We start from the raw sequence: 72089 nt of genomic DNA on the forward strand, positions 1-72089 counted from the left end.
CCAAATGAATGAAATCTGGTCTAGGTTATTACCTGGAGTGTGATGAAAAGTAGCAAGTAAAGATTATCTTTTAACTTTGGTTTCTGTTTCAAGGCTTTTGTTCTTAACTAACTAGCATGAAAATCCTGAGGATTGTAACTTTCTTTAGTCTGCCTGAAAACTTTTGAGCCCCATGCCTGCCAGCATTAAAAACATAGTGTAACTAATTGCTTTTATTCAAGGTGAAGTCATAATTTATTAACCTAATGATTATACTTCTACCAGGAGAGAAGTCTTCCCCAGCTGATATTTAGCTTTTGCCTTAATGCTACTAGAAGTTTCGTCTGCTTTGTGGATTGTTTCAGGACACCTTGATTTGCATAGCCTAGAGTCAGTTTTTAATTCAAGAAGCTCAAAGTGAGTTATATATGCTAATCACAATTACAGGTACATGTTTGAGGCATCCCTTTGAAGTTTTAGGGGCCACTCTGTCAAGGTAGCCCTGAATTCAGGAAACTTTATGGAGTAAGTAGGACTTTTAGACACTTTGAAAAGAATGCAGTAATGTCATTTATATAGATCTTTAGGATAGACCCTTTTTGATCTCACAGGCAAGGAAACACATAATGTTGGCAGCTTTTTTTTCTTTCTTTACTTTGTTGGACAATGGTGTTCTGTACTTAGTTCACCTGTTCACTGTCTATGTTGGTTCCCTGAGTTAAAATGAAGATTGGCAAAACAGCTTTTAAATATGTTACAATAAATATCTTATGAGTCAGGACCTGTGCAAGCATGGTATTCATGGCTTTGCTGATTAACCTCCATATAATATATGTCAGATCTGCAATGAGCTGGATAGCCTCCTCAGTTAGAGAACCATAATTAAGCATGTGGCCTTCAGTTTCTGTTCATTCAAATGAGCCAAAATAGGCACATTTTACTTACTGTAATTCAGCTCTACCTTTTGTAAAGCACATCGACAGGCATTCATTTTTGGTCATGGAAACTGACAAGACTGAACTAGGAGCTGAACCCAAATGCATGACACATGAGATCAAAGTATCAAAATATAAATGTATTAAAGGCAAAGAAAATAGTCTTTTACAAGAAGGCAAAATCAAAATCACTCCGAAGAGGCTGCAAAAGTAACAACAAAAAAATCACTCTGACAAGGAAGCAAAAGTAACAAAAAAATCACTCTGACGAGGAATAAAGAAAACAAGAGTCCGACAAAGTATCAAACAAAACGAGGTCCGACAAAGTATCAAACAAAACGAGGTACTTGACCTGATCAATAAGAAAGAGCGAGCAACAAACAAAACGTGACTTGAGCATGGAAATGGCGCTGGTTCTCTGACTGACAAGACAAGATGAACTGGCACAGGACGAAGGAAGACGCTGACTATATATTCACAAGGTAAGGGGAAACAGGTGGAGACAATCAGGGCGGGGCAACAATCACACTGGCAGGAAAACACACAAAGGGAGGAAGTAAGTGACCTGAAATGAGAGGAGGGTTAGGATTTCAAAATAAAACAGGAAATCACAAGACAACATAGACACAAGACAAAAAACAACTTAACATAATTTCCTTGACATGACAGAAACAGTAATTGATAGAAACAATCTTGTCTCAAGGTCCATTTAATCTAATGATATTTCTGGAGCTTTTCAGCTTTTCTAAAAAAAGATATATAATGCCGAAATGGATGAGAAGTCAAAGTGCTAAATAAATATTAAATTAAATGATAAATAAAATAGAAAAAAAAGTATGAATTGACCTTAACTCTGTACTCAGTCTTGGTGAGTATGTGAGCAGGATCAGTTTCACATAATGTTTTAGTTTAATGCTATTGCTTTACCCTCAATTGTAAAGTGTGTTTGAGAAGGAAAGAGAAAAGTGACAGAGAGTGGGAGGAGAAGATGGAAGGTTAACTATTGCATACAATGTTTCAGTAGGGTTTTTTTTATAACATACTCAGAACACAGCTCTGTCAAGTTCCTGTGCATGTGTTTGTGTCCACTTCCTGTTTTATTTTGAAATGCGTTCACATTGTGTATAGTGTTATTTACTTTTCTGCCTTCACTGACTGCCTCCATATTACCCTTAATCACATAAGTAAAGATTTGGGTTTGATAAACTGTTCTTCACATTTGGTGCTTTTCTCTATATCTAAGTCACAGTTCTGTTCAAGACATGACTTACCCATCAGGGATTCTTCCTAGTGAAAGATCTTGTAGCATGAAAACCACAATGACTTCAATACCCCTCAAGACACAAGTTTTGTAGCCTGACCAGTACATCTGACAAATTTGAAAGTTGTGTAGTATAAACTTAGCTTTCAGGGATTAAGCTGTGTTTGCTGCTCAAAAGGCATTTGCACTATACAGCTAGTGACAGTGGATGTAGTTGGGTTACTTGACTTTGAGTGCAATCTGCCCTGAACATAAACTTATTATGTATACACATTTAACACAACGGCAGTTATGGCACTTCCAGGTCAGGTGTACACACAGAGTTAAATCCACTGTAACTGCATCAGTATTGATGGAAGCTCTCAGATAACAAAAGCTCCTGCAAGTGAAGCATCCAGCCTGATGCAGCAAGTGACAGTTTGATTTAATCAACTGAAGCTGTTCTTTGGCTTGACAGCAAACATTAAGGCCATTTTTCTGTTTACTTAATTTGTCCCTTCTGATGGTGTGAAGTGTGTTTTTGGCTCACACCCTCACTGACATCTCCAAGTCTGATGGATTCAGACTTAGGCACACCCTGTCATTTTGATATGCCCATTTAATGCTAACACAGTAATTAACCTATAAATCACTAAGATTTAATGAAAGAAGATGATGGTTTATTAACACCAACACTGCTTCGTGTTTGCCTTTTTCCCCCTTTTTTTCCTGTTATTTTTTAGTTAGTGAGGTGTTTTTGAGATAAGCAGCAATGCTCAGCACAGGAAATAGCTGATTTATAGTCATTCAGCTGCTGACTTGTTAAGGCATTGTGTGTATTTGTGCCTACTGTGGATAATTTGTTGGGAACCTGTGGCTTAAACATACATTAAGAAAATCATTACTCAGGTGGGGATCAGCATTGTAAAGCAGCTGAAACTCAATTGGCCGACACACACAAAACACCAGCGTATTAAAACACACACACACACACAAACTCACGCACACACACACACGCACACACACACGCACACACACACACACACACGCACGCACGCACGCACGCACACACACACACACACACACACACACACACACGTACACACACAACATCTCAATGTGCAGATGCCAAACAGTTCTCACACACAAATATTATCTCTCTGAATCAGCAGCAAACATTTCTGCTTCAGCGTTGTGAAAAGTTGAGCATTACATATTGAAAAGCCTGAGGCACTATTTTATATGATGACATACTCCGCAGCTAAAAGCACCCATCTTTAATATCATATCTACCTTATTACTGTTTCCCAAGAGCAGATAATACTTCATGACCCTGGCAGCAGGCAAATACTGATAATAGATTCAAGAGGTACTGTGTATTAAATTACACTGCAGATAGGAAGAAATGAGACATTTAACCTGTATGCAGAAAAACCTGACTTTTCTGGAGATGTGAGGTTTCCACGCTGACAACGTGATGCTACTTTCAGCTGCATTTTGAAACCCCCCGATAGCAAAGCCTGAGGGTGACGCGCATTAAGATGACATTCCACCCCTCACCCTTATTAAACACTGTCATCTTGTTAAACAGGGGGGAAACCCACAGGGCACACACAGAGCTGTGCATAAATGGGTAATCCATTACAAGTAATGGGAATACTGCTGCCTGTGTACACCAAACCAAATCTTAAGGCGCTTTGTGAAAGATGATATCAGTAGCTTTCGTTATAATAGCGAAAAAGCAAAGGTTACTCAATCTATCCAGATATGTTTTTTTGCTGAATATGCATGTTTGTTTTGCAGCAAAGAAAACCTAAAACTGCACATGCACCCCACCAGGGACTTGGTCAGTACAAAGTTTCTTATTATTGGCTGCTAAAGAGCAGATGGGGCTGAATGCAGCTCTTGTTTATGGGGTCTCAGTCATAGATGAAGAATTAGAGTTTAACATCAAGGCAGACAACTGTAAAAGCATTCAAAAAACAATGTGAAGCAAGATCACATTGAAGTTTTTGGAGCAAATTTAGGCCCCCTAAAGAAATTATGCAGGTAGAAGCTAAAGACATCTTCAAGGGACTTCTTCACATACTCCGGCTAAGTATAGTGTGGAGGGCTTTTGGTGGCAGCCCGGTCACCAAAAGAAAATGTTTGTGTTGTATATTTCGGCAAATCCCATATGAGTTATATTTGTGCTTTTCATACGTATAACATCAAGGTTTCTAAATTCTCATAATATATGAGCTGACTTTGTGAGACGGAGGTTTACTGGACAACATGCAATAAAGCATAGCTGCATGTGTAGTGGTGTTTTAGCTTCCATTTAGCTACTATAGCAAAGACATAGCCCATTGTACATAGGCTGTCTGCTCTACCAGGTGAGCCACTAGGTTCCCCAATATTGTTATTTTTTTGGAACCCACCATTGTGTTTCCACTGTGGATGGTGCCAAGATTTATTTATTATTTTTTTTTTTTTTTACATTGCTTAAATGTAAAGAAATGCAAAATTTCAACACATCTGCTCCATTATGACATGTGATGTATCTGTGGTTTGCAGAAACATACAATGCCAACATTTATCACGGCGATAGGGTTGATCTTTTACTTTGAATAATGACAATCACGTTAACACTGACAAGCTTTTGTTTGAGAAGTGCACAATATAAATAAACTAACATTGCGCAGAACAGGATAAACATTGGACCAGTTCCATGCAAAAATCCCTCTTGTTTCTAATGTCATTCCAGGACTTTCTGGAGCCTCACTGTCTCCTAACAAGGCAGAATGTTGCTGATCATATCAGCGGGAAATCAAATAATGCCTTAGCCGAGCAAATTGTTTAAACAACTCGATTTGTATTGGAAACAAGTTTTCTCACCTCAGTGGCAGATTTACCCCCCCGTTTTAATCAAACAAGTGAAGATTTTAAGACTGAATAGGAGGAGACTAATTACTAGACTTGATTAAATGGCCCACGTGGAAGTGTCCTTGGGACGGTGGACACATTGTTATTACCCTATGTAACAGATTGTCAATTCGACCAATTCAGGAAACACTACAAACTACGACCTTGAACATCACCAATGAGATTACGATAGAGGACAATAAAACATTGAACTAGCAGAGAGTTCCCTTTTTTTTTTTGCAAAGGCTTCTATTGGATTGTATCACACTGTACACATACTTGTACTTATGATGATGTGGTCACTTTAAAACAGACAAATCATCCACCTACCTGTCTGTTCTCTGGCCCTCTGACATTGTCAGTTTGGCTAATCCCTTGTAGCCCGAGTAGCTCTCTGTAGCTCTGCCGTGCTCTATTTTCTCTCCACTGTCTCCTCCTCTCCTCCTCCGTGGCAGATTTTTAATTTGACTACAGCCTCAGCCAAACTGCTCTGCTTTTCCGCCTGTAATCTCAAGGAAAAGCTAATAAGGCTTTAGCTCCCCTACTCCTCTCTCTCTCTCTCGCTCTCTAGCTATCTATCTCTGTCTGCCTTGTATGACTTTCTTTTTTTTAAGAGCCATAAAGTTCATATTACAGCTAAATAAGACAACCACATCAGTGAGGGGGGAAAGTACACGCCACAGCAGCTCCCACTTCACTTCCTGCTATCAATTTCAGAGCAATTAAAGCCTGCAAAGGGTTTTAATTTCAGATGGGAAATTGAATTCTGTCAAGATATGATCTGCATTAGGACGTGTTTCAGAGCTTAACACTAGACATACGTGCATGTGTGAGTGTGACTCTGATGGGGTACAATACAAAGACTATTTTATCACAGTTTGACAGGATGGGATCAATAGGAAGATACTGGAATATATTAACTGATAATGGCGCCTTAATAAGAAAGTCTAACTCTTGGAGAGGTGACATCATTATTTAAGAAGCTGCTCTATGCAACCATATGGGGGAGACAGAAGATGTTTGAATTTAAATAATGGATTTAACCATTTTGAAAAACTGATAACAAGCAACAAGTTATGGAAATATTTAACAATTTTAGAATTGCACTTATAACCCCTGTTCCAAAAAAAAAATCAAGAAAAAACAACAACCATTGCGACACTAAAAACCAAATGCAATGATTTGTTAATCCTTTTTGACCAATATCCATTTGAATCTTTATCCGGAGGACATGACGTCCATGATTTTCAAAAACAATTTGACATTTGGACTCACCAGAACACTGCACACTTTTCCACTTTGTATTAGTCAATCTCATGAGCTTGGACTTTAACTTAACTTGCATTTGTAGATGCAGCAGTGATCTGTATTTACCAAAAATGGTTTTGCAAAGTGTTCCCAATCCTGTAAAGTGATATCCTTTATACAGTAACGTTGGGTTTTAAAAGTTTATCAGTTTTAACTCTTTCTTTTTGCACCGTATTTAACTGAATATAGGTCAAAACAGATATGCAAATATTTGCATTCTGTTTTTATTCATGTTTTACATAGAGTCTTAACTTTTTTTTTTCTTAAGTTTGGACTCTGGTAACTGCTAGCAGACCCCTGACACGAGAGAAGAAACTTAAAATAGCAAGAAATTTTTGCAAACCATGACTCACACAGGAAGTAGACACAGAGAACTAAAAGTTAATGTGATGCTTTACTTTTTTCACTTTCAGGAGCAGCAGCATGCATTGTGAATGAGCACTGAGCCTTTTGGGGGGGAGACCAGAAAAAACACTGTTAAAATAGTCCAACCTGAGGGACAATAAAAGCATGGAGAAGTCCTGCCTGAATTCTCTGACTCATACTACAGAGTGCTATTGAAAATTTGATCCAGTCCAAGATTAGGTCAAGATTTCTAACTTAATTTGTGGATTTCAAGAGACAGACGACATGAAGCTGTGAGTCTCGACTGGACGTGAGTCTAATTACTTGTTAGGTGTGGAGAACTGCCACAGTGAACACTCTGAAAACACTTCATCGATTTCACGCTTGTGGTCAATTTCAGTTTTGTGAGAGTGTCTTGTGCCTCGGCTGACATTTTGGCTGACACATCTATCATGTCAGGACTCGAGAGAGGGACTCTGTTAGCTGACCAGAGTGGGCTGATGATCATTAAAACACAGCATGGTTCTGCTATTTTGGATGGTATACGCACTCATAACTGGTTGACCCAAAGCCATTATATATGCAAATCTGATTAAATAGCGATTAATCATACTAAATGTCCCATTTATAGTTGTGTCACTGGAGTCAGCTGACTACTACAGTCTGGTGAGCAGGATTACTGTGGGAGTCAGACAGAGTTATCTGAGTCATGGTGTGAGTGCAGAGGGAAAATCGACCAGAGCAGACACTTACATTCTGCTCCTTAGACCCAGTTTTATATGTTTCGTTCTTTAAATCAATATGCTGGAGACCCTCATATCTCTGAGCAGACTGAAGATACCACATCCCTGATTGTCTCGCTTTGACTGTTGGAAAAAGTTCAGTGTGTGTTCTCATTCAGTCAGCATTCACTGCATGAATCAATAACAAAATCCAGTTTAAATTTAATATTTTCAAAATTCCCACAGTTAGAAAACAAACTTTTATTTTGAGAAACACCTTACTATCAAACAAAATCTCATGTTAAAGCTCTTTTAATTAATTTTTTGGCCACATGGGGGTAGAAAGAATAAAATCACAAGCTAAATACATGCCATGGATGTATTTGATTACACAGCTGTTTAGCTAATGTGTAAGCAAAGGGTTGCCTCAGTTTCCGTCACTATGTACCTTACTGCTGGTATGAACTGCAACACAGCTTGAAGTTAGATACAGCCATACCTCTGAGGGACTATTAATTTTTAAAAACTTAAAGATTCCCTCTAATATTTGTGATGTTGTCCGGTCTCTCTTGCAAAGATTATTTTGATCTCAATGAGATTTTCCAATCAAAACTTAGTTAACTCTTTCATGTGTGGTGTCCACAACAACAGACAGATATTTGGAAGCCATCTGAACAGTTGAAGTTGCAATATCATGTTTTAACCAACATGTGTTATTTACTGACTCCATTAACTTTTCCATCTGATTAGTATATTTGTTTCTCTTTGTTGTTTTAAGATATTGAATGGTGAATTCAAAATGGTGGAGGTAATGAATGATGCACCATATACTTCAGGAATAATTATTCAATCATTTAATTCTCAGAAAATCTCAGGTATCTGTCCACTGCAGTAGACACTATGCAACAGTGGTATAAAAAGTGATTGAAGGAGATTCAGTATAGGTACAGAACCAATTATTTAATGTTCTAATGTGTATTCATACCATCAGCTCAACATTTTACAATTATCATTTTAATATATGTATATTTTCTGACCTGTATTGAGTTCCATTGAATCACTTTTCATACAGTTTATACATGATGTTCACTGCAGTGGACTGATACAAAAATCTTTTAAAATAACATATATTGAGGGGAAAAAAAAATTGATAGTTAAAGTGAACTTTTTCTGTCTTTAATTTGGCGCCATTTTTTTCTGTAAACAACTAATTGAATCAATATTTTTGCCATTCTCGCCGATTGATAAAAGAGGCATGTCATAATAATGGATGATGCAAATACCCCTGTAACTGATGATGATTCATGTCCCCTCTTTGGTTGTTTTTTTAGACAGTCCGATGTTAGTGATGCTATAATGGGGACACGTCCTCATGTATCTCCATTCATTCCCATTGATTCCCATCCAACACACATTCATTCCAATCGATCCACCTTCATCTCCTGTTCATTCCCAGTCATTCCTGTGCTTTCTGAACCTCTTACTCTTTGTATTCACAGCATGATGGCAGCGGCCCTGACATTTGATTAAATCCCCAATAAACACTTTTGTGTGTGTGTGTGTATGTGTGTGTGTGATCATCCACAATCATCATCAGGATTCTGGTGGTCCACACTGTTGTCCCCCATTGCCCTCTGCCTCTCCTGAAAACCAGACAAATGGTAAATATAACCTTTAGTGTCCCAGACATGCTCACACGCACTTGCACACATTTACACACACATGAAAAGAGTCAGAAATGTTTCCAAAAAATGAGTGCTCAAACTTTCTTTCTGTGGCTCTGCTACATTAATTTCCAGACCTGCTGGCCATGTTTAATGCATCAGGCATCAGATTAGCCTGGTGGTTAGGGAGACAGTCCCATAATTAGAAAGCACCAGGTTTGATCTCTTATGTATGGAGATATAATAATGACTGAAATCATGACTAATGTGAGCTCAAACTTTGAAACATTCCTCATCATCTGTGAAACTTAAACATTGTATTTCCAAGACTTGCTGAATGTGGTGCTTGTGAATGCATGTTTATGATATGCAAAATAGATGTCTGAACATCTGACAGTGCTGGGAGAGGCTATTTCTGACAATGAGGAATTTGCATAGTTGTTAGTGATTTATAATGCACGTTGCTCAGAATATGTGATCAATTCTCCCTTCAGATGCACTGGCTGTTTCAGGGTCTGAACACTTGAATGACTACATCTCCATTGTTAACCTGTCTGTCTTTGTGGAAAATCTAAAATCTTGAAAGAAAAAAAATCTCTAAAAGTTACACCAGAGTTTTACAAAGTGTAACACTTTCGGCCCACTTTCAGAAAAAAAAAATACAACTGAAACCCTAATTTTCTATGGTAAATAAAAAAACGGTACTATCAAGAGTATTCCAAATTACCAATTTATAGTTCCTGTTTGCAATGTTTCCATTGATGTACAGAAAACTATTACTAAACTTTAAAACCTGATGATTTGCAGGCAAGCTCTGGAATTATACAAACTGTCTTTTTTTCTATGATTTCTAAGCGGATTTACATACATTTCTTTGCCATGGACATTGGGATAAATGACACCTTCTGAAAACAGTGAGCTTGAAGATGTTTTTTAATTCCAATGTCAAAGGAATTGCAGCATCTCTGAGGGAATGCTGTCTTTGAAGCCACTTAAGTGTATTTTTCATGGTCCTTGATCCGCTGCTCTTTGATACCAATGGACAGCCCATTAGACAGGCCGATGACAGGTTGGTTTGATTGTAGAAAGTAATTTCCAATTTCCTTCAATCTCTTTATAGAACAGAACAGTGGAAAATGAGAGAGACATTGTAACGCCCTCCTGCTCTTTCTCTCTTTCTCTCTCTTTCTTGCTTGCCTAACCTCAGGGTATATTGTCAAGGGTCATTTCCTGATACTCTTTATAGACCAGAGATGTCAAGCAGTGAAACATGAGCAAGGTCGTTTATACAGTGCCTCCTAATAGTCAGAAGAGTATTCCACTTTGTTGATATATTATAGGATGTGTTGAACGACAGAAACTTTGAACCTTAATATTTGGGTACATTTCTACTTTTTTTTTTAGGCCTAAAAGCTGTAGCAGTATAGATGGTCAAAATTAAATCTGAATTCATTTTGCTGTTAGTGCAAGAAAATACGACCTTAAAATGCAACTTCTATGCAAAAGTTTCCACTCGAGGCTGAGGCTGTTTCAGGAGATATTTGTGGAAACAGTTGCTGCAAAGAAATCCCAAGTCAACTGCCGCTTGCAACGCAGATGCTAGTAAGCCTTACTTGTTAACATTAGCCTTGACTCTTGTTGATGTCTTTTCAGTACCTGCTGAAAATGTCCCTTTTGCTTATATTTAGGTCGATGACAGCGCAAATATATGTATATATATATATATATATATATATATATATATATATATATATATATATATATATATATATATACATATATATTCTTTTGGCAATCACTCTTTTGACCAAATATGCCCAAAAATCAAATCAAGCACCACAAATTGTTTATGTAGCCCATTTCTTTGCAAATACATGTTCTAAAATTGCATTTCAAAATTCAAATTTCAGTCCAAATGTGTAAATGCTTATTCAGGGGCTGCCCTGCTTTGGAAATGTTTTACAGTTAATGAATATTGCGGAAAAATATTAGCACCAATTATCAACAATAGTCTGAAAATAAATGCATGTCACTTGAACATGTCTTCACATGTCCTAAAGTGATTAAAACTTGAGGCTTGACCAGCTACACAATGATAGGACCTTGATATATTCTCAAAATACAGTCGTAGGTTCAGTGTTCTTCTTTTTGTGTTTCACAGCAATAAAATCTATTCATTTTATTAAAAATGTAGATGGTTTAACACACACAGTCTTTTCATTCATTTTCAATGCCATCAAAACTCTTTGGGAGGCTGAATTATTCAATTTTCACATTCTCCGTTTCAAGTTCAAGTAGTTTTTGCAACACTGCGTTTCTCTCTGGTTAATATTGTCAGATCCCAAAGAGCACTCAAGATAAAGGAGAGACATGGCCACGCTAGAGATTTGGTTTTATTTGGAATTTCACAAGAAAAGTGCACTTATACTTAGAGCAGGCATGTCAAACTGGTCCACAGGGGGCGGTGTGGCTGCAGGTTTTGTGCCAACCAACCAAGAGCACACAGTTTGACCAATCAACTGTCTGAAGACGGAGATCAGTTGATTAAATGAGTCAAGTCTGGTGTGCTGCTACTTGGTTGGAAACAAAACCTGCAGCCACACCGGCCCCCCTGTGGACCGGTTTGACATGCCTGACTTAGAGTATGTATACGGTAAAATACACTGAAGATGTTTTGTATTTATAGCAGCATTTCACTGTTGTCTTTTTCCCCAATATAACATATTTTTGTTTCACTCTTCTCTGACTTACTAAGGGACATGATGATAAGGTCCCAATGAGCCCAATTATGTTTAAAATAAGGCTCAAACTATACTTGCAATGCATTGTTTGGTTTGTTACTTGTTGCCACCAAAATGTCACCTCAAGGGATGGTAATGCTGTCTGTGTGCCACTTTGTTCCAAACAAAAAAATCTTTACACCTATTGAATGGATTGCCATACGATTTTTGACATACATGAACAGTCCCTGAAAAAATCACCTGATGTTTCTGCGTGTGTCACCATAAGACTGACTTTTTTTCTTTTTTTTTGATCCAGCTATTGAATGGACTGTCATGGCATTTGGTAGAAATGTTCCAAGGCCCCCTTTTAAATCAGAGGTGCTTACTTGAGTCACAAAAAATAATTACTTTAGACAACACTCAACTTGGACTTCAACACCAATGTTTTATGACTTTACTTTGACTGAAGCCTGTTGACCTGATGAAAAAAAAACTTGGTGCTTTCCCCCAAGCACTGTGGCTAAAAGGTAAAAAGTGCCCCATAAGTGCATTAATTTCCTGACTCAACTAACATAAGTGCTATTTATTCCCAGCATGTCAACACGCTTTGAAAAAGTCCTTTCCCTGAATTTCTTCCAGATCAACACAACAAATATCAAATTCTAAAGAAATTTCATAGACTGAAGGAGGACATGGCACTGCCTTAAGTAATACCAGCATTGAAATCTGCTCAAAATGTCAACAAATGAGTATGAGTGAATATCACCAGTGACCTCAATTTCTCATCAAATCATGTGCAAATAACATTTGAAATGGGAACTGTATTAAAAACCAACAGTGCTTCTATCTCAGACACAGACTCTTTCTGACTCCCACTACAAAGTCCCAGACCTCTGCTGCTACAAGCCATAATATGAGAGTACACTGAGCTACCCTGTTCGCTCCACATCCCCGACATCAATCACTGCTGCTGCAGCCTTACATGGTGATTCACAGGAAACCTTACACAAGAGGAAAGGAGGAAGGCTGATTGCTCTTTTCTCCCCCTTTTCTACCCTCTCCTCTTCTCATTTCAGTAAGTCGAAAACATTACAAAGAACATTCCTCCCTCCTGTCTTTTTTATTCCATTCACTCTGTCCCCAAATCACCACTCACCAGCCTGATCTCCTCCTCTTTTCTTCCTCACTTCTCCTCATCTGCTCACCCCTGGGTCTCCTACTCTCAGCTCAAAGGCCAAAATATTTGCAGAGAAGAGGCAGAAGCACAACAATGTGCAGTAGGCTCCCCACAGCATACATAACGGCATCAGCTGGAAGTCAAGAGGAGGAGAGAAAGAGCGAACATGAGATGCGGAAAAAAGAAAAAAAAGGTAGAGAAGGAGAGGCAACATCATTGCAGAGCCCTCAGAGGATGCACAGATATATCTTACACCTCAACCTGAGTGAAGGAGGGATAAGCCGCCTCGCAAACCCCTGCTGGGGCAAGCAGCATAAACTTTATCACTTTGATATAAAGGGGGATGAAGAGAAAAGAAAAACAAGGCAGCTGACCTCGCCATCAGTGTGAGGCTTGGAACACAGGCAGGCACATGTATTCCAGCCATTTCTCCAAAGTCACGCAACAACAATAACAGAAAGTTTCTGATTATTCTGAGAGGCAGAGTCAGAGAGAGACAAAGGAAACAATGGCTTTAAACCCCTTGAAGCTTTCACAGCAAAACATATCCGTCTCACTGAGCCTTTTATTCCTGTCTGGAGCCTCAAGAACTCTTTTCTTGGAAATGCAAAACTCTGTGAAATGGGTGATAATTTAGCTTTCTTCCAATGCAAATGAACTCCCTCCAAGTGTTTGGGGAGAAATTAATCGTTTAAAGAAAGTGACCCTGGTTTCTTAGATATTCCTAAACCCATGAAATATTTCAAACACAAGTCAAAGCTGAGTGTAATACAAAATGTTGCAGAGATGGATGTTTGTTGTTGTACGTGGCATATTTCTGAACAAATGTTCACTCTTGCCCTGGCAGTCGGAGTGGTGGATTTGAACTGGTTGCGTACGCTTACAAGTACCCCTCATTGTTATTTCAGATGCGCTTTGCCGGCTCTCTGCTGCTCTATTCAAACTCCAAACAACAGAAAGTGTTGTTTGAGGGTATATAGAGGATTGGGTAGAATTGAAGTTGAAGGAGGTTTCGTGAGAAGGGAGAGGAAAGAAGGCTTGAGGAGGGGAAACATCTGCAGAATGAAATCAGGGAGATGGAAGACAAGCCATGGCAAAATACTAAGGGAGAGACCAAGGAAACAATGCAAAACAACTCCACAACTCTTGCATTCTTCACCAACACTTTCATTTCTCTTCCAGCTCGTAGTATTTGCACATCACTGCTGTTGTTTGGGAACTCTGCATACTGTTACTCCAGTTCTAAGCCTCACTTTTAACTGTAATGTTACATAAGCCCAACTGAAATGCCAAAAATGGTATGTCTGAAATACACAAGATTATATAAGACTCCTATATGCACAAAATAAGATGCCATAGGGATTCATTCTGCAACATTACTGTTATCTTTACACACGAGCAAATCAGACTTCTCAAAGCAATGTCTAAAACTTTTTGTTTAAAAATTGGTGTCATCATAACAATGTTTACTCTACGAGCCAAGCAGGAAACCACAGGTGAGGCCGATGGGAGAAAAGGTACTGCACATATTCAGTGGGCTACAGACCGTCGAAGTAACCTGGGATGCTTTTTTTGGGAAGACAGACACCATCTTGGAATCCCATATCTAGGTGTTACAATACATCTATGGTCCCCTACACACTTTGCACATGGGAGAGGAGTCAGTTAATTGCAATTTGCAACCCCATCTTTAGATGCCACTAATTCCTGCACAGCAGACCTTCAATTCATTACATCAGTTCCCATCATACATCATAATTCATGTCACTAATAAGTATTTTGAATGAGAGTAGATGCATAGCATCTTTAAAAGTATGAAGAATCAAAAACTTTAAAAGAGGAATGTATGTGTATTGCTGTAATGGTGGATCAATACATTGTAACACTAACACACCATTGCAGTCTTCAACCACACACTGTCAACATCCAAAACAGGAAAAGTACTCCATTGTATTTTGCAAGGATTAGATTTTTGTTAATATGTTTGTGTCCCTACACATGCACGCCAAATTCATAATACTACTTGTTACTACAGTGCACAAGCACCCATTATGTATCTGAGAGACTTTGGTAGCCTTTCTCATTGGTTAGTGAGAATTACTGTAAGATGGACTTTTTAACACTATGGATCTGCGTCCACACGCCTAGATAAGATGTAGGAGAGGCTCTCACGCTCCCCTCTTGTTCTCCCACTGCCCTTTGAAATGTGTTTCTCTTTACTTCCTTTCATCCATCCCTCCCTCTCTTGATCTCTCTCCTTCGCTGGGGAAGAAAATGGAGTTGCTGGCCCGACGCCACACCTGACACTCCAGCCTTAAACTGATTAATGTTTTTAATTTATATAAGTGAGTAGAGGGGGCTGTTGCCTTTACTGATGTTGAGTTCTGGGCACACACACACACACACACACACACACACACACACTCATTTGCAGACTCTATGTGACGGGTGTCACATAGGCCAAGTCGTGAAAGGGCAGAAAGTGTATGTGTGTGTATTCGTTTGTGTGTGTGTAGGGAGAGAATGGAGGGAGAAAGGGGGACTGTAGAAAAGACAGAAAGGTGGAAACTGAGATAAGTAAACATGGAAGCATGGTGGAAAAAAAAAACAAAAAGAGAAGAAATATTCACCAAGGGTGAAGTGAGGAGAGAGTCTCTTAAAAAAATTTAAAAAGAATAGGAGAAAGGGGGGCTGTAGGGCAAAAGGGCTAGCCAAAGACAGAAAGAAAAAGGGATTGTAGAAGAGAAGGAAAGAAAAAAGATGAGGGTTGGACAGAGAGAGAGAGAGAAGAGAAACCACAGTGAAATAGAAAGAAGAACAACAGAGGAAATAAAAAACCAAGAGAGAGAAGGAAGGGAAAGCAGAGAGATGGTAATTATGAGAGATGAGGGATGGTGAAAAGGGCAACTTGGGACAATCTAATTGGAAAATCCTGCCTTTTTATTTCAGACTATTCATCATAATGAATTAAAAAAACACATCTACATGAAATTTCCCCCAAAAGATGAATAAGTCATGTATGGAAGCTCTGCTCCCTGAGTCCAACATGGGTGCCTGGAACACATTTGTTTAGCTCTGACTTTTTTTTTTCTTCCCATCATGTATCTCATCAACATTTTTAGATATTATTATTGTATAAGACACACTGTTTGTGTGTGTGTGTGTGTGTGTGTGTGTGTGTGTGTGTGTGTGTGTATGTTTGTGTCTGTGTCTGTGTTTCTGCATGCATGAAGTAAAACATAAATCAGAATAACTCCCTTGCAGTTGTATGCCTCTGCACACCAGTCAGATTGCACTTACAGCTCATATCCATCTCTGTGAAAACATGGATGCTTCACACACATCTTAAAACACAGCACATGAGATCTATACAATCATCACAGTTTCAAGATATGAACCTGCGATAAGTGTCATCAATTCAATACTTGAACAAATGAGTCCCATTCTGTTCCTGAGATATGATGTTGAGTAAGGGCAAGAAAAGTGTTTTTGCAAAACGCAATGACGTCAAAGTGAAGTTGACCTTTGACCTTTTGGGTATAAAATGTTGTCACTTCATTAGACATTTTATGTAAAATTCAGTCAGAATTTGCACATGGACTCTTGAGTTATGGCCAAAAACAAGTTCTGTGACATTACAATGAGCTTGACCTTTGACCACCAAATTCGTAGCAACTAATGATAGTGGTGGCCAGCTGGGATCCAACTAATAATCCTATTTATTGCATATATATATATATATATATATATATATATATATCACAGTACTTTTGGCAGCCAATACAAACGAATATTTTGCAAAATATCAATTATCACCTTACTTTTGTTTTTCCACAATATTTTATTACATGACCCAAAGCATGATCAGATGTTAATTGGTTATGTTTAAGATGTCAATATATTTAAAAAGAGGGGCGGGCTTGTAAGATTGCTCACTGAAGCTTGTCCAAGCCCCCCATTCCCAGCACCTGACCTACATTTGGTCTTGGTCTATCAGTTTTTGTAACTTTCTCAAACAGCCACTCTGGGAAGCACACCCATTTACACAGTAATGAAAGAGTTATACAAAATTGTGCACGTGCAGGATTTCCCTTTTAAGCTCCCTTATTAATTTTCCGTCGTATTTCTGTCATATTTCATGTGCATGAATGAGTGCATCATTACCTCATTTGTAGAATTCATTGATTCTCACACCTCTCTATGACATGGCTTTTTGCCCTGTGAGTGTGGCCACTTGTAACAGGAACAAATATGCTTTTCTAAGACAAAATAAAGGGACTGGAGCACACTAATCAGTTTATAGCTTTTAATTGCTGGATGATATGTGGGGAACCCTGTTTCAAATAAAATGCCTTCCCAAGTGTTTGTACAACACATACGGACCAGTGTGAAGCATTATGAACCTGCAGCTTTCTTTAACTTTGGGGAGTTTCAGAGTGACTTGTAGCCCATTGTTTAGCTGTCCGGCTGCAGCTTTCATGTTCTTTGTCACTCTCACAGCATTCACAGTATGTTTATCCTGTAGCTGCAGCAGGAAGTTGTTTTTCATTCAAATAAAAGCTATAAAGACTGGACACTACCTCCTCAGCAACAAACACACACAGACACAGTTAGCAACTAACTGGTGAACATAGTGGAGCATTTAGCAGCAAAAGAGCCAGATATTTCCCTCTGGAGAGGATGGAGACTGAAAACAGAGCTAAAAGAGAGTCAAAAAATTGACTTACATTTGTCAGGTGGCCAGAAACACAACTTCAAATCAATGATAATATTGACCTGTATTTGCTAGATGTGTAAATGAGCAACTGTTCACTAACATATTTGCCATATCAACTCAAAAAGATGATGATATGTCAATATTTTGGTTGTCACTTGTTTCTGCGGCTGCCAATTTGTAAATAAATAAATCAGTTATTGCAAGTTATGGGAAAATTATTGTCTTGCTGAACTGTTGAAAAAAAAGGTTACTTGAAGCACAAGACAGGACAGGTCGGCATGTTTTTCAACCAAAACCATAAGCTCAACCAAAGTGGTTTAGCCTAAACTTTTATTTGGGACAACTGTAGTAAGACAGTGTCCACAGTATAGAAACCTCGCATGCCCTGGATTGGAATAAAGGCATCAAGGCATCAACAGGAGAGCCAACCTGAAGCAATAAAACCCAATGTTACATTGGTATAGCATGTCTTTTATGGCACAATGGCATGGTTAAGTTACAATTTTAGTAGCCTGAAATAAACACTGAATGCTTTCAGTTGCCAGTGCCAAAGAAATTATGTGTTGCTCTTGACTCCTCTCCTGCAGTGCAGCCTCATTCAAGCCTAGTGATGGGAGCCTGTATCATCCTTGATCAAAGAAGCCATCTATGACAAACTGTATTGAGTTACAGAGTCTTGTGGGGGAACAGCTAGATGGGAGGTTTTGTAAGGTTTCTATGACATTTCCCCCCCAAAAATGTATTTGGCAGATCAAATTACATACATATTTATGTATTTTGAAGGAGTTGTCTGCTTTTAGCCTTGTTCTCCCTTTGTCCTCTTTCTCTCTTATACATTGTTTGCCCCTTATGTCTACTTGTTTTTGTTCCCCACACCTAGCACACGTCATTTCAGTGTCAACTACATCTACCAAACAATCTCACTTTTTATTGTACCTAACAGATTTTTTCTCTCTCTGTCCCTGCAGTCTACACATACCTAAGGAAGTCACCTCTATTTGCAGTCCAAATGCATTGAATTATAATCTTCCTCTCCACACATCTAACATTGCAGATGTCAGGAAGGCCATAGAGGTTACCTTTGAGGAAGATACTGCAACTCTCTGCGTTGTCTCCCTTGGTCAGAGCAAATCATCACATGAATACTCTTAGATTACAAGACCTGGGTTAAACTTTCCTGCAGGGTATTGGCTTTTAAACTGAACCCTATTACACAAAGAAGACAAGGAATAGTAAATGTGTCAACCTTGTGAGAGATCACTTCAGGGCCTATTGAAGTCCCAAACAGAAGTACTGTACATTTGAAAAACTCTCCTCAGGCTTAAGTAAGAGACAGCAGAGACTGGTGAGAACTATTTTTTCCTGCACGCTTTGTTTAAGTCCAGCAAAGTTTGTAGTGTACTGGTTGTAACCATAGTAACCAAGCCATAGTCCAACTTTCAAGTTAATTGAGGACAAAAACAGCCTAGGAGCTAATGCCAATTTAGGCATCAAGTTAGAATCTCAAGGACTATATCACCTACAAATCCTTTAAAAGACCCTTTTCATTGCGAGAACTTTTTTATTGAAAAACTAAATAACTTTACCTGCAGTGAGGCAATGTCTAAATTTCGATCACATAAAACAACCCAAGTGAGCAAGAAAGCAGAAGCTTTATTTGATAAGACTTCTGCCCCACTGATGAAATAGATAAATAGAAACCCATGGATAAGGCTTTGGCGTGGCAGTGAGGCAGTAGAGGAACAAAGCAGCATAGACTGCAATTAGAGCAGAGAGATGAAACAACGGTTGAATAATTATTCAGCAAAGGTGGTTCACTGGATGGCAAGACGGACAGTCCGAAAACAACATTTAAGTGGAATTATTGGATTATAACTGAGAGGTGGAGTCTGAAGTGCTGACAAAACAGATTTATAATGATCTTCCCGTTTGAACCTAAAAGCTTTAGTTTTTGGAACATAGTTCCTAAATTATTAAATTGATTATGAAAATGTGTTGGCTTGATTAGTCTAGACGCTTTCAGACTGATTAATAATCAAAGGTGGAAGAGCAAGAAAGTGTTCAATGACTCAAGCAACTGATTATAAATAGGCAATAGATTAAACTAATGAAATACAGAAAATGTATAAAATTGATCTTATAAGGAAAGTTCATGATACAGCATGATTTAATTATCAAATAGTTAAGATGGATTAAGGATGCTGCTACAGGGGAAGGTACATTTGGGTATTTCTGATAAGAACACATTGGAATACCCGACCAACATAATATAATGAATGGACAGTACTTATAGCAGCATGCGCTGCAGGATGACAGCAGGAGGACTATGCTGTCTGTAGGTGGTCTCTCACAGCTCGGGTAGGGGTCCATTATGCAAGTGAGCTGAGGAGCTCAGTGGTCCATTGGAGCGCTCTGTAGGCCACAAACAGAAAATTGTTCATCATTTGGGAAAACAACATCTTCAGCCAGATGTTATTGATAAATGTAGAGACACAGTGTAGAAAGATTAGATCCTCAAACTGGTCAAAGATCTGGTTGGAATGGGACAGTATCCAAGGGAGTCTTGGCATAAAGCCTAAATCTCAGTTTAAATCACTTTTCCGACTCTAGGGAAATTTTACAAATATGAAGCCTCAATGGATGAAAAATTCATGATAGAAAGAGTCATACTTGACCTTTTTTATAATTTGCAGTGTCCTGTTAACAGTTTTACAGATGTCTCTTTTAAATTGCGCTCTATGGGGGAAATACTTATCTCACAGTCTTCCCCTGCAAATGAAACTTAATCAAGTGCCATCACATGAACTAAGTGAAAAACTTATGTCATGTGATGACCTAATTTAGTTTTTCACTGGTTGTGAGAACAGATGTCGCAATCACCTTAATCCCCACCCATACCTTTCTCTACAAGGTCATATAATAACAGTTAGCAAGTTTCATATGTTGAAGTAGACCATGAGATACCATCAAAAGCTCCAGAAGAAAAAACAGAAAATATACTAAAAATATAATGGATGTAAAAGAGCATAGGCTTTTTTACACAGTTTCAAAACCAAATCAATATATTGAAAATGATGCTCATGTTATAGCTTTCTGCACTGCATTGCACTATGCTGTACTATACCAATGTATTTTAGTTGCCTTTAAGCCTATGGTGTAAGTTGTTCATATAAAGTATGGCTTATGATCACTGCCAGTGTCCAAATCAGTTGGACTGGTGATGTGGTGAGTCACAGAGAGAGAAAGAGAGAGAGATACACTATGTTGATTGTTGATGTCCACTCCAAGCACTTATTACTCTGCTCTGCCTCCAGTGTTTCGAGTTCAAGGACCCAGCTGGCCTGTTTCAGCCACTCCAAATATTACTCTGCAGTAGTTAATGTAGTTGGCGTTAACTACAGTGTTAGAAAATACACTGTGATAAGTCCACTGACCGATTCTCTTCTAATAAACCTAAAGTTCAGCCATAGATGCTAATCTTTAAGTGCATGTTTATCTGGATTAAAAGCTATGGGTCACTCAGATCTCCTAATGGTGACATTTAGATTTAGCAATATTGTGTGTGCACAGTTCACCTTTTGGCCTTAGGATGGCACAAGAGGAAATATGATGGATTCATGGAGCATTAACATGATTTTGGAAATTACGTGGCAGTGTGCCATATGGTGGTGCTGAAGAATCATCAGAAGTATCACCAAAACCATTAGGATTTATCCTCTGGGATGATTTGTGGTACCAGTAGTCAGAAAAATGTCTTATTGGACGGAAAAGCCATTTGTGCGACAACAAAGTATCTTGGAAAGAATCACATGACTCCAAATCACCTTCCTACAATTGACCCACTACCCACCCTTCTCTACCTCTGGTTGACTTACTCTGAGATTTTTACATTAAACCTGAACCAATCTCCTCATGCCTAAACCGGAGTAATTACTATTAGTTGAATTAGTTATTTTTTGTCAAAGTGACTTGTGGGAACAACACTTTCTGAGAGTGGTCCAGAGCTGCAGTGATGATACAGGCTGCAATGTAATCCCTGCAGGCAATTGTGCACCATCAAATATCATGTCAAGTCTCTGACAATATCATAAAAAAAAAAAACTTCACAGAAAACTTTAATGTTTTTTACTTACCTTAACCCGGTTTATTATTTACACTGAGTCTTGTTCTAATATAAGTTTTATTCTGAGTTCTTGCAACAGGTGACTTGTTGCTGGAAAAACAGTTGTGTAAATGTTAGTGAGAATCGGAATCTTAGTGCTATCCAATGATTGTCAATGTCATTGTTGAATATTAACGTGATTTTGACAATGTCAAAAAAATGCAAGATTTCAGATCACTTAAAACCTAGCTATAGTGATTAGACACCAGAATGGCGAATAGAACAGCCACATAAAAGTGGAAGTTGCCTGGTGTGAATTTTAAAAATTGGCACATTGGCAAGAAGCTGTCCTATTATTCATTGCAGTTCAAGTTCACGTTCACCCGGATAAAATATTACTGCCCAGTAGGTTGTCATCTTGTTAAACTAAAGTCACTTTTGTTAAATTACATAGGAATAGGCTGAGGGCTCAGCTTTTAAAACAGTGAATACAATAAACACTGCAGTGCAGCAAAGGTCTTTCTGCTGAACAGAGGTGTAATTTTTGTGGTTGTTTCTCTCTCTGCCAATTCATTTTAATGTACTTCCAGTGTGTTTTTTTCCCTTTGAAGAGTCATATTTCTTCAAGCATCAGACTGAACAAAAAGGGCTGAATGTTGTCCCCACATGAATGCCTGTGTGCTCTGTAGAGTTTGTGTACACATTTCTTTTTCACAAACATTGTAATGTCTTCTCTATATGTAGAGATGCATGGTCAAGGGAGGTTGGTTGCAGTGGGAGATATTAATTCAAAGACACACATGCAGGCATATGGTTACACACACATGCACACGTGCGCACACACACACACACACACACACACACACACACACTGAAGGGGTTTTATCAGCAGTTCCATGGAGATAATAAAAACAAGATAAAAGCAGCGATGGGTGGTAATGGATCAACTGGACACAGACACACACACACACACACACACACACCATACACAGAATGAGTCCTTAAAATGCTTTCAGAACAAAACAGCCTCAATAAATCACCATTAATCCAGTTTGTTTTCATGCAGCAACTCAAGTGTCACTTCATCAGGAAGAGGAATACTTACTGGTCCACTTTAGTCCATTATTCATATGTTTTACTGATGAACAGCTTGGAGAGGGAGAGGGAAAGAAAGAGTGTGAGAGAGAGGATGGGAAAACAGACAAAAGGTAGAATGATGGTAAGGAACATGGGTAAGGTAGAAGAACTTTGATGGACGCTGTGGCTGGCATACTAGTGTCCTAATTGGTGTGATAAACTGCAGACAACAGACCAGACAGTCTGTTTCCGAATGACACTGAGAAAAAAAGCCAGATTTACAAGAAATAATGAGAGAGATTTAAGAGAAATGACGAGAGAGAGGACAACTCTTATGTCTCATCATTTTGATCTTTCTAAACCAGGAATTTGAACCCTAACCGCAGTTTAATTTATTCTTCTTCTGAACATCTTGAGCAAAATAATTTAAATAAGTTGTATTGTGCTGAAACATGCAGTAATTGAATACAAATTTATTTTCTTTAGTTCTGTCGATAGCAATGATCACAGAGCTTCAGGGCCATCACAATATGTAAAACATGATTTCCATGTCATGTGCAGATGCCAAAAGTCACCTTTCCTAGCAGTTTGATACACCACCGAGCAGCATCAGATTTAATTTGGCTGGATGGTACCAGTGTGATACAACACCGGCCACTGTCAGTTTGATTCATCTGAAAGTCCCTCTAGAGTGGCAGGAGAGGTGGTGGATGGATCCAACAAACCCAGGACTTTCACCTGGGAGGCTGCTGTTCTCTTCCTGCATAAATGTTGAGCCAAACCTTAATATTTTTGTTGTTGTTTTTTCTCTAAACCTAACCTCATGCATTTGTTGCCTTAACCTAACTACCTGCTTGTGTTGCATGAGAAAATAAGATTGCATACAAGTAGTTTTACCAGAATTGTAAGGTTATATTGAAAAAAGACTTTGCATTTAACAAGCAAACTGTACATTTCCTGTGAAAAGTGAAGTCTGTTTTGAAAAGATACAATGCATGTAACAGTTGCAAATTGAAAATCTGTCCCGGAACTTTAACAACAGATGCAGGAGGATACCTAGCATGTCATAGATGCTAACAGCACTGACCAAGCTGCAATATTTTGATGAGTTGGCATGATAATGTGTTGTGAGCACAGGCTGCAGAGAGTGACAGAGCAGGGAATGAATGAGTGGTAAAGAGAATGTAAGTTAATCACTGTAACACTTATCAACACTGGGCGCCATTAGCGTACAAGTAGCATGGGTAGTATTTCTGCTATTGTGAACATTTATGTCATGTGATTGTTTGAATGAACTAAATTTGGTGCAAGATAATAGCTGGTGTGATTAGGCTTTAACTCAAATGCCAGACAGAACTTTAGAAATCTGTTCTAAAACTTTCATCACAGTCTCCCCCGGTTAAATGTAGTTGCAGCATTGCATTCATCCGTCTCTCTCCAGTTACAATGGGAGTTCAGCTGTCCTCCCTCCTCCTTTCCTCTTTGTCTGCTCTGTAGATGGTTGATACTGCTAGTGTAAAAGAAGTGTTGCCCTCCCACCGCAGTCCATCCATCACAGCCAAGCGAGCTGGCACTAAGCAGCTCCTCGTTTGACATTTACCTCCCCTCGACTTCTCATTTTTCTCCTGCAGTTGTTTGATCTTTTTTCCTTTTTTTTTTTTTAGATGACTCATCCTTTGTGGTTTAATGTATTTGCACCCACCGTTCTCAAATAATTTGCAGTGTGATCACAAATCACTTAATGCAGATACACATCATACAGCTTCACACATATTTTGTATACATCGTGTCATTAGTTTAACAAGATACAAGGGTAAAGTTTGGAATAACCTGACAGATGGAGGAATGGATGCAACGAATAACATATTTATTAATTCCTTTGGGGCACTAGGGTACATAGCTACATATTTATAGACATATTCTGCTCTACAACATCCTTATTTTATGTAAAGGAAACAAATCCTTTTCTTGGCAAGATTTAATTTCTCATAGCATGTGCCATAAATCAAAGCAACCCTTTTTACCATACAAGTCAGATAGCCATTAAGAACCAACAGGGACACTACTTTTGATTCAAAAAGCATGTGTTGGACTGATGCAAAGCCCTCACTACTGACAGAGTTTTGTCAACTCTCTGGGAGAGGCTTCTTGTTAGACTGTTGTGGGAATGAAGCACATAGAGCTGCTTTGAGAGTTTTTCTCACAAGATTTTAAGGTCAGAGGAATAGCTCAACATTTTGGAAAATGCACTTTTTTTTTTCGTGCTGACTGTTGGCTGAAATGATAAATACTACTGACTATTCAATGTGACGCAAAGTTCAATATGGAGCAAATGTGTCTATTACCTTTGCGTACCATAGAGACTGGAGAAAAGGGAAAGTGGCTCTGTCCATCGATAAGAAATTCTGCTTACGAGCACCTTTAAAGCTTTTACATTAGGATTTTAAATCTCCTTTGTATAACCCATACAAAAATCAACGTGTGAAAACAAACTACTTGTTTCTTTACTTTTTGGGTTCGGGATTGGGTTTATTTCATGGCCAGGCCTTGAAGGGTCCTGGAGTCTTGACGTCACTGTTAGGCAGAGGTGGGACCAAGTCATTGTTTTGCAAGTTACAAGTTAGTCTCAAGACTTTGCACTTAGCTTCTAAGTCTGGAATGGCAGGTCCTGAGTCAGGTCCCAAGTTGTAAACTTTGAGATTCAATTACTAAACAATGTGCTCTACACAAAAATGCCACTATAAATTTAAGCATGAATGCTTTTTAAAAATTATATATAGTTGTCAAAACAACTTAAGATTGATGGTAAAAACTATGCTGATATTTTATTTTATTGTTTTTATTTCAATTATTTAGCCTTTATTTAACCAGGTCGGTCCCGTTGAGATACAATGACTTCTTTTTCAAGGGAAGCCTGGCCAAGACAGCAGTCTAAGACATATAAAAGTTGCAACAATTAAAGACAAACAACACCAACTCACACAACAAAACAGATGAACATTTTGATATCATATAGCACTACAAACTAGTTCCTTGATTAAACCATGATATGCACATTAGCTTGCTCACTATTTTAATATTAGTACAGTTTCAAATGTCTAACAAAGTTGGAAGTTGTGTCTCTGTCTGTTATTTTGGAAATGCCTGTTTTACATACTTCATTCAGTTCATTTTTTGTTGACAGAGGTATGTTTTTTGTAAATGATGACATTGTCTTAGGTGTCATTTTTTGCAAGTGGCAATCAGTAGTGTGATGTTAGTCATTGTGGTTCTCACCTGCAATTTGACTGGATGCTGTCAGATCCGTTCAAACAATGAGGAACTAAAGAATTATGTGCTGACTTGTTGAGAATGAACATTGATAGTATATGCTAGAGTTTGTTGATTTGGGAAATGAAGAGGAATAACCTGATTTGTGTACACTGTTTAGATAACATTTTCTGATCTTTGGGCTTGGTGTACAGATGTCAAGTATTTTTAAGTCAAAAGGCTACAGTCCAAGTGAAGTCATGAGTCATTGGTGTTAAAGTCTAAGTCAAGTTGCAAGTCTTTTTTTCGTTTTTATTTTGTCAAGTCAAAAGGCATCAAATTTATAACTCCAGTTTAACTCGAGTCCAAGTCATGTAAACTGAGTCAACACACAACTCCTCATCAAACTATAACATGCTGCACCTTTAGACACAGCCAGGCTAGCTGTATCCTCTGATTCTAGTCCTTACGCTAAGCTACGCTGACTTGTGGCTGGCTCCAGCTTCATATGTAATGCATAAATAAGGGTATTAGTCTGATCGCATGGTATACATTTTCTCATCTAACCCTAAGCATGAAAGCAGATTTCCTAAAATGTCAAACTACTTATTTAAGAGCATAGGGTTGTTATTTATTTGTTGTTTGCTACATGCAGTAATTGGTAATGCAGCACAATGTCGGCATGCTGATTTCTATCTGAGTTCAAGTGTCAAGGCTTTGCAGAAATTCATTAAGGCATTTAAACCCAGCGTGATAGACATTTATTGGTCACAGACAATGAAAATGGTGTTTTAAAATCTGACCTAAGCCTATTAAGGAGATTCTATTAAGCCAATAAATGTCAAGTTTTGACACTTCCAAGAGTTGCCAAGTGACAAAGTGAGGCAGCACCAGCACAACCAGACCAGTATCGCCGAGTATTGTAAGAAACTTTTTCACCTTTTAAATACTGATTAATATACACACAGGTATTACTTTCTAAAGAGGTCATTGGTTGTTTTCAAGCACTATTCACAGCCATGGACAATTCATTTGAGATGTCTCCAGGTGGAGCCAATCAAAACTCTAAACCCACATGAGTATTATATCATTTATCCACTGAGAAGTTTGACCCCATGGCAGCATGAGTAGCTGGCCTTCAATCTGCTGTAAAATGACCTATACTCAGTTTCATGTAAGGCAATGCCCTCTAGTGGCCATAATTATTACAAAATCAGAGTAGGGAGTGAGGATATCATATAGGCATCATACTCTATGTAATGTTATATAAAGACAGAAGAAGTCCATAAAGGATGGGAGGTAGTCGATGGGTCAAACAAGTACAGGACTTTCACCTAGGAGACAAGTGTTTGTGGCTCAAATCAATGTTGCCTCTTTTTTTTTTTTTCTTAAACAATAAGAAAGCATAGGAGAAGTGTGTGCAGCATACTAAGCGAGTAATATCTGTCATGGGACATACATCATATTACATTAGTAACAATAGAACTTCTATAAAGCCAAACAATATTTATTTTTCCTTTTTTTTTTCTTTTGAAACAAGACCACCTTGTTTTGTTACCTAACCACAACGTTTTATGGTGTAACGGTAACTGTTTCATAACGTGAAGGTAATGTTTAAAACTGCAGCTGTTAGGATTGTAGTAAGTCAGGGTAAATCAACCATTTTTGTCCTTGGGTCATGAGAGAGCATTATTAACATATGGTTCAACAAACCATGAATACAAAAATCCAATTTAATATTTAAGACATTCTACACTTTCTCAGATTCTAAGATCATTTGTTGTACATGTTAAACGTGAAAATATGCTAAAAAAATGGATTCACTCCTTTTTCTAGATGGGAAATTGGTAACAAACAAACTAGGAAACGAAATCCATATGAATATTTGTGGCAGCAATTGGAGAGGGAAACATTATTAACATGAACAATAGGCACAATTCATTACAATATTTCATGAAACATGATTGCATGTCTCCTTCTATCAGTCGTCTAACCATCTTTTTCATTGCAAAGATGCTTGATAGACAACCCCGGCAGTCCATGAAACGAGGAATTATCCAGCTTCTGATCTACTGTCTTTGTAGCTTGTCTCTATGAATCACACACATCAGTGCCTGCACTCATCCATCCATCCTGCCAGTTATATCCATCACATACATATAGAACATCCCGCCTTATGTCTCATAAGCCAGCTGGGTCCAACAGAGGACTATGGGTCAAATATTATATGTGCTGTATGTCAACAGGGAGATATTATCTAGCAGACTCTGAACTCTGTGTCTCTGTGTTTTAATGCTCAGTAAAGCATTGACTATGAATATGTGTGGGCCGTATAGATTAAGGAGTCAAGTCAACTCACACAGAAGACAAGTCCTTAGGAAGTATTCATCTGGACTGGTGCCATGAGGCAGACAAGCTTTCTGTAATTAGCCCCTATGGAGAAACTAGGTTACGGTGTCTTGATTAATTCTCATATTTTCCATTATTGGATTAATCTCTCCACGTTGCACGTCTTCCTGTGGGTGTGCTTCACTATCTCCAATGTATGGGCCCTGTGCCAAGTATTATACTCATTATACACTCCTGGCTGGGAGTTTGCAAGTCATATGCAATATGGTCATTACCTTTTAGCGTGAAATAAGTCATTGCAAGTTGTGAAAAATACAGTTTGCATCCACACACTGTAAATGCACATTTATGTGTCAAATCCAATGAGTAACAAGTATCCTCCAGCTAATTTCCAAAAGCACAGCTAATGTGATTATTGTGTTTGATTCTTTGTTGCTGTTCTGGCATATATCAGTGCTTTCCCATGCTGGGCCCTGAGCCAGTTCCTGTACTGTAAAGCTTCAGGCCAACAACATATATGACAGATGGCACCGTATCTTCATTACCCTTCTTGGCATGAGGCCCTCATACCGGTACAGATGGGTATGAGCAACCTGGTTCATGCTGTGCCCCAGTAACGCACCTCAGAAATCAGCTCATTTGCTCAAAATGGAATGACAATTACTCCTCCTTTTTTGGGCTGCAGTTGAAAGATGAATTATTAATAAAAAGAATGGGTATTCATTAACCTTCCACATGTCTCCATGTTGGTTATGGGTCATATATATGCATCACTCACAGTAACAAGGATTCAAACATATAAATCCTTGGGAGGATAATTTCCCTGACCTTATAATTGCCTGTAATTTAGTAGCAATAATAAAGTGTTAGTGTTCAATTAACTTAAAAGGTCATTTGAAACATTGCTAATGCAGCTAATGAAGCCCACATGTATTTCACCTACAGTGATGTTTATATGGCAGATGGTTCTTCACGATCATTGTGACTAACCTCAGGCTGGTAATTTTCAACATGAGACATTGTTTTCTTACAATTCTTACCTTAGAAAAGATTAATGCTTAAGATGTATGCATACCCAGTTAAGACAAATAATTTTAACCCATTTAAACCCACCAGCAACTATAGTTGCCAAGGTGTATGATTGTCATTTTCCATTCACAAATAAAGTTCTAAATTGCACTCATATTTTTTATGTCAATGACATTTTAGTAAACAACTTAAAAAGTGGTTATAAGAAGAAAAGAAAAATCCAATTGCTTCATATATATATATATATATATATATATATATATATACTTATATTGTATAAAAAACACCCAAACAGTACAATGATTACTTGGGGTGTATAGTTTTGTTGTGTATTGGCTCATTTGTGCAAGCAGCAACTGTAATTTTTCAACATTTGGAAACATGACTTTTTGAGCATTTTTTGACATGCTATAGTATGGCGTTTTTTAACATACTATACTATGACTTTAAAACACTTAAAATACTGACTTTTTGGACTTTTTTTCAACATTCCGTACTGTAAACCTCTGCAACAAGCTATGCTATAACTTTATTCAACATTTGGAGCAATTAGTTTTTCGACCATTTTTCAACATGCTAGTATGATGTTTTTGGACATAATATACTATAACTTTGAAACACTTAAAAACATTGACTTTTAGGACAGTTTTTTTCAACATGCCTTGCTATAAACTTCTTCAACATTCTATACTATGACTTTTTTTGACATTTGGAACCATGACTTTTTCGACCATTTTTCGGCATGCAATAGTATTGCATTTTTTCACATACTATACTGCAAGACTGACTCAACTTGGACCAAGAGCTGTTTCTCTACCAAGCCTTCTTTTTGCTAATGTCCAGTCGCAGCAGAATAAAGTGGATAAGATGTGACTGAGGCTCATTCAGAAACAGGAGAACAGGGACTGCTCTGCGCACATTTTCACAGAGACATGGTTAACACCTAACATCTCAGATAAAGCTGTTGCCCTGGATGGGCAAACCTTGTTGGGAGCCAGTAGGACTCTGATGCAAATTCAAAAAATGCACGTGTTTGGCCCTTTTTTTTTAGACATGCTATACTATGACATGTCTCAATATGTTATCATATGTCGTTTTCGGCCTTTTTTTTCCACATGTCAAAATTTGACATTTTTCAGCATACTATCGATTTCAAGCTTTGGAATGCTTTATTATGACCTTTTTTTGCCTTTTTCGACCATGTGACCCGTCTCACTATGACCTATCTCTTCAACAGCCATTTTTTCGACATGTCAAAACTTTACATTTTTTGACATACTATACTATATCATTTTCAGTCATTTTTTTGACATGCTATATTATGACATTTTTGCCTTTTTTTTACATGCTATACTAAAACGTGTCTCTTCAAGCTATGATATGATGTTAATAGCCATTCTTTCGACATGTCAAAATTTGACGTTTGACATACTATACAATGTTATTTTCAGCCTTTTATTTGACATGCTATATTATGACTGTTGTGGCCTTTCTTTTGAAATGCTATACTATGATGTGTCTCTACAAGGTGTAATATATTCTTTTCAGCCATTTTTGTTTGTCATACTATACTATTTCTTTTTCAAGCTTTGGAATGCTAAATTATCATGTTTTTTTTTCCACTTTGTATACTATGACCCTTTATTACAAGTTATAATGTGTCCTTATCAATCATTTTTATGACATGTCAAAATTTGGCATTTTTCAACGTACTATATTAGGGCGTTTTCTGTGATTTTTTCAATATGCTAAAGTATGACACTTTTGGCATTTCTTCGCTGTTTAGAACATTTTTTTTTAAAGGCCATACAATTAACTGTCTCAACATGCTGTCCTATGACTTTATTCAGCATTCAGAGTGATCAGTTTTCCCTGGGCTATATTATGGCTTTTTTCGACATACTTTATTTTGGCCTAAAATGCTTCACATATTGTCTTTGTTGTTTTTTATTTTGAACAGGCTATATTATAAACTGCCTCAACATGTTGCTAAATGACTTTTTTCCTCATTTGGAAGGATCACTTTTATGACAATTTTTCCCTGTGCTATAGTATGATTTTTTTCACCATACTATAATCTAGCCATTCCATACTCTGGCCAAAAACACAAATATTGTCTTTTTGGACCATTTTTCAACAAAGTCTGGCTTTTTTCGCCATATTATACTTTGGCCTAAAATGCTCAAAATATTAACTTTTTAGACGTTTTGCAAGAGGTTATACTATAAACGTCCTCATCATGCTATTTCTATGACTTTTTTCAGCTATTAGAGTGATTGCTTTTTTGACCTTTTTTCCCTGGGCTATTGTATGGCTTTTTTTTTGGCCATTCTATAATTTGGCCTGAAACGCTCAAAATATTAAGGTTTTTTTTTTTCTTTTTACACTGTTTTTTTGTTTACAACAGGCTATATCATAAATAGCCTCGACATGCTTTTCTATGACTTTTTTTTTAAGATTTGGAGCGATAACGTTTTTGACCATTTTTTCCTGGGCTATAGTATGACTTTTTTAAAAAACTTGTCACCCTAATTGCTGAAAAAAAGTCATAGAACAGCATGTTGAGGCAGTTTATAGTATAGCTTGTTGAAAAAAGGGTCTAAAAAGTCAATATTTTGAGCGTTTTAGGCCAAAGTTTAGAATGGCAAAAAAAGCCATACTATAGCCCAGGGAAAAATAGTCAAAAAAGTGATTGCTCAAAATTGAAATTTTGACATGTCCAAAAAATGCCTGAAAATGACATATTACACCTTGTAGAGAATCCTCATAACATAGCATGTCGAAAGAAAGGCCAAAACGCTCATAATATGGCATATCTTTAAAAATGATTGGTAAAAAATGGTAGTATGGTATGTAAAAAAAATGTCGAATTTTGAAATGTTGAAAAAATGGTTGAAAATGACATATTATAGCTTTAAGAAACATGTCATATTTGATACAAAAAAGAAACAAAGAAATCATAATACACCATGTTGAAAATATGGCGGAAAACGCCATAGTATAGTATGTCAAAAAATGGCACATTTTGACATGTCTAAAAATGGCTGAAAACGACACATTATACCTTGTATAGACAGGTCATAGTACAGCATGCCGAAAGAAAAGCCAAAAGAGTCATGATATAGCATGGTGAAAAATGGCTGAAAACGACATACTGTAGTTTGTCGAGACAAATCATAGAATAAAATATCAAGAAAATGGCTGAAAATTACATAATATGGCATGTTAATAAAATGGCTGAAAACAACGTAGTATAGTATTTCAAAAAATTTGTAATTTTTTGCCATGTCCAAAAATGGCTGAAAATGACATATTGCTTGAAGAGACACGTCATAGAATAACATGTCGAAAGACAGGCCAAAAATGTTATAATATAGCATGTCGATAAACTGGCTGAAAACAACATAGTATATCATGTCAAAAAAGTTCAAATTTTTACAAGTTGAAAAATTGCAGAAAACTAGATAGTATAGCATGTTGTAAACAAGGCCAAAAATGTCATAATATAGCATGTTGAAAAAAATGGCTGAAAAGGTGCATAATATTAAAAAAAATGTCAAATTTTGACATCGAAAAAAATGGCTAAAAATCATATATTTTACCTTTTAGAGAAACATTATAGTATAACATGTTGAAAGAAAGGCCAAAGTGGTCATAACGTAGCATGTCGACAAAAATGGCTGAAAATGACGTAGCTTGTAGAGATAAGTCATAGTATAGCATGTCGGAAAAAAAAGCCAAAAAGTCATAACATAGCATGTCGAAAAAGTGTTGAAAAAGTCATGGTTCCAAATGTCAAAATAAGTCATAGTATAACATGGTGACCCTTCCCACCCCCTCCACCACTCCTTCCAGTTTCCGCCATCAGGCAGACGCTACAGGGTCCCACTGGCCCAGAAAAATACTTACAAGAAATCTTTCATCCCCTCTGCAATAACTACTTTGAACAACATAAACTAGAGACTTTTAACTCATATCTGTTTGTCTGCCTTGTGTGTTCTTCTAAGTGTTTTAAAGTCATAGTATAGTATGTTGAAAAACGCCATACTATAGCATGTCAAAAAATGATTGAAAAAGTCATGGTTTCAAATGTCAAAAAAAATAAAAATAGTATAGTATGTTGAAGAAGTTTAAAGTGCTGCGTGTTGAAAAAAACAGTCAAAAATGTAAACATTTTGAAGTGTTTTACAATCATAGAATAGTATGTCAAAAAACGCCATACTATTAACATGTTGAGAAATGGCTGAAAAACTGATTGCTCCAAATGCCAAAAAAAAAGTCATAGTATAGCATGTGGAAGAAGTTTATAGTGTAGCATGTTGAAAAAGACGGTTGTAACAAAAAATATTTTAAGTGTTTTAAAGTCGAAAAATGGTCGAAGAAGTCATTGTTCAAAATGTAAAAAAAATGTCATAGTATAGCATGTTGAAAAAGTTTATGGTATAGTATGTTAAAAAAAGGTCCAAAAAGTCAGTTGTGTTTAAATTCATATGTAGATATGTACTATGTACTGTAGGAAAATGCCATACTACAGCATGTCAAGAAATGGTCAAAAAAGGTCATAGTATAGCATGTTCATGTTTATAATATGGCATGTTTAAAACACGGTCCAAAAACTCAATATATGAAGTCTTTTAAAGTCACTGTATAGTATGTCGACAATCGCCATACTATAGCATGTTGAAAAATGGTCGAAAAAGCCATGGTTCCAAATGTCAAAAAAAGCATTGTATAGCATGTTGGGGAAGGTCATAGCATGACAGGTTTAAAAATAAAAGGTCCAAAAAGTAAATATTTTAAGTGTTTAAAAGTCATACTACAGTGTGTCGAAAAATACCATACTACAGCATGTTGAAAAAGCGGTCCAAAAAGTCAGTATTAAAAGTTTTTTTAAAAGTATAGTATGTCAAAAAATGCCATGATATAATATTTTAGTATGGCGTTTCTATGATTTTTTGGGTGACATACTATACAACATACAACATACTATACTATAGCATTTTTATCATTTTTTGGATGACAAACTATACAATGATGTTTTCATCATTTATTGAACGACACCTTATAGTGTGACTTTTTAAATTATTTTTATTAACAACGTAATGAAGTGTACTTTTTGTCATTTTTCGAACGACATACTATAGTATGATGTTTTTATCATTGTTTTAACAATATACTATAGTATGACGCTTTCATCATTTTTTAGATGAAATATTATATATAGTATGGTGTTTTTATCATGTTTTCAACAACATACTATATTATGACGTGTTAATCATTTTTTGAACGACATTATAGTTTCATAGACTGTTTCACAGTTTTTTGAGACAACATACTATACTATGACTTTTTTTGTCATTTCTGAATGACATACTATAGTATGAGGTTTTTATCATTTTTTATACAACATTCTGTATTATGAAGCTGTCATCATTTTGAACAAAATACTATAGTATGACGTCTTTATAATTTTTTGGACAACATACTATGCTATGATGTTTTCTTCTTTCTTTTTTTTTAATGTCACAATTTAGTATGACATTTTTTATAATTTTATTATCAACATAATTAAGTATAAAGTTTTTTTATCACTGTTTTAGCAGTTTACTATAATATTACATTTTTTTTTATAATTTTTTGACGACATACTATAATATGATGTTTTTATCATCTTTTGAACGACATACTACAGTATAATGTTTTCATCCCTTTTTAAATCATTTTTTTGGATGACATGGTATACTATGACGTTTTTTATAATTTTTGGATGACATACTATACCATGATGTTTTTATCATATTTTAAATGACATACTTTAATATGACTTTTTCATTATTTTTTGGGAGGATAAACGATAGTATGATGTTTTCATTTTTTTTTTTAAATTACATACTTTACTGTGATGTTTTCATTATTATTTGAACAACATATTATATTATTTTTTTCCACATTTGCTTAAACATTACATTAGGGTATGCAATTCAAAAAATCATCAAATGTCATAGTATAGTTTGTCTTTCAAACAATTATGAAAATGTCAAAGTATAGCATGTTGTCCCAAAAAGTATGAAGAGATCGTACTTTAGTATGCAGTTCAAGAAATTATAAAAATGTCATCGTTTTGTCTGTTGTTCAAAAAATCCTAAAAACATCACAGTATATTACATTGTTCGAATAATGATAGAAATGTCATAGTATACTCATATCATTGAAAATATCAGAAAATTGCTATTCTCTAGTATGCCGTTCAAAAAAAGAAAAAAAATCACGAAAACATCATAGTACAGTGTGTTTTTCCAAAACATCATCAACATATCATGGTTTTCCTTCAACTATCATAAGATTTTACAGTTTACTTTTTCATTCCCAAACTCATGAAAAGGTTTTTTTTTTTTTTTACATAATATTCAAATCATGTTAAAGGGTTAAATCATTCCGCATCATTTTGGCCTACAGTACCTGATGCTATATTTGTTGAGCTGATCTTCCCAACATCTCTTTATACAATGGTTCTAATGATATCCTATGAATATGAGCCCCATGAATTGCATCATGTGTTTAATTTTAAGGTAAAAGAATAGCGTGAAGTTATGGAGGTGAGGTTTAGGCAAGTAAAGTTAACATGGTTAAGTGTAGGGAAAGCAAACATGGTGAGGACATTGTAAAATGAGTCAGATCACTCAAAGTTCACATGGTTCCAACAACTGGACAGTCCTGTCCCAGAGCACCTGATTTAATAGGAGGCATCCCCCCATATGTAGTCGTATGAAAAGGGTTAAAAAAAGTTGCATTGCAGTGTCATTTCCCTCTTAATGTCCTTTACTGGAGGTGACACGAATGCAGAATTACACTTTTATAACATGTTTAAATAATGCAGTGAGGAATAAAAAACAGCAGGCTGGGTTTTCGTCTTTTAAGTTGATTCCCCCATATCTGTTGTTAAATGTTTAAATCTGTTTTCCTTCAGGTGTCATGCATAATTGATGGAGACGTTTTGCAGGCAGAATCCTGTTGTTTTATGCAGGTTGGTAATATAATGAATGTTTGAAATGCAGTTGAGCCTTTGTCATTGCATCTGGTCTCGCTGGAGCATTTAGGTACCAAAGATAACTAGCAAAGTGTGTGCAGCATATTGTTTGTTTGGCCTTTGGATCTGTAACTGTATACAACTACAGATCAGGGAAGCTAGCTTTATTTTTTATGTAAATTACAACTGTCAACTTGGTCGACTTTTGAGCCAGGCTGAAAAAATCTGTGGAAAACATTTTTTTGAAATAACAGTATTTCCTCATGACAACACACCTCTGTGACCTGTCAATATGTTTGTAGCAGATCGCTCTTTTGCAATTTGATGTCTCTCAGACTTTCCTCACAGAAGTTATGAGATACCTGAAAATTTAGAAGACGTGTTAGTCATAAGTAACACACCTGCAGAGAGAAACTGTAAGTTGTTCTATTGTTTACCAGATTGTATCTCTGCAAAATTAATACAGTTGTCAGTGTACTCTCTCCATACCACAAAACAAAACGTTATTGTTTTACGTCAGTAACTTCTTCACTTCACTTTTTACGTTTTTTTTTTCCCTCTTGTACCAAAATGGTTTTAAAACAAGTTTCTCCAGCAAAAGATTAAAAGGTGTATTCATACATAAAAAGAGTCTCTATTATCCATTTCAGTCAATTTCATGCTCTTTGAAAAACTTAAAATGTGAGTTTTTTTTTTTTTTCATATCAAACACATGACATAATTATTAATTACTTAATTACCTATTAACACTGTGTGGTGGCATGTAATGTGTTAAATTAAGTGGTGGTGGTCCATTTGGGGTTAATCACCAAAATGACTTGATTAACTTTAGAAAAAGACTATGTTTTTTTGTGTTAAAAATAACTACGTATGCAACATTAAGTAAAAGAGGTGCGGATATATGTCAAATGACTTGGACTCGAGATTCAAATTTAATGACTTAAAACTCAACTTGCCAAAATAAAAAATAAAAAAGAAGATGACTTAACTTTAACACCAGTGTCTTGTGACTCTCCCCAAGCCTCTTTGAGAAGAGAAAGTTAATTTTTTTTTTTCAATATGAGATGAGGTAAATACAATAAGGTAGGCCAGAAACATATGATTGAGATATGATATGATATGATTAAGTTCAGTCACACTTACTTTTTACAAACTTGTTCTATCAAATAATTTAAAAAAATTAAAATGCACTTCCTCACTGATTTTTCAAATTTACTATATCATCGCTTTACTGTTAAAATGACATAACACTTGGTAAATACCACATTATGACTTGTTTATGACTCAAAACTCAAATTTTAGAACGTGGGACTTGACTTGGGACTTGCTAGACTTGGACTTGAGTGCAAAGATTTAAGATATACTTGTGACTTGCAAATCAATGACATGGTCCCACCTCTGGTGAGTGTGTCATAAAGTAATCTTACATGACGTAATTGTGCAAAGGATGTATGTACATAGAGTTAAAAGATGTCAATGTTTACTTTAAAGTGATACAAGACCTGACCTGCGGTCTCCTGGGTAAAAGTTCCGGGTTTGTTTTACCCATCCACCACCCTGACCTCCTCCCTACACATACTTTCTTACTTTTACCATCTATGGGGTCGTAATATTACCACCACCCACTGCATAAAATCATCTAACATGACCGAGGATCCTAACTAGCTTTGTTCTAAAGGTGGTGGCATCTAATTGGGCAGTTTTTGTCTGTTTTTCACATCTATAATACAATAAGTCTACACAGACTGGAGTTGCAGTAGTAAAAACAGAAATTCGGGGAAATCTGATGAAGTGTTGATGAGCACTGTGAACCCTTCAGCTGTGCCCACTTCAGCATCAGCACCAGACCAGATCTAAAGACTGAACAGAAAATTACTTAAAACATAACTTGTAAATAAACTATTAATAATATTTATGTTTCTAATTCTATAAAGGATTATCCCAGTGAAAATAATGGAATTCTTAGTTTCTTTAAAACGAGGCATGACTTTTTTTTTTCCTTTAAATGATGAGCTTCTACCAAATAGATGAGTAAAAATGCTTTTTTTATATAATATGCATGAATTTCTCTCTATTAACTTCAAATAAAAGGCATTTTTTTCCACTTGATATCTCTTTTTATGGATGAGCAATTTTGGAAACGTTAGAAATAAAAATTATCCTCATGAACTAGATTTTTTTTTTCAAAACATTTCCCCTAATAATAATCTAGAGCCATTAACAGTGGCATGAAGTCTGAGATAAAGCCTTTCCGTAGTTCACTTTAAGTTCACATTCTTCATAGAAGCAGTAGTAAGTAGTGAGACTACACAAGACAACTTGTGCCTGTTTGAATGTGCAGTGATGTGAATATTTTATCATATGAGGAACTCGTGGCGCATTAAACCCTTTTTCCTAACTTGTTACATAAGTTGGGAAGATGTGTAACCCGCTAAGGCAAGGGGTTTTATTCTCCTTTAACAAGGGTTCCTTTCAGTATACCTAATCTGACTCTATAAGACCTCCTTTTCTCTCTATCTTGCTGTCTCTTCTCTTTTCTCTCTCAGGGGGCTTGTAAAGCTTTGAGTCCAATTTCATACACTCTGTTTCCTCCTTTTTATTACCCTTGCTCTCCCTCTCTTACACCAGCATTCACTTCTGTGCTCGTCCTCTCTCTCCCAGCGCTCCCGCCTCCCCTTCATTACAAAACTTGGCCTGTTGGTAATAACCCAGAGTGTCGACAACAAATCATCTCCTCTGTTCCAAAGGTTCACTGCATGATGCACGTTGACCTTACGCTCAGGAGCAAATGGTAGAAAATGAGAAACCTAGTGGCTGGAAATTGCTCTGTCTTGTAACATGGGTAGCATGATGGCGTGTCGGTGCAGTAAGAAAATAGCATAGGAATCTAAAGCTTCCAATATGGACTGATGAACAGATGGACAACCCTAAAACATAATGCACCTAGCCTTGCTGCCACAGAGGCATAAAAAGTAGCAAAACAACAAAAACGAGACCAAAAAAATGACTACAAGGAGACACAAAGTGAACAAAAAAGAGGCATGATCACTTGGGTCTGTGTGTCTGTTTCCACTTCCAGCAGAGATGGCGAGGCCTTTTAACATGTCTGTGACCAGGGGCCCATCGTCTCATGATCAGCCCACGCTGATATTGGACTCACAGTTTTTCACTCTTCGTCATGTCACAGCAATATTACAATGTTGCTAATGCAAACTTAATATTTCGACTGCTGCTGCTTCACGCTGATGAACTAGTAAAATGTGGCAGCTGTTATTGTGCAGCAGTCACATGAAACACATTACATTTATCACTGCACTTGGTGCTGGCTGCAATTAGTCATTGAAAATGCTCCTTCAAGAAAAATAGGTCAAACATATGTGTTGAAGTTCAACTCTGCTATTAAGGCTGGGTGATCAGACTGCAGGACGGGCAGCCTCCTCCCTGGTCTGGCAGGTGTGGAGGTGACAGCTGCAGATCATCAGCAGTCAGGTTTAAACAGCTTAACTCCAGCCAGCTCAGTGTGTCTTTGGAAAGAAAGCTGGTTGCAAAGCTGTTGGCGAGCTTTGGCTCCATGAGATGAACGGTACGGGGCTGGCCAGTGGAACGTTGACCGAGGTTTGATTTTTAGTTTGTTTCATGGAACGTTTGCCAGCTAATGTGTTTTTTTTTTTGGAATGTCACTGTGCTGTGATGTGTGCTTCAATTCTTGGCTTGCTAATGAACTGGATGCTAACAGACGGAGGTGGAAGGAGTTAACAACAGAGTTGGCTTATGGACTTGCCAAATGCCCTAGGATCTCCCTGTCTTCCAAATGTGTCCCGTTTGCCTCCAAAGCTCATTTTCTCGTGTACTACCACCTCAATTGGAACCTCATATCAATTGTGTGTCTCCAGAGCCAAGTGTCAAAGAGTGCAACCCTTGTTTCCTCAAAAGCATGTATTGTTATGAACCAAATCTGAATATTTAAACTTTCTCTAATTAAAATGTCAAATCTGCACACCACTTCTTAGACTGCACAAATGACAAACAATTTATTGATCAATGGAAACAATAATCCCCAGATCAATCAACAATGGAAATAGTCACTAGCTGCAGCACTAAACATAAACGTGCAATCTATGTATCAATGGACATAATCACAGATCTTGAAAACATGTCCTGACATCTGTAATTTTATGCATTGTGTTTGAGTTAAGTAGTTTTTCATAGTCGATAGAGTATGCAATGTTATCTCTCAACAAACCACACATTCTCCTAAAAATGCAAGCAAGATTAAGAAGTAATTTGACCTGTGATTGGTCAAACTCTCCTGTCACAGTTTAGATTTTCTAAAGCCTTAAAACAGAGCCAAGAGGAGGTGCAGAAGTCAAGTATTGCCTTTAGTTCACTTAAATTACAATTTGCAAGTTTATCATGAGATCTGAATGAAGCTGCCTAGCAGAGCTTTAAAAAGGGGATTGTCTGTGTGAAAATCTAAGCAGAGTGTAGAGGTGACAGAGATTTTGTTCTACCTTATACAGGATATGAATACTTTCTTCAATAAGTACAAATTAGCGTGTGGCCATGTCTTTTCAAGAGATATGTTTGCAATAAGTACCTGTAACACAAGTTCTTAAATACATCTCTTAGAGGTCCACTCAATCCTCAATAAATTAGGAGTTCTGGACACATATTGATCCAAGTCAATACATATCAGCAGTCCAATTTTTCTAATAACTACAGACCTTTAGAGTGTCATTCTTTGGACACTTGAATTTATCACAGGCCCACAGATGTCACTTTGCACATTAGAGCTGTTCGTGGTCCTGATGCACATTAGAGCTGTTCGTGGTCCTGATGCACATTAGAGCTGTCCGTGGTCCTGATACACATTATAGCTGTCCGTGGTCCTGATACACATTATAGCTGTCCGTGGTCCTGATGCACATTATAGCTGTCCGTGGTCCTGATGAACATTACAGCTCCATAATAACTAGCAGTGACTGCTGCTAGTTATGATGGATCCCAATGCTCAACTTCTGAGGGTCACCTTCTACCCAATTGGGACTGCATTCATTTGGACTCCAGTGATGCTTGCACACTTAGTGCCATTGCCTCAGTCCTCGCTGCATCACTGTCATGCTCAAATGATGTAAGAGCACACCCTCCCCTATAAAATTGCCTAATTTATACACTCAACAATTGTTTTTTGGGTTAAACAAACATGATATATGTTTACATTTTTGAGCTCTGCGTGCTCTGCTGGGTTGATTTGGTTAGTGTTTTTGCTAAGTTACTGCTCTTTTAGCTGTATCTTCATAATTAAGAGGCAGATATGATAGCAGTATCATTTTTTCCATCTAACTCTCGGCAAGAAAGCAAATAAGCTTAAAGGTTCTTGTCATTTGATTCTTTTTTAAAAAATTTTTTTTCTATTGTTAATTTATTGTTCTTCAGAGGGACACTGCATACAATACTAACAAACAATTTATTCAAATTAAACACAAGCTGATGCCCCGTGGCTGTTGCCCACTTTACCCAATTAATAATTGTATTGTTGAGATATTTACATAAATAGTGGTTACTTCATTGTCAATTATTATTATACAGCAACAGACCAAGCTTAAGAAGCAAAATATTTGAACCACAGCTGACATTGTGTTATATTCTCAGAGTAGTGATGCTTGTTGCTGTTATTTAAAGAAGCTTTCCCAAAAATCTTATCAAAAACACAGTTGGCAGTGGCACAGCACAGAACAGGCTGGCACAGTGACCAATCAGAAACCACAAATCTCCTTGAAAAGCACCCGCTCACCTTCCAACAACCCATCACTTAAATGGACACCACATTCTTTTAAACTTGCATCCACTGAGCTTGGCACTGCACTAAATACTCCACAGTGTCCTTCATACAGCGTCTACACTTCAAGCGCTGTTCCTCTTATTAGCTGGAATGGTCAGTTCATTTAGTTTTCCCAGCACCATGCTGCTGCATGGGTAGGTTCTGATTAGTTCTGGAAAATGCTCACCCCGCTGCTGTTGTTGCACGACAGATGTTTATTTTCCTGGAGTGCTTCAGAAAATGGTCAGAATTCCCAGTGGGAATTATTCAGCAGTGAATTCCCAGAATGAGGTTTTTTTTTTTTTTTTGCTAAGTTAGCCTCACTCAAACTACTTTAACTGAACTTTAGCAAAATCCTCTGCTGTGGTGGGGAATAACATAACTTCTAGAACTGGCTTCTTACTTTACCATACAAAAAGGATGCTTGTTTTTTGTAATGAGGACACAAGAAATCAAGTCTTTTTTTTCCCATGTCTTCAGCTAATTAAACTACACAAATAAACTCTTTTTGCATTTTGACCTGCATCTACTGATTTATGGGATGCTTATTGGCAAAACAAGCTGTAAAACATAGACTATATAAATAATAGATAGAGCTATTATTGAGCTGTTGGATTGTGGACTGCTGTAACTAAAGCATCGAGTTTTTTTTTTGGAGCCACAAGTAACCATTTTTGGATAAGAGCATGGAGCTGTGGAGTAGTGAGGGGTGGATCTTTTAGATTGTGGTGAGGCTGTGCTGACAGTCTGTCGCTAAAAGTGGGGGTCTTTGAAGATAGGCTCACGTTTGGTGCCAGCCTTTAAGTGGCCATTAGAGGAACTGCAGGTTTCTGCACATACTTGTTGGCTTCTGTTTTTTTTTCAACTCTGTGGGTTGCCACTTGCATAAACACAACTTGGACATGCTGTTTGTAAGGTGAACACGCTAATATACACATTCTCAGGAATAAGAAACACTGTCGTTCCTTTGAGGCTCTGTTTCTGTCCACCCGATAAATGTAAGTCCAATATTCGTTCTCCTATTTCAGTGTTAGTCTGTTGTGTCTTCACCCACTCCTGTGGGAAATATCTGCCTCTTAAGAAGTTAAATGCTCCTCTGTGTTCACCAGCTGGTTGCTAACTTTATCTGTCTGGGCAGGTAGTATACAGTGGGTTTTCAGAGTTTTTCGACAGAAACAGCTGCCAACTGCTACTAGAAACAACATTGACAAGAGTGGTGGGAGTGAAATAAAACAGTAAGATTGCTCCTTTGACCCTTTTCACATACTAGTAGTAAACTGATTCATTGCTGATATAAAAATACATTTTCTAGCCCCTTATATATATATATCTATATTGTTTATGAAGATCAGCCTGGAGCTCTCTCACCATATTTCACAATTGATTCTCATGTTTTTGGAGCTCTGAGGGGCATCCCACTCCTTTGTGGACTACTTTGTGAAACACACAAAATGTACATACAAAACCTGTTTTAAATTAGTATGTATTAGAGCGTTTAGACTCAAAGTCAAAAAGTCTTTCTCCTCCACCACATTGTACTGAATGCCCACATCAAGCAGAGAGAGCAGATGCACTGACTTCCTATTCATGTGTATTATTTACCACTGTGGAAAATTCATAGCAGAGAACTGTAAAACACTGGAGTAAACGATCACTACAATAAGTATGCTTAGAATCATTAATCCAAACTCATAATGAATATATTGTGTTCTGTCAAAGCTTACATGTGTCTATATAAAGTATGTAGGCTGAAATACATTGCTACTTAATTAAAATAAGAAAGTAAAGGTAGTTGTTTTAACCTTGAGCACATGCAAACAAGAAAGCTCAATGATAGCTCTAATTTGCTTTCTAAATAGGATGTATGCATTGTAACAGTCAATATTTCACTCAAGGCATCTGAAAGCCTTCTTATCTAATAATAGATTATTGAACACATCTTTAAAAGAGAGAAAAAAAGGGAATCCGTAATGTTTTTAGAAATCCTTTTTTAGTTGTTTCCTCATTGCCCAAAAATGCTCCAGAGCACATAAAGAGTCAACTCACGTTGCACTGACCTGCTAACAGAGATAAAGAAGGCGACACAAAAGAGGGAGGGAGGCAGAGACAGAGACAAAAAGGTTGCAGGTGAAGGCCGGAGACAGGTGAAATTAACACAAATCAATTCTAGAGATTATTTATTTGCATAAATAAGAATCTCTTGGCAGCAAAATCAGGGAAGGGGCAGATAGGGAGGCAAGAGGTGAAGAAAGTACTAAAAGAACTGACCAAGATCCATCGAGCAGCAAAAACTGTATAAAAGGTATTGTGCAAGATAACAACAACAATGCATACAAAATAGTGATTTTATGTTAGACTATTGCAACTATATTTTCTTCTGTACTCATCTCTACCAGTAAAGTGCGTCACAAGCAGTGCTGCACTGTTCTAAAAAGTTTTTTTTGGACAGTTCAGTCTAGTCTAATGACATCTGAGTAACCTGCAGAACAGGTGGTGAATTATGGTGGTATCAAAAGAGTCTGGATAGTGCAGCTTTAAGTGCTGGACTAGTCCCATCTGTCTCGCAGTGATTGCTGGAGCTCTATCAGCTCGAATGGACATAATTTTCTTCAGATGCATTCATCTCTCACTCAGCAGCTTCTTGACAGGCACACACATGATACTGTGTCTCTTTGTGTGGTGATGGAAGTTTTCCAAGCCTTTCTCCTGTGAACAAAAGGAAAAAAAAGAAAAAAGTCTGACAGACAATGACTTTTTCATGAAACAAAATTTCACAGTCTGGCAAAGTTTCGAATTGATAAATGTATTTGACTTATTTTTCAATCAATTTTGTGACTATAACTTCAGTCAAACTGAGATCAAAGTGCAATATGTTTGTGTTTTCTCACTGAACAAATAATTCTTGGCTATAAAAATTAATTTCTTTGCTGTCTTAGAAGATATTTTGTTTACACTTGTTTTCCAAATGGGGTGGCTCATGTGTTAACTGCTCATTATGCTTGCTTTGATTGGATATCTGAAAACATGCATGGGCCACTGAAAGTGATGTGGAAGCAGAGTCAAGGCTAAATGGGTCTAAGTGCCCATGCATAAATGAATTTGTTGCTGTTGTGTTGTTGCTATTCAGTTGAAAAGGAATGTGCTCTTCAGCACTATGCCCCACATCACTGATAATGGCGTACAAATTAGGCAGTCAATCCCATACTCCATGGTGAAGCTAGTTGGGCCTAAGGTAAGGCTCTGAGGGATACCACAAGTTGCATTTACAAGAGCTGTCCAGTTAAGTGGGACCTGAAGCAAGAAAGAAAATATTATGTTTAGGCCAACCCAGTGTTCTAGCCTATTCAAAAATATATTGTGGATATTGTAATGTTATAAGTAAAAGGCAATGTAAAGGTTTTATATGAATTAGAATGTTTAGATACCTTAAAACAAATGTTACAATCTCCAAAAATGTAATCTTCTAAAAGTTTCTTCATCCTTAAGTATTTCAGCCTCCAAATTGTTTTACTATTATTGATCAAACTGGGAGACTCCCACTGAAGTAGACTGGTAACTCGCAGCCAGCTGGTAGCTGGTTTGGAGGTGGTTGCATCATTGTTCTCCTATAACATTACATTATTGGACACATGCAAGTTTCTTTCTTTCTTTCTTTTTTTATGTTTTTATATGTTGTCTTCTTTTTCTGTGCATGCTTCTTCTCTTAATTATCAAAAGTTAGTGCCCACATTGCCCACAATGCAACTGGGCCACCAACAGCTCCTGTGCAGGGATTTGTTTGTGTTATGCTAGCAGCAGCTAAAGTAGCCGCAAGCCACAAGCCTCAAGCATATTTTAATGTTGACACTTATGGTTTGCCCCAACTGATGCTGACTCAAGTGACTTAAAGTAATGTATCAAAGCTTGCACAGCACTTCAAGCTGCTTCCTCTCAACCCAACTGTTTAACTCTATGTCACCCCAGCATTTAATGGACATCACACTTTCTTTGAATCACCCAAAGAAAGCAGAGATACAGTCCTGAGGTCCACTTCTTGGCCATGCCTGCAAAAGGCAACTATGCAAAGTCAAACACTTACCCAGAATGAGCTTGACTTACCTCAAGTAAAGTCGACAAAGCTCGAATTCTGGTTAAACAAGAATTGGGTAGTGTGTAGCAACGTTTTATATTCCCATGCTAAATCTCCACATGCTAAAGTGACCATTCATGGAAGAGAAAACACATTTAAACCTGTATAAAGTGTTCAGTTTCCTCATGAATTATTTGGTTTCATTCACAAGTTAAATTATCAAATGTTTTGGTTTTTTTTCCCATATTATAGGATAATATGTTTGATAAAAACTAATTTTTTCATGGAGATGTCTCATCAAGCACCTGAAAAGCAATGCTATCCAGTATCAGCCTGAGCTAACTGCAGTGTATTAGTTGTGACCTTTCCAGATGCACTAACAAGGTGGCCAGGCAGCGATGAGTTGTCAGCAATGCAGTGCTAAAATCTAATCACCCGCAGTAACCTTAGTAAGAGAGGAAAACAGGGAATCTGCAAAAATAATGAATCCGCCTGATCACACCAGGGCTGCAGCAGTTTAGAGAGACTCTTCAAATGGATGAGTGGGGTTCAAACCTCTGTGTCAGCACACACCTGCTCTGCTGAAGTGTCCTTGAGCAAGATATGGAGCCAAAACATACTCCAATGGGGCTTTTCTGACCTCTGTTTTCCCTACAGCGGGAAGCGGGATGATTATATTATTGGAAATCGTGCCCATTATGTGTGCTTGGATAAGATTACTTTGTAATAGAAATAGAGCAACTAGGAGCTTTTCTTTTGGAAGCAGAGAAAAAGCGAGTGAAACAGAGAAAGAGTGAGGCATATGAGCTAACCAGCCAGCATTAGCACTGACCTTTCCCAATGGCTGGGCAGAGCCAGTCAGGGCTAACGCAGGGACTGGTGGTACTCTGTTAAATGCTAGCATGTCACAACCTATCTCATCAAATCCTTAATTCAACCTTTCCTGTGCCCCAATGGGCTCCGGATGTAATAAGCAATATCTTTACAGTGCGAAAAGGCCAACACACCAACAAGGTTTTGTGTGAAAGAATATGAGACGATGTGTGTTTGTGTGTGTGTTTCCCTTCTGGAATTGTAATATTCTCACATACAGAAAATGACAGGATATGAAATAATACAACCAAAGGAGTGTGGCATTTGGAAAAACAAGCTCCTAGCCCGCCCGCAATTTACCTTTTCTATAAGGCTGTTTTATTTCCAGCACCAGAGAATATAACCTTAAAGTGAAAAAAAATACCCCGGAGCAGATTTCACATGAGCTAAAAGAACACACTGCCAGCTTTAGCTTATCAGCCTCTGCGCTAAACTCTTCCAGAACAGCAGGGACAGAAAAGAAAAAAGGATTAGCCTTTTGCTCTTGTCGCCCACAATTGCGTGTTATCCAGTGTGCTTCAGTACAGCCCGTATTTGTGAGCATTAAAAACTCTACCAAACAACAAACTCAAGCGAGCACACAAATTCCAGCCTGTGTCACTTTTTGAAGCTGCTAAGCTGTTTCTAAATGGCAGTGATGTCACAGTTCCATTGAGAAAGTTTTAATGATTTTTCTTTTTCCTTGTTTTGCCCAGAAGGACAAAGGGAAAATTTGTAAACACAACTTTTTAACATTATAACCATTTAAAGTTGACAAAAAGAAAATGTTTCTATCCATAAGCCCAGGCAAGTTTTCTTTATGTTCCCTGAAAGGGAATTGGTCCACAAGACATTTAACTTAAAGTTGTTTCTGAAAGGCTAAACGCCATCAAGAAGCAGACTGAAGCAGAATATTTTGTTAGATAACAACATGTTAATCAAATGATCTCCCTTTTTTCTTTTTTTTTAAAATTAATTTCGACTTTTGGAGTTTCTGGAAATGTTTGGCATCCTCTGGCATCCTCCATCAGCTGTGCCATGACATGGAGCTACTAGCTTAAAAATGCAGGTAAAGTTTGTGGATGTAATAGCTAAATCTGTATATTAAAAAAAATGTCATGGGATAGTCCATGATCTCTGGAAAGAATGGGAGAATTGAGCCTTTAACTTTTTTCTGAACACATAACTGAACAGACTACTGAGTTGGACAGACACACACATACACACACACACACACACACACACACACACAAAAAAGGCTGTCCAGCAAAGCAACCATTTATATAATATGGTGCTCGTTGTAAGTGTGTGTGTCACTACATTGTGACAAAACTCGTTTTGCACTGATTTGTGTGCACACAGCACAAAACAACATTTATGTCATCAATACGCATTATTCTGCAGGGTGGAACACTTCATGGGATTCATTCTTCCATTGTGATTGCTTTTATAATTGCATGAGGGCACACACAATAGGCAAATGTCTGGTCACTTTGTCGTACAGTGATGAGAAGAGGGCAGTTAATGGCCATTGGAAATCACAGCAGATGAGAACCTACACAGCAGGTTACTGTCTCAAAACACGGAAAATTGACATCAGACGGAGAGGAGAGTAGGAGAAAGGAGAGAGGAGTAGATAACAATGAAGACAATTACTAGACAAGACAATACAGTAGCTCTATAGTCTCAATATCCTTCAATGTGGCATTTTTGCAGCAACAAATTCCATCTATTCCCCACATAGAGTTAGTCCTCTCAGCATTTAGGGGTGACTATGGGACACTAATATTCTGCTCTGACTCCCACTGCAGTTCTTTGAGGGTTAGCAGCTCTTTGACTCACTATGACACAGCCCATCTGTTAAGTAGTTAGGGAATTCAATAAAAGGTTAGACCTTTTAATTAACATTACTTTGAGATTCAAAAGGAAAATCTTGTGCGCTGAATTATTTTTTTCTAAATATCTCTAACTATGCTTTCTGTTACTTAAACACTTGAATCCAAATAGGTTACAAATAATGCTATGTATGTCTTTGATAACTAACTCCCCAAAAACAACACATTGTGACCCATATTAAAGTTTTGTGTTAAGCCATGACCTCTGATGACTGTAGTAATTATAATGGGAGGACAGGAGAAGTACGTAGTTTAAAGAGTGACACAGTCTGTGTACAGAGGAGGTCACAGGGATGAATGAGTCAATCGAACATAAGATTTTTTTAAGTCATGTATGTGAGTTAAGTCACATAACGTATATAATTTAAGTCACCTAACCTTATTTTAACCTAAACCATGTTTTTTTGTTTGTTTTGGTGCCTTACTCCGACTGTTCACAGCATTAACCACATGATTGCTACGGTTAATGCACTTTTGTCCTCTGTATGAATTGTTTTGTTTGGCTGGAAGCAGCTGGACTGGTTGGTGGGTTTGGAAGATCTTGAAGCACATAGAAGAAAGGAAAAACAAAAGGCTCAGCAAGTTTCCAAAAAATACGGCCAAATCTCTACAATATTCACAAAGAAAACACTGATCAAGACAAAGGCCAAGGTGTTGCCAGAAAAAGGGTCCACAACAAAGTGGTGAAGTCTGGAGAGGAGAACTGGGCGTTTATAGGGTTGCTTGCAATCAGTAAAGCAGATGATCAGCAGGTGTGTGCGGAGTTCAGCTGGAAAGCAGAATGTAGGTCAGCAACGCCCAGCCTAAGACACACACAGACAGACAGACAGACAACATACTGGGGACAAACATTCAACAAGAAGGAAGGGAAACACTGGAGAAACAAAGGGGAAAAGTCAAAGTGCTGCAGATCGCAACAACTTGGGCATACATCAGAGAGATGGGAACTCACCAAAATGATAGGAAACACCTTCAGTTTGAACCCTGTACTCTGCTAACATGGAGTGGGTCAGGTTTATGACCTCACTGCAGCCAGTCAGCAGGGGGCGATCGAGATGATTTAGCTTCATTTTTGTCATGTCCATATTTATAACAGTCCATGGTCTGGAACATGGAGTCTTGATTAAGTGTACAGTTTCACTTTTGGTTGCGCAGTGGGATTTGTCACACAGGATGAGCAACAAGATTGCTTGTCTTTAAAGGGGTCAGTAATTAGGGGCTTATGGGAAAGAGGAGGCTTTAGGAAAAAAAAGAGAGGTGCACATATTTCAAGCAAAAATTTATAGCAGCTTTCATTTAGCTGTTGAACCGAAACACTATAGTTGCAGGCTGTAAAACCAAAACAATGAGATGAAAGATGTTAAAATGCTCAGTCAAGCTGGGAACAGAATTGGGTTGATATGTTTGTCACGTGCCCCTTTCATATGACCCATTACTGTATCCACTGTGAAAATGTTGATTAATGCAGCTTTAAATATTATTAAGTGAGTCAGTGTTAGACTGACTGGAAACGAACAGCTAGAGGAGTGGGGTTGCCTTATTGTTCTAAAGAAATCACTTTTTTTTAAGCTCCAGACTGGTTTCCTGCTTGTCAAACATTTTAGAGCTCTGCTTACTATGTATTAAACAATCTGCATATGCTGAAAAATTGTATGTGTGCATGTGTGTGTGTGTGTGTGTACCAGTGCAGAGAGTCGTGGGACGATATATCATTTTCTCTATGCACCTGACATTCCCTATGGAATATATAATAAATATGGCCCACGTTCTGTTATATATGTGCATATTTACTGAACACGATTAGGAGTTTTGTGGCAGCTTTACAAAATGCACTTTCTTGCTGTTACACTCTCTGAACACACTCCCAACATGCCCTGCTGACATGTCTACCCATCCACCCCTCTCTGAAGGCCCATTAAAACCAGCATGCTGCTCTCCTCAAGTATCGGACTCCGCAGACCATTAACAAACAGCTAATCAACCAAGAGCTATGAATGTTACATGAACAATATTGCTAAAGCTTCTATGAAAAAGGTTTCATACCACCACTGTCTTTCTGTTTCTCTCTATTTGGCCTATTTTGTTAATAAGTGTTTGTGACTGCTAAATGATTCCTGTCAGCCATCTGCTGTCATTCTCAAGAGTTGATTATTCATCTCCTCAGCTTGTGTCTGGGTTTTTATACATCAACATCTTCAACACATATACAACACATCTTCTCTCTCTTCTTCCTTTTCTCTCCTCTGTCTTTTATGTTCGTTTGCCTGACTTAGTTCTGCTACACTTGTCTGTAACTATCTTCTTTTCTCTGTTTCCTTACTTCACACCCCTCTCTTTGTAATGCTGATGGTTCATATCAGCAGTTCAATGGGGCAAAGATAGTTATAAGACAGCTGCCATTGCATTTAAATATGGAAGGAGGGCTGTGAAGGAGAGAGAGAGCATTAAGCAGATGAATAAAATGACTACAGATGGGTAGAGGAGAGGAGAGAGGTGGAAAGACAGAGAGGTGATTTCTCATCTAATCCTTCATTAAAGAACCAAGCCAGATTTACTCCAAGTAGACCAAAGTGAGAACTGAGAGAATTAGCTTTGATCTTTTTTTTTTTTTTTTTTTTACATTGTCGTTTCAAAAGAAAACAAAGATTTTAATTTGGTAGAAGTTTTACTTTGAAATCCCTCTCTAATATACATATATCCTCACAGTGTGGGGGAGCTACTTTTGAAAGCATAGTGTTGCAAGTTACCCCAATTACTTCACACTGGAAGCAGCTGAACTACAGCAAAGCTACCCTGGAGAGGAATAAAGTGTGTTTAATTCAAGCTAGTTAGAAAATGTAGTTATAATGCCTTTGTTTACAAAAAAAAAAAAGAAAGAAAAGACAATGTACATGTGATACTAAATTGTTTAAAAAAATGCCAGGAAATGCAAATTCAATTGAGTTTTTGGGAATAAAAATGCAGGTTATACATAAAACAAAAAACCAAACTACCCAGCTTTCCCTGTGAAAGTGCGAGAACGTCAGTTATGCTTTGAATACGCTGTGTTAGTCAAACATGTGCCTTCAAAAAATAGAGTCCAGGTGGAGGTATTCAACACAGTCTCATCTCCATTTGTCACATACCGCCACTTTGCAATTGACTTACATGTCTACATGATGCACTCTAGGTATCCTTCTACATCTGTTATTAGTATTCTGGGATGTCACTACTATGTCACAGATGGCAAGGTTTAGGCAAACCTACCTGGTAAGGTGTAGAAAATAAAAATAATTTTGGTGGGAAGTGAACATTGGATACACACATGGAAGTCCGGGACCTGCTAAGTGAGGGTGATATATGGTGTTATTTTCTATCACAGACCAACAGAGAGTAACTTAAATTTAACAGAAAACAAACAGCCCCAAAGTCAGGTTCATACTGAACTGCTCTTAGCACAGCTTCATCCCCAGCATTGCAATCAGAAAATTTGTCAAACGATAACGCCAGAACATTGAGAGTACTAATCGGAGTGGCTCCCTGTGGTTTGGTCACCTTCATCTGGCCCCAGCTGCATCTCTGACAATGAGATCATGCAGATCAGTGGTCTCTTTCTCTTGCCAGAAGATGGTATTGCGGCCGATTAAGGATTGCTCATCACCGATCTCTTTGCTGACATTGGAGCAAGACTCCTCATTCCACTATTAACATATAGAGTTCAGTTCTCAAAAAAAGGGGGGGGCTGAACAAAGCCAGACTATTGCCTGCCTCACAATTACAGTGGAGACAATCACAGTGAAGTTGTTCCACAGATGGGACTCCCCTGTGCCACTCTCTCTAATAGGAAGTGTCAATCAGATTTAGCACAACTGCTGTGTCTTGGGTAATTATCAGATCAGGGACCACTTTGTACTGAAGAGGGTTTAGGACTGGGTATTGAACCTCCATATTTTATTGGCAGGTGGTAAAAAGTGTATCCCTATAATGGATGCCGATGGGCTTGTTTTTGATGACCTGAGGATGAGAACAGGTTGCTGGTTTATGTAAAAGAGGCTTTTGAGCAGTTGCCACTGTTTGAACAAACCTACATAGTTTTCCTTTTTAAGCTACTTTAAGCTTAGGATTGTTGCACAATTTCATGGAGAAACAGAAGCATCAGCTGCGCCCAATGTTATTTTGTCTACCTCAGTTTCTGCACTTCTAAGTCCACCAGAAATTTTGGATCAGGCCCAGCTGAACCAGCAGATGGTAGGACAATTGGTCAAGTGTGGAACTGTTGTTGGCGAGGAGGAATTTTCTGCATGTCCAGAGCATCACGAGTAACTTTGAGTGAGCTTCTTTGTCCTCATATTTGATGGGGAATCAACGGTGATGAGGTTTTTTGAAAAAGGTAAGGTTGCAGAAGATAGTGTACACTATGGAACAATAAGTCTTTTTTTTAAATTCGAGTATTTGTTAAATGAAGGTCATTTTTGACACATTTTTATTATTTTTTTTAAATGGAGGGGGAACATATCCATATATATTTGTGCATGTGTAGACGGGGCCTGTATCTTCATCAGCAGATGGAGTTTGCTCAGTTGCCATAGAGACTGATCTGTTGCATTGTAAGCTCACTAGTTTTTATCCTCTGTTGCTATCAGTAGTTACCATATCTGAGGCTTCAGGGAACTGTTTGACAACCGGTGTGTCTGCAAATATTCAGTGTTCCCTCCTCACTGTCAGTCACTGTGGATGAAAGCATGAAGTCAGTGAGGAAAAGTAGTTTTGCCGGCTTTTTTTTTTTCATAGACCGTGATGGACATTTACAGTGTAGTTTCTATCAGAGTGCTGCTTTTTCCTGATTTAATCCACAAATTAACAAATGTAGACACACAATAAGACTCTGACCTGAGTTCAGTTCATTTTTATAAAGGCCCTGGTTCAATTTGTGCGATCACACGTCTGCAACAAATGCTGACTGCTGCTGAAGCCAGAGGCAAAGAACAGAGACGCAGAGAGAGAAAGTGTTTAATAGATCTCTATATCATTAGGCCATAAATGACACCGCCACCACATGGCTCACCGCAGAGAGGAGGGGAGTTAGTGGAATGTGGGCGGGTGGCTGAGGAGAGGAGGGTGGGAGGCGAGGAGAGATAACAAGAGGAAGTGTTTACAGACCTTTTTATTTTCCCATCATCCTCGGCACTGGAAACGAGAACATCCACCGTCACCGACAACAAAAGGGACAAAAACATGTAATCACAGCCTGTCAGGAGCATAATGAAGTCAAATTTATTAATATTTAGACATGCACACAACCAACAATAAGTGCCTCTAACACACTGCAGATACACACCCACACAGGGATATTTTAAGACATTACAAAACACCTTATTTCAAGACAACCCCTATTTATTTATCTATAAAAAAACCCTGGTGCATTAATAATTTCCCAAGCTCTAAAAGCGTGTAGGCACGATACACTTACCCACAATGCAACTATGTGCACGTTATCTATCTGACTTCACCTCTCTCGCACACACTTTTCCAGTCTCCATCTGCTATACATCCAATAATGAGTTTTCTTTGTTTTCACTAGAGAAGAGAGCTGCACATAACATACTAGGTCTTGTAATACAAAAGAATCTGTTGATGTATGGATTTTAATTAAGGGTAATGATAAGGGATGTGTAGGATGTGAGCACATACAAGAGTGTTCTCACAATTAGACTTTCTGCGGATAATGACACAGGAGGTAAAGATCAATTTTGGCATGGTGGTGTTGAAAAGAGCAAAAGACAGCATGTCAGAGAGAGATCAGGGAGAAAGCAGTGTAATGATTCCTGTGGGGAGGTTAGGTCATTGCAGCATCAGAAAAAAATGGATACAAGCACAATTGAGACATACAGTGAGCATACAGGATAATTATTAGCACACTTCAGTGCTAATAATATAAAGTAATGTCTTCAGACTTGGTTTAGAAAAAGATTTTTTATTGTGGGTGTCTTGGTATTCATTGTATGGCCTCTCAGTCCTGCTGTCTTTGGTTAACTGAGCCAAATGTTGGTGATCCTGGGTGACTGGTATCATGACATCTTAGTCGCCAGAGGAAAATGTTGCAATTTTACGTTTCTGCAAACCACAAGTAAATTTTAGTTGCATGTCTCATGTGCATCATATCAGCTTTTCGTAGTGACATATGAGTCAACTTTAGGATGGTGGATGATGTGTCATGTAGGTGTCATGGCTGCAGAAAACTGCAGACCACTGTTCAAGATCAACAAGCAACAAAACCGGTTCTGTTTTAGCAAGTCATTGCTGTGTTTCTTTAAGTTTTTTTCCGGCTCCAATCGTGGGTGTTTTGTAGCAACCAGCCAGAGTGTTTCCATTGGGTTTTAAGGATTCAATTGTGGTTGTTTTGTAGCAACCTGCTGGTGTTTATTTAACCAGGTAAAAGACTCAGTGGGATCTTATATCTCCTTTTCAATCTGACCAAGACAGCAGCATGAATCATTCCTACAGTACCTAATACAATATGGGACAAAGCATTAATATAACACAGGAAAATGTGTTTTATTGCAGCAGAAAAAAACGGGGAATATTCAGCAAGGTCAACTGTTGACACCTTCTGACGCACCAACCTGGCAGTAAAGCTAGATGAATGGATAATCTGGATTAAAATGTTGCTTTGTTAAATTAAAATGGGTAAATATCTTTTTATTATTTTACTTAAAAAGAGTATACCAGTTTTTTGTTGTTGTTTTTATCCACTGAGGTTGGCTGGCAATTCATTAAATACATGAAGTCCCCATTTGACACCAGTCTCATGCGAAAAGGGCTTAGGAGGGCTCTGAGCTTGGACTCACCCTCCCTTTCCCTCTTTGCCTCCAGGGAGTCCAGCTTCAGCCCCATGACAGAACAAGTCTTTTTTTACCACTTTGCTGAGCCTGCAGGCATCTCTGGTCCTACTGCTGCCTTCCCACAATGAAACAGCAAAACACACTGCGCTGGCAGCTAATGCCCACAAGATGTGGGGCTGTCAGATGGACAGCAACTCTGTCCTCAAAGAGATTTGTCTTGGAATTTGAATCTTGGCAAAGTTGTACTGAAATTGTTAGTCATCTCATCTTAGATTTTTAATGCATCACCTCTTAATTTGTTGTTTTGATTACTTAAAATGTGTATAATGGTATTATGTTTCTATTTTTTTTTTTTAAAGAATCTGAGAGAACATCAGAATTAGGTGCAATTTACAGTAGTTTGTCTGAAATATATAGGTTGCACCAAAAATTATGAATAATTTATTTACAAAAGATAAATATAAAATATGTGAAAATGACATTACCTGTTATGTTGGTAAAACTAATCCTGCCTGGGCAGGTTTTTAGTCACATATACAGAATTTTAGGCGAGCCAGCTCAACACAGAACAGGTGAATTTGGGAGATAGCTGTGATCCTGCATTGATTTCAACACTGCAAGCATGAAAAGAGGGTTTGGATTCAGGGAGGAGAAATGATAAAAAATGATGCTTTAAAGCCTTGAGACAGTGCAAAAAAGGTTTAAACTACATGTCAGAAAGCATTTTTAGCACTGTGCATATTTACATTTAAGCATGCCAAGGGTGGCGGTTTTACACCTTCCGTTTCTCTCTAAATTACACATGCATCCAGAGAAATTTTAGTGAAGAGCGTGTTTGCCAAATACAGCATTTTAAAGCATTATGGAACCTTTATTTAACACTCCCTTTCTTATGTGGGTTGACTAAAGACATGTTCGTATTTACAGAAACAGCCCAGAGGACCAAATTAATTTCCCTAGTTAATTTTGGCATGTTGTGCCAATGTGTGCCAGCGATGGTAAATCCACTGTGAGCCTTTGGTGTTCCTCAGATATTTGGCTCCAAGCTAATTTGCATAAATTTACATGTTAAATAAGATGCCTCAAATAAGGGCAACATTATGCAAATTCCTCAAAACTAGTTATTAAAGCTGTTTTTTCTTGGTTAGACAAGCCTTAGTTCAGTAACTGAAAGACTGTCATATACTGTAGGTCACTGCAACAATGAGCTCCCAACCACTGTGCACGTTCATTTGACTCATTAGTTTGACATGATTAAAGGAACCCTGTGAAAAGATGAAGGAATGAAGTATAGATGAGAGAATCACGGTAATACTATGAGTGAATCTCTGGATAACTTAAAGCTGCAGTAATTCTTTCTTTCTTTTTCTTTTTTTTGTGGATAGATTTTGTTCTGTTTTGGTCTCCACCAACTCTTGAGCCAAGCATGGCAGAGATTTCAAATTCTATACAACAGAGCTACCCACTTGAAGATGTGTGCTTAAATGCTCATTTAAGTTCAACATAAAATGGCCATGGATGAAGTGTTACAGTCTGAGAACCGGAGGAAATGGGAGGACCCTGAAGTGAACACAGACAGAGTGAAAGGATAAAAAATGGGTTTAATGGTTGTAGGTGGGGAGGAATGGGAATGGAGGGAAGGGGATTCCAGGAGGTTGGTGAGGCTGGTGAGGCTGGAGGATGGTGGAGTCCAGAGTGGTGGGGAAAACAAGGCGAGAGGCTAGGCCATGGGATGCTGGAGGTCAGAAGGCACTGGAAAAACACACACAAAACACGAAAGACCTTAGTTCCAGAAGAAACAACACAGTTTGTAAAATGGAGTTACAAAAAGTGAAGCAGCCGATCTAACCACAAGTTAGGCTGAACAATCTGGCACCGAAATCAAGTGCAGCTGGAGAATATATGCCGGGGTTGATTGCAGATGAGATGCAGGTGAGGAAGTGTGCCATGAGCTCCAGTACTCGGAAGTCACGCCCAGCCCCTGCAACACAGCCACAAAAAAGAGAGACCCGCCACAAGCACACAAAAACAAAGTCCCAAGAATTCCACCCAAAAAGTAAAACCACGACATGGAGCCCTCTTTGCATACCCTGCATTCATTTTGTCGTGGAGCACATTTTCTGAAAACTAGAAGTTCAAGCAAGATATAACCACAGGATATGATGAAGGCAAGGTAAGTTTATTTATATAGCACCAACAAAAGAATTTTAAAAATGGTGGAATAGAATTAATCCATAATATAGAAAAAAAAATTCTCCATCCGCATGTTGCAATGTATGTCATAGCCTCACAGACCACCACTGTCTACAATTCTGCCTCCATTAAAAAGTACATTATTACATCCTCCTTCATGTACGTGTGGGTGTATCATGGAGCCTTAACTGATGATGGACTCTTTAGTCAAGGACCTCTAAAAGTATTGTTATCTTTAGTAGTGTTTACTATTGGACTGTGCAACGGTTCTTGGTAGCCACGTTGTTTGAATTTTTCTTGGTACCCACCGCTTCTTGCAGAAAAAGAGGGGATGACAAACTGGATCATTTTACTAAATATTGACAGTGAATTATCTCTGAATGATGATACTTCACCGCTTCAGTGTCACCGCAATCTGCTTGGAGGTGGTTGGGCATGCTTTGATCCAACTCCGGAGTCTATCTTGGTTGCGAAACTCACAGCATTTCAGCTGGTAATGCAACTGCAATTCAATGCAGCATGGTTTGACTCTGCACTCTCAAAATGTGCCAATTGAAAAACCCTATATGCTTGCCACTAACTTTGTCTGCTGTGTAGTGCCTGTAGAACCCAGCAATAATTAATGAACATCTTAGTGTGCAACACCATAACCAAAAAGTTCTGATTGGATTTCAAGAAATCTGTTGGCTTTTTAAATATATAGGCTCACTGACAACTATGTCAGTATGGGGAGTTAAGAAATCACATACTGATATACTTCTGTTTCCTATTTTACATTTAATATTACTATTCATTTGATGTGCAAATTATATTACAGGTATAGTTAACATTTTGAGTTCCACACCAATCCTGTTTTAATATTATGTGTCTCTACATGTTAAGCTGGTAAACGTTCTTCAAAGGTTGGTTGTCCTTTTCCTTAAAAAGGCAATTATAAAGCTTTAATTTGAAGAACATTGATTGTAAGGAACAAAACACTGACTGGTTACAAGTCTTCTTGAGTTCCTCCCATTAGATACATTTTATTTCAGATTCCCCCTGTGGCCACTCTTTGGGGTGCCACTGTTTGGTGCTGGTCATGTAGTGTACCATGCAGATATCACAGCTTTTCAGTGGAAAACACTTGTTTGTTGCAGCTAACAACACGGCTAATGTAGTTAGGATACATGCTATGAAAATAAAACAATGAGGTGAAATATGCTAAAGCTCTTAGAGGTGAGAGACACTGCAGAGTCAGGTTATAACTCTGTGATGTCATTCTTGTGAGCGAGTGCTCTTACATTTTACTTAATTCTTTCATACATCATTTATACAAAATAGGAATCAATACTGCTTTAAGGGAGCACACCCTCAATGATTAAAAGCTTGCTATGTAAATTCTTTGCTACACACTTTATGTATGTTTCAACATATGTGAAATGGCTTTCCTGTGACTCACAGGAGTGTATAAAATGCAACACCAACAGACTGCAAAATTGATTGAGTCATGTAAGTTGCCTCAATGAAAACTGCTTTTGTAACACCTTTGACTTTTTAGACAATATGTTCTCCACAGATTGGGTATTTAGCAAGGAGTAGAAATCCTGGGTAACTCTGTTAATCATGTGTTTCTAGTATTTAGTTGCATATAACAGATAATACACTTTTAATAGACAGCAGTGCTGCCCAATATCTCTCTCTCAGATACAGCATTCAGTGCCATAATGGTAAAAAACAAACAAACAAACAAACAAAAATTAAAAAAAATGTAATTTATCTATAAGATAAATGGGTTAGAAGAACTCCATATACAATTAGGAATAGGATGCAAAATTATTGCAACATCTCACGGACCAATTTTTCTTTCAAAATACCTGCCAGGGCTAAAAGAAAAAAATGTATTTAGCTTATTTACCTACTGTATTTAATTTGCATGTGACATAGTTCTATTAGCACATATATTGTATTTCACTTATGATAGAACCACGATTCCCACAGTTCACCCAAGCAATTTTATTGGTCAAAGATTTGTGCTGACAATGATTTTTGAAAACAAGAACCGTTTGTTAGCCTCATGTGTGTTCCCCGCTTCAGATACAGCTTTACAGACAGCACACATGTGGTGGTAACTGTTTTCTAAAAGACGCATCATGCATGAGGGTGTTTGTCAGGGTGAACTAGCTATTGGTTGCCTCACACGTAAAGGACGAAAAAGAGACACACAGAGAGATAAATAGACCCCCCCTCCACACACACACACACACACACACACACACACCCCTCCCCATGCACACAAATCCCTGCAGGCAGGCACCGCACGTGTGTGTGACAGCATGCTGTGCGTCATGCTGCTGTTGGGCTATACCCGGGGAGAACTGCAGCAAACACACAGAGTAAGCTCTGAGGATGAGTCACCGGAACCTCCAGCAGGGATTTGACCTGCCACGCTAGTGAAGTTACTGTCTAATACCTTCCATCAGTTAAAATTTTACAGCCAAAAACACACATTGGTATAAGTGATGGTCAAGACTCCCAGTCCAAGTGTGGCTTTGATGAAACATGGACCCACCTGGTCCATCGGGGTACTTAAGGAATCCAGCGAAAAACAAGTGTTGGAACACGGAACTTAAATGTTCCCATTGGGCAAATAAGGTCCCTGCAACATCTAATAGAGATAAAGAAACTCCCACAAGGGAACAATAGAGATACATTCACAAAAGAAAAAGAACATGCAGGCTGGATTATGAAAACATATGTTATCAACAATTTCCACTTTATAAGTAAAATGTATAAACAGGAGTTACAGGGGAAAAATGTATCAAAGCAGCCACAGTAGACATTAGGTTTAATCAGCTGTTTCCTTGAAGGGGCTCTGGGGCAAAATAATAATAATAAAACTTGAGATAAGATTCAATAAAATCAAGCAAGGCAAAACAAAATCCAGCATTTATTATCATTGAGGTACCATTTCCATTTATAGTCAATTAAGTCAAAGGTAAACATATGTAGAAAATGTTCAATATAAATAAAAAATGCATGTGAAAAAAAAAAGAATTTTCTGTGCAACACAAATTCGTGAAAGTATTACAAAAAAAGCAACAAGCCACATGTAGCAGCAGAAGTGGGATGTGCAAATATGCGTCATATTCACGTTTCTGTTTGGCATAATTCCTCCAGGGGTTGCAGATATGACGTAAATGTAAAACCACATTTTTATCTGGTTACAGTGCATCCCATGGGAAATTAAGCAGTTTCAGAAAAGAAGGTTTGTTGAAGTAAATGCAGACATGTGTTGCAGCAGGATATATTTGGCTGCATAGCTTTTTGGTTGCTAAGTGCTTTTTTGTCTCAAGCTGTCTTGGAGGATATAAACAACTGCCTGTGATGTGCATGGAAATGTGTGGTAGGTTGCTCATCTTAATATTATTTGCATTCATGAGTTTGGGATGGAGAAAATCTAAGTCTGATCTGACTGACCTTATAGTTCCTATGTATAACATGGTTGGACAGCTAGTGCTGTAAGTGAGCAAAAAAAGTATATAAAAAGTATCAATACACTAACTCCTGTGGGAAGAGTTTCACAGTGAGAGCTCTAATGCATCCCCCAAATGCCAACTCCCTCTGCGAAGATACCCTGACCAATCAGTAAGTCATTTGTGCCATGACTGTGCTGTGACAGGGACATAATCCCTCAACAGCTTTCCACCCACAATAGAGTACACAGTTCACTCTTCTCTGAAACCTACCTGCAGGTGTCTGATTGCCTTCTCATTGCTGACTGTATCCCCTCTGCACCATCATTGTTCAGATAAAAAGCCAAAGCACTTAAACTTAATGTTGTAACCAACTCTTCATGCCAACCTACTTGCAGGGTTATTTTGTTGGTCAATTGCTGTAAACCTACGGACGGTTATTCATGTAACTACAGTTCTATGAATCCAAGATTGTCATTTTCACATTCCCAGGTTGTCAAATACTAACACTTTGTCACGCCCCCCTTTGCATTTAATAATAATGCGCGGCACAACCTTTAGCATCCGTAGGAGACACACCGCTGTCTCCTGGGTGAAATCCATTGTTACACATGATTAATGTGAAATTTGGAGACTAGGCCTGATCGACGCACAGAAACCATGCTCAGAGATATCTACATTCATGGTGCCCCATTAGGCACACACTTCAGAGATAAGAACCTAACTAAAACTACTTTGTTGCAGGGGGTAGCCTCTATACAGCTACCTGTCACAGGGTTAAGGGCTCTTACTGTTGCATCTATGCACCAAAAAGTAGCTGGTCTTGCTAGGGAGCGCTCTGTCTAGAGACATAGTTCTGCAGGGGGACCTTACTGCTCACATGGGTAACAATGAAAAAACCTGGAGGTGGAAATGGATTGGCCTTAACCAGCACCATATTTGAGCATTAGATCCATTCTAAATGTACTTGGTAAGGATTGATGATAGATATATATTTGTTGTATCATCATAACCATGTCTTGGACACTGTTAAAGGGAGGATTAGAGGTGATGATTTCACCTTCTGTCTTTTCCCATGTCCAAAGAAAGTCAAGAAAAAAAGGTTTCCGAGCAGAAATCAGTCTGTGTTAACTCTTCAAAATATCAGTTCTCTTTTATGTACTGTACAGACAAACACACATACCAGTGAAACACATGTATTTAGAGTGTGCAAAGACAAAAAGTATGGGTCTTGCCATTGATATTCTGCAGGGTCAGCCTCTGCTTTCATTTGTATTCTCTGTGCCACCCCCTCATCATTGTGTTGTTGCACCAGGCTACCTATCAGCAAAGTGGCCATCAGAAGAAAACAGTGCTTTGCCTGCTCCTGATCCTAATGGAAACAAATGACCAAAATAGCATCTAGGTCCTGGATATTCGAGGACAAGGCAGGGTGACATCAAAGGTGAAAGAGAAAAAAGGTATGAAGGGACAGAGTTTGACAAAGAGAAATTACCCCAAACAAATGTGTTAAGCATGTCATTCAGTAAATATACATGCTTAAAACATAAAGCATTTGCTACCATACATTTGGTATGTCATGTTCGTAGTTATTAAGAGTTTTTTTTCTTAGTTTAAAATACAGCCTGTCTGGGTCCACAGCACATCGGGGAGGCTTAGAGGGGAAAAAAACAACAAGCAACTTTTTTGAAATTGACTGTTGTTATTGTTGCCACCCTTCTAAAAAATATAATTGATACCTAACATGGAAGTGCTACTTAAGTTACACACAAATTTTATTTTTTTTAATTGTTGTGTGCCAATTTTGCAAAGATCAAATCTGTCAGTCTGGACCATAATGAGGGACAGACTGATCAACAAATATTTCCATTCCTAAAGACTCACATGGAAAAAAAAAGACTGCCACCGTTCCTGCTAATTAAGCTTCGAAAACCTGTGAAGCAACAGATGAAGATGTAGAGTGTATGAGTTAAATTGCATCACATGGCAAAGAATACACGAATGGGTGGGTGAGAAAGATGAAGTGCAAGAAAAAGACATTAGGGTAGCAGAAGACAGACATCAGAGAGGAGAAAGAGAGCGACACTGCAGACTAAGATATGCTCCCACACAGCATCACCCCGTTGCACCGGACCACATACTAGCAAAGACCTGACCATCGACAGGAAACAATGATTGCTCCTGGTGGTTATCATGACAAATTAGAAAAAAAAAAGGATAGAAAGCCTGATTCATGGACAGAGGGGCCACAAATTAGCTCTTACTCCTCCATTTTGCACATTCATGTGAAGGCTGTCCCAGTTCATGTTGAGATACAGGGGTAGGGCAAAGTGTTAGGGCTACGCGGCCCTTCAAACAGAGGTTTTTCAAGGGCACACTTCAAGAGTGTTTTGAGAAATCACTGGTAAGATGGCCGCACAACTAACAAAATAAATCATATCCTCATTGATAAAAATGTGAAAATTATAATAACCATCATATCATCTTAGTTTTATGTGTTTTATCATGGACTCAACAACAGAAATTGTTAGTATTTAGATGTCTCTGTCATTAATTAGTAAGCTAGATAATGCTACATTGTTATTGCAGATTTGTGCGTGACAGTCCTGCCTTTTGACACATTTCAGTACAGTGTTGCACCCATCCCTCTTTGATGTCAAATGACGCCCCAAATATAATGCAAGTCCTGCACCAAAGTTGCTGCACTTGTTACTGCTCCTCTATCAGTGCAAACGGCACACTGGCATGGTACGCAGGAGCACAGGTTGCTAATGTTAAACTGCAGAGCACCACTTGTGGCCTAGTAATGGAGCAGTGTCCTCTTTTTAATTTAATAACTAATTTGATCAATTAATAGCATGAAATGTTTGGACAACCCCAAAAGATGTCTATAACCAATGCATGAGAAATCACCACAGCAGAACACAGCTTATTCCCAGTGTCCAGCAACATTCTTTTTTTTTTTTTTTGCCTAAACGTTGTTTTACCTAAACGCCAGCATTGGAAAATTAATATCAATGACATATCAGGGTCTTTAAGGTTTGTCCGGTTTCATAGGGGAAGATCTCAACCACTATCCGGTCTTACTCTGGTCTGAGGGATAGCATTGCACGCAAAACCAATGAAATAAGAAATAAGAAATGGGCCTGGACCAGAGATGTGAAGGGAGTAAGACACAAAATATAACTAAGTGGAAAAAGAAAAAAAGGGGGTTTAAGCTGTTTGTGTATGAAGAAAGGGGCAATCATTCCCCTAAATAATGGCAGTTGATTGTCTCCAACAGACAGAAAATGCATCCTTATGCTGGGATTAAGTGAAGCAAATTTTTATTAACAATTAAATATCAAAGCGCCCAGAGATCAAATGGATTGTTCAGTTCCTGAAAAGAAACAGACTGGAAAATAAACAACTTACGTTTTTATTTTTTTATTGGATGTTGTTGATGAAAAAGAATAAAGGTTATATCTGGTCTTTGTACGCTCAATTATCTGGAGGCAAACTCTGAATGTGTCTTCGATGAGTGTTTTTGAGTGTGCTCATTCTGGTGAGATGTCTTCTGCCAAGTCCTATAAGTCTAATAATTTGATTGTTGCTCCCTTAATAAAGCGAGAAGTGAACCTGTAATAGGAACAAATGGATGTATGAGAGAGCTTATCTCAACTTTGTAATTGGAACAGAAAATTCTTTTCACTGTCAATTTCAAGTTGTTTGTGTCAGACAAACAGCTTTTTATTGGACAATCAAAAAAAATTGATTTTTATGTTGGTAGAACATTTTTTTATAGAAAGTCTTTGTGCTCACACTTGAGTTGATAGTTTTACAGACTAAGGATTAATACCTGTATTTTACATTCATTTATGCTTGTTGTATAGAACTGCTGTTTGTGTTAAAGACAAATGACATGAATCCAATTTGTCAAAACTGTAAAGAGATTCGAAGAATCCATTAAGACCAAGTGCACATTCACCATTGCGTGCACACTATATCACACTCTGTCCCTCTCCTACAAATCCCTTCTTCATCTGCTCCCTACTCTTGTCTTCTTCTCTTTATCCCTGTTCTCCATCTGCCCTTTTACTTTGTCCATCCTTCTGCCACGAACACAAAGCAGACCAAGGCTGCAGGGTGTCTATTCTGAGAACCCCCTAGCCAACTTTTCCACAAAGAAAGTTTACTTTTTTTTTTTTTTTTTTAAGGTGTCCATAAAGTTTCTCTGTGTTTCAAATCTTTAAAAGGCTCTTTGGAAAATGTCCTTTAGTTTTCAAGGAAAGTAAAACAGCGTTTGCATCTTATTTTTCTGCCATATCTCAACATAACTGAAGGTGACACCAAATTAAATTGCGCAGTGAAGTAAGAGTCGTTTTCCTAAACTGTAGGCACAAAATTTGTGTGCTGGTAATCGTGAAGTAATACACATTCTATACCAGATGAAAAACTTCAAGTGATACAGTGATACAAATACAGCTTGTAGCTTAATAAACACATAAACATATACACCCAAAGATAACCTCAGCAAAAGTCTATGGATAGACATACATTACATTCACTTCAGATGAGGAATTACTTTTTTGTTGATATGAAAAAAGATCACTGGAATTTTCTGGCAAATTTCATTTAAATTCAAAACTAAAGATACCAGGAGCTGGCCCTCCTGTTATCATTATTGATCTAACTTTAGAATCTCAATTAATCACCTCATACAAATCTTTCCCTCCCTGTTTCCTGTTATGGATTTCACAATAAGGAATGAGTTGAAATGAACCTGTAGGCATGGATCACTAGACAAAAGCGTTCTGCGTCCTCTGACTCTCCTTCCTTCTCTACCTTTAATCTCTCTATCACTCACTCTCTTCCTGCTTTCTTTTTCAGCAGAGCGCCACTTTCTTACAGTATCCATAGCAACATGGATTACCTTAAATCTAACTGTTGAAATAAATTTTAGGACCAAGCTCTTACAGCGCTGCCTCACACTAGCAACATCTTCATCGTCCTCAACAATGCATATTCTTGCTGAGCTTTTTTTTCTTTTTTTACCATCTCTCTTCTCACGGCTTTTCATATTTCTATTTTAGAGCATGTCCTTGATTAACCAGTGTGAAATACACAATTTATAAGTGAGCTTTTTTCTAATAGAGAAAGCTTTTTTTTTTTCTTTTTTTTCTAATAAAGACAGCAGATTTTTAAAAAAATTTTGGTGAAAGGACACATCAATTTTGACATTTTTAATGAATTTTATTCGATTTTTTAGTAAATACAAATTCTCCTTAAATGAATGAAACAAGAATTTAGAGTTAAGCCTGACGATTATCTATTTTGTTCTTTCAGGAAACTCTTGAATTGTGTAGTCTAAATCAACAAAATGACAGAGAGGACAGACATATAAAGGAATGTGGGTTCAAACAGAGGAGCACAATACCTACAGGTATTTATTTATTTGCTGCATTAGCATTGTAGCACGTGTGCGCAAGTGTGTGCAAATGGTGCATAGGCGGGGACTGCCTATTGGTCTGTTGGTTCATGATAAGCCCAGTAGTCTGAAACATGTCCCATTGGACCAAAAGTCCACTTATTCAACAACCCAGAAAAATAATTTTCATTTATCCAAAGGTTCCAATGACAATTATTTTCCAGGATGATGTCGTCAGACCTTCAGGCCTGACCTGGTACTATCCAATAATTGTAAAAGTTAAGTCAATTTCAAGTCAATTTTATCACAAAACATGGTTTGCCTCAGAGGACTTTACAGTGTACGACATCCCTCTGCCCTTAGACCCTCACATCACCCAAGGAAAAACTCCCAAAAAAGAACGCCTGTAACAGGGAAAAAAAAAGAGGAAGAAACCTCAGGAGCGCAGCAGAGGATGATGAGGGATCCCTCTTCCAGGATAGACAGACATGTAATGGATGTCATAAATATCACCACAGTCAGGCACAGCCAAGGTTGCGGCCAGGATCCGGGAAAGCTAGGAAACAAGGGAGCAGGAATTCAGTTCAGGCTCCGTAGTGACAGTCCCACATGGCTATTACAGATGCAAGGCTAAGCTAAACTACTGAGGCTTAGCTATGCTAACAAACGGCTATCAGATATACAAAGCTTAGCAAAGCAGTAAGCGTAATGCAGTAAAAAGACATGCGTGATTTTCAGATGGCAGGAGTAAGAGAAAGAAAAGGAGCTCAGCATATCATAGAAATCCCGGCAGGTTAAACCTATGTCAGCCAAACTATGGGCTGGTCCAGGCAACCTGAGCAAGCCCTAATTATAAGCTTTATCAAAGAGGAAGGTCTTAAGTCTACCCTTGAAAGTGAAAATGGAGCGTGGTAGCTGAAGGCTCTGGTTCCTATCCTACTTTTGGACACTTTGGGAACCACAAGTAAAGGAGAGATTAGATATCGGTCTATAGTTAGCTAAAATCTCAGGATTGAGAGTGGGCTTTTACAATAATAAAAGTCAAATTCATGGTGGCGCCACAGGAAAGGTCAAAGGATCATGAAAATCAAAGTTAGTCATCTTAAAATACCTATGTAGTACATAACAAGAGAAATGGGAGCAGTGTAATGCAGTACATTTTATAGTGCATATCATCCAAACACACACACACGCGCGCACACACACAAAGAACTTGACTTGTGGAAAAAAATAAGTGCACCATCTGGGTGTGCAGAGGGGATGTTCAAGCAAGTCTTGTCTGGGTGTTGACTTCAGGTGCTCTGACTTCCGGAGAGTGAAAATAGCTTGACAGTAGCTGTGTCACACTATGCTCTCTCCCCACACGTGTGGGCGGAGTACACAAGTTGTGTGTGTGCACCTCTATCTTTTTTTCTGTTACGGCGACTGCATGCTGTGTGTGTGTGTGTGTGTGTGTGTGTGTGTGTGTGTGTGCACGTTGCAACCTTGTTATCCCTGCCCACAAGACCTGTGTCTTGAAAATAGACAACCCCCCCAAGTTTAAATAGCTCTGTCTCTCTACCTTATATCACCTGGTAGTTGGTGGCGTGTTTGTGTTATGTGTGTGAGATACTGTGGTGTTAGCCCAAGGTACTAAAATAGCTTTACTTAATCCCTTAGGTTTCAATAGCTGTCGCCATACTTTATATCACCTGAGCTGAGCAGGGGGAAGAGAAGCAGGAAACAAAAAAAGAGGAGAGGAGGGGAAAGACAAAAGCAAATAGGAAAATGGGAGAGGAGATGACAGATGATGTTAGGGCATTAGGAAAATAACGCAAATAACAAACCAAGTGAGTAAAGTTAACACAGACAACAACAGGGCCACAATCTAAATCCATCTCTCTTGATTCGTCTCCTTTTCTCTCAGTGCAGGACGACAGTCAGTCACTCAATCCTTCAAACAGTGAATCTTTATCAATTATTCACCCTCAGCCTTTGTACTTTCCACTACAGATTGCAGGCTTATTGCGGAGCCCTGTAATCACATCTCCCCTGAGCCAGCTCCAGCTGAAATAGTAATGGAAGATACGTAACATCTAAAGCCACAGCGTGTTTGGATGTCATCCTATTGTCAAGCCATCAACACCTACAGGGCCTCTCATCCTGCTATGACTCACTCACAGTGGCCTTGCCTTTAAAATAGCCTATAATGGCCCGAGGAAAGGCCTGCTTAACAATGTCACACGCAAACAGCCACAGTCGGCGTATGGACAAGTGTAAACAAAGGCCAAACAGATCTGTTGAGTTTTATTTCTGCACCGTGGACACGCAAAGGGAGAAAAAACCGACACGGCCGCTGACACTCCTCCAACTCATAGCTCTGTCAGATTTTTACTTCTGCATTCATCTATCTCTCCTCCTTTCTGAACCTACTCCTCAATTCCTCATAATAATATGACGTAATAGAGTCAAAATTTTAACATCTATAGCAGCCGACGAAAATCATCTTTCTTATTGGCTGAAACTGAAAGAAAATCTCCATCTTCACTGATGGTGAGTGGCAGTTAATGAAGTGATTTTGCTACTAGGTAGATGTAGGTTATTGTGGAAGAAGTGGGTATACTCTCCAGTAGCTTTTTGGCTGATAGGTGTACCCTGTGTATATTCTCCACTGTCGGGCAGACCAACCCATTCTCACTCGGAAATCTTTATATACTGCTGCTTTGTCAGTGAGTGTTGAGAGCAGAGTGAAGCACAGTGTGTCATAGATTTATCACACATTTTGGGGGATTCAAGTGGACAGAATGAATTTATGTGCAAAATAGTAGCGAGATACAATAATAAAGTGACTGTGCATATCATTTATCAATTGAAAAAAATGTAATTTGTCAAATTATTCTCTTAAAAGCAACTTTGTTGAAGTGTCTTTGGCTTAAAGCTGCAACTCGTGAAGTATCCAACCAATGGTCGCCGTCTCCAAACTAGCCGTGGAACCCTGGGGCTACTTGATGCTGTTTTTTGATGTGTGCCCAGCTGAGCTGTGAGCAACTGCAACCAGTCAAGCAGAGCTGGCACAGCACGAGTGATTTCCTTCTGGATAGCTCAGCAGAGGGAAGGTGCTGTTTACCTCGAAGACATGTTGGATGTGCGCTGGTTCACACAAAGTAACAGCCCGTGGCGCCGAATTCTAACATCTCACTGTGATCATCTTCCTGTCTCATTCCTCCCAGAAATGTTTAATACTAATCTAATGTTGTAAATTCTGATGTAGAGCAGATAATTTTTTCACATGTACCCTTAAATACACATATTTATGAACATAATGTAGGCACAACTGTCCACACACGAACATGCCTACACACTCAGCTTGTGTTTCAACAAGTGGTGCATTGACATAAATAAACTAACAAGCCAGCGTGTGTGTGTGTGTGTGTGTGTGTGTGTGTGTGTGTGTGTGTGTGTGTGTGTGTGTGTGTGTGTGTGTGTGTGTGTCAGCTGTCAGTGCAGGGTTACGGAGTGATGATAGATTGTCCAGGGGTGTGTTAAGGTTTTGTTTGAACCCCTTTGAGCAGTATAATTTTACACAAACAGCAGTGTGTTTTGTGTGTGTGTGTGTGTGTGTGTGTGTGTGTGTGTGTATGCGTGCATGTGCGCATACTTTTACTTTACCGTACCCTCACTGTCTCTAAATGTTATTTAAATTAAGTTTCTGTAGAACAAATTATGCTCTGAAGCTATTGCGCAGATTTGTCATCATAATAGAGGCTCTATCTCCACCGCGTGCTTGTGTTGCTTTTAAGGAGGAGCCGCACAGCTTCCTTTGAATCTCAAATTGCTTCGACAAATCACAGCTGAGTCGAGGAGGCACTCAGACAAACTTCAAAAGCAAAGTGAAGGAAAAAATGTCAGATTTTTAGGAACATTGTGGCACTTTATGGGTGACTGTAAATAGGAAAGTTGCTGAAGTCATTGTCCTTCACCCCATTGTATTTAGATTTACAATGAAAAGCGCACAGCAGCAACTGGAAAGAAAGCACTCCTTCTAAGCACTGTGATTTCTCATGAGTATGCCAAAGAGCAACCTTTTTTCATCTCAAGTTGTGAACTTCTTTGGAATGACTGCAGTATACAAGAAACCTACAATACTTCCTGTATTTTATTAGCAAAACAAATTATCTTCTCAAAAAAGACACAACACAGTCGGCCTGGTGGTCACAATATTAAAAAAGAGACAAAGTTCCAAAAAATGTTGTTGTATTTTAAACTGTATTTAACGGTAAAAGTGGAGAAAAATCGTATACTTAAATTCATACCATACTTTAACAATTGAGATGTATACTTATATATATATATTTTTTTTTTGGCCGGTGACCACTCTTCTAACACAGCCAATGGATCACAGAATGCTGGACTCAAAAATGCACAGCTCACACAGGGGCAGACACAAAAAAAAACAGAGTTTAATAACAGTCCAGGTCAGTAGGTAACTAAAAAGTCCAGAGAAACAAATTCAAACAAGAGCAGGCTTGAGACAAAGATTTTAAAAAAGGCAAGCTATGGTCACATTCAAGGAGTCTTATTAGACAAAGAATGCAAAGACAAGGTAACACTAGGGAACACAACAAACTGGCATGAGGGAGAACACACAGGGATTATACACAGACAAACAGGGTTAACAAGATGCAGGTGAGGCCAATTAGGGCGGGGTAAGACACAAAGGAGCAGGATCTGGAAGACAGAGACCAGGGTAAGTACTACAAAATAAAACAGGAAATGGTGATGACAAAATAAGCAGAACAGACCATCTCAGAGCTGGTTTACACAAAGTTTATTTTGGTTTGTGGTTAGTTCTAGGTCCCAAAATAGCACATAAAACACAGCTGACTTTGGGATAATACAGGACACACAATGTTCCAACAGAGTGAGTGTTAATACTCTGCTCATCATGTTTGCTTGCATACAGGGGGAAAAAGGGGGGATTTACTTGACATTAGAAAATTGGGCATGGAGTAAATATAGATCAATTTGTAACATGAGTACCAGCACCAGCAGC

This window comes from Plectropomus leopardus, chromosome 8 (genome assembly GCF_026936395.1).
Source record: "Plectropomus leopardus strain MGB_pleo_1.0 chromosome 8, ASM2693639v1, whole genome shotgun sequence".
Classification (NCBI taxonomy): Eukaryota; Metazoa; Chordata; class Actinopteri; order Perciformes; family Serranidae; genus Plectropomus; species Plectropomus leopardus.